General features: G+C 47.8%; 1 protein-coding gene across 2 annotated transcripts; it reads left to right on the top strand.

Annotated features, from left to right (window-relative positions):
* Positions 1–22,666: 22,666 nt before the first annotated feature.
* On the top strand, positions 22,667–43,199 carry LOC135898772 (SAM pointed domain-containing Ets transcription factor-like). 2 transcript variants are annotated; one of them, XM_065427914.1, is made up of 5 exons: positions 22,667–22,766; positions 24,134–24,785; positions 28,000–28,197; positions 31,360–31,569; positions 39,678–43,199. In XM_065427914.1, exons 1-5 carry the CDS (start codon positions 22,722–22,724, stop codon positions 40,055–40,057), a joined length of 1,485 nt encoding a protein of 494 aa, XP_065283986.1. In that variant the 5' UTR covers positions 22,667–22,721; the 3' UTR covers positions 40,058–43,199. The 2 variants fall into 2 exon arrangements, with proteins under 2 accessions (XP_065283986.1, XP_065283987.1); XM_065427915.1 differs by lacking the exon at positions 22,667–22,766 and adding an exon at positions 22,833–23,893.
* Positions 43,200–72,089: the final 28,890 nt, after the last annotated feature.

Here is a 72,089-nt window from a genome sequence, read left to right as displayed (position 1 = left end):
TGCAAGATATTTACTGTCCCCAAATCTCACCCTGTCTTCCCTCTTCGTTGACGTCTTCGTGCGCTTTTACAGTTTTAAGATGCCTCACAGCTACAGTAGACTAGCCCTCCCGAGATGTCACAATGGAAGGGACGTCCGCTGCGAAAGTGTGTGCTCCCAGTGGTCGCAAGAAACTCCAGGGAACCTGACGCGCGAAACTGCGTGCCTTGATTGGAAGTGTTCGACACACTACGCGATTCGTGACATAAGCCAACAATACTGCTGCTACGTACGTAGTACTGTTTTCTTGTCATCTGACATGGGAAATGAAGACGCTGATCGCATGATGAAATCATTGTGAAAAGACAAGCCCCGCAATCTCATTAGAAAACAGCCACTTCCGACAATATTTGGGCGAATGTGCAATGCAGAGAAGCGCTCTTTCGAAATAGGAATGGTCTGACGGCGCTGAAATTTTGAGGATAACAAAGAAACTTGAGAAAGAAATGTCCGAAGACTGCGATACTCCCTAATGCGAAATTTGAGCGCAACTTTATACGCGTTTTCATCTCGTGATATATCCAGGCAGAGAATTTGAGACCGAAATCACCGCTCCGACTGGCAGCGGGCCAGCGCTGTCAGCGCCTTCGCAGAGGGAGGGGCAGTATGGCAACGATATAGCATGATGCATGAGCGGCATCGTAGCCAGCTGCGGAAGATGACGACGAACGCGCGAGCATGTGGCACGAGCGCGTTCGCGCGCTTACGCCGAGGAGCGCCAACGAGCCAGATGTACTAGAATGCGACGACGAACGCGCGTGCAGTGGCACGCGCGCGTTCGCATGGTTAAACCGGCGCCGACGCTCAACCAAAAAAAGCGCGCCTAAGAGCTTCGCTATAAAACCTAAAGACAACCCTGATGGAGTGAGTAAATAAACTTTATTATGAAGACCAAGCTCCCCGAACGTGGGCGGCCATGCTATTCCAGGTAGCCGTGGGCCTTTCTTGCTGATAGCCTAGGTCCGTTCACCCGCCGTAGCTGGTCCTCAGGTCTTGCGCTTGTCAGCTGGGCCTCCCGGTGGTCTTCTGTTGGTGCTTGGGTGGGCGTTGTCCGCAGGTTCTTTTTGTGTTACCAGTCCATGTGGTAAAGGGTGTTTGGCACATAGCAGAATTGCAGTCCCTTGTATATGTTGAGGGGTAGGTACATGTTGAGGGGTAGGGTAGGTAGGTAGTACATGACCGGGGTTGTTGGAGAAATATGGGAGAGGCCTTTGCCCTGCAGTGGGCGTAACCAGGCTGATGATGATAACGATGATGATGATGATGATGATGATGATGATGATGATGATGAGGTACATCACGTGTAGCAGTGTGCCGTGGAGGTAATTGCCCATCTGACGTCGGCATAGTATATATGACGGCTTTTTCTCTTTTAAGCTTGCAGTGTGGTGACGGATACTCCCGCCTCTTCTTGTAATGTTCTATAATGTTGTAGTATGTCCTCTGTATAATTTACTGTAGGTCTGGTGGTACATGAAGTCCTGCTGGGGTAGCCCGGCGTATATGTTCTGCCTGTACCAGCAAGAATTCCTGTCCCGCGGGATCCAGGCAATGTACTATTAAGGAGTATTTTGGTTGTTGATGATGTTCAGTGCGGTCTTGCTCATTCTTTCTGCTCGCGAATGGTGACAGGTTGCCCATGAGTCTGTGACGACGGTGACTTGCACCCCCCCAACGGCAAATCTGTATGACCATTGCTATGGCGACCTGTTCGGCTACCTCAATGCCCCTATAGCAACTACTGATGCAGCTGCTATCTCTTCATTCTGTTTGATGGTTATGCAGGTAACATATATGCCTGCCTTGTATCTTGCGGCAGCCCTGTACCTTATTTCTGCCTTGTTGCTTTCATTGTTCAGCAATTTTTGTAGCGCGGTGGCTTGGCTTGTCTTCTCTTTTTGATGTATTCGAGGATCATGTTTCTTGGTATGGTTGCTACGTGTATCCTTGCTCTCAGGGTTGAGGGTACACGTTGCGCGGTGCTGTGTTCATCTTCGACAAGGCATCCACGTATTCTGAGGAGAGTTCTGCTGGCAGTGGTTAGTTTTAGTCTTTCGATGGAATAAAAAAAGTAGCCGACGCATCCCATGCCCAGTGGGAATCGATGGTATGCGAAGTAGTGTGCGGGGAGCCTACCAAGTTAACGATATAACCATGAGAGCACCAAGACGTGGGCGGCTGTTTCACGACGTACCTGACACGCATGTCATGACATTCATGCCATGGCCTATCAGTTATGTTCGTCATACACTCTTGTCATACTATGCCAATTTTGGCGCATACAAGTTAAAGAAACGACCGGGAGAGTACCAAGACGTAGGCGGCTGTTTCATGGCGTACATGACAAGCATGTCATGACATTCATGTCATGACCTATCGTTTATGTTCGTCATACACTCTTTTCATACAATGCCAATTTTGGTACACACCAAGACGTAGGCGGCTGTTTCAGGGCCTACATGACACGCATGTCATGACTTCTCATTTATGTTCGTCGTGCAGTCATACTATGCCAATTGTGGTACATACCAAGTGAACGAAACTACCTTGAGAGCTTCAAGGTGTAGGTGGCTGCTTCATGACGTACGTGACACGCATGTCATGACATTCATGTCACAAACTATCATTGATGTTCGTCATACACTCTTGTCATACTATGCGAATTTTTGTACATACCAAGGCGTAGGCGGCTGTTTCATGACCCACATGACACACATGTCATGATATTCATGTCACGACCGACCATTTAAATTTGTCATGCATTCTTGCCGTATTATGCCGCTTTTGGTAACTACCAAGTTAACGAAACTACTATGAGAGCACCAAGACGTAGACGGCTGTTGACCTACAAGAAACTCATGTCATGATATTCATGCCATGACGAACCATTAATGTTTGTTATACACTCTTTGTCATACTATGCCAATTTTAGTACATACCAAGTTAACGAAACGGCCCCGAGAGCACGAAGATGTATGCGGCTGTTTCATGACCTACATGACACAGATGTCATAATATTAATGTCATCACCGATCATTTATGTTCGTCATACACTCTTGTCATACTGAGAGCACCAAGACCTAGGTGGCTGGATAGATAGATAGATAGATAGATAGATAGATAGATAGATAGATAGATAGATAGATAGATAGATAGATAGATAGATAGATAGATAGATAGATAGATAGATAGATGGATAGATAGATAGATAGATAGATAGATAGATAGATAGATAGATAGATAGATAGATAGATAGATAGATAGATAGATAGATAGATAGATAGATAGATAGATAGATAGATAGATAGATAGATAGATAGATAGATAGATAGATAGATAGATAGATACGGGACCGTTTCCTGAGCCTACTTCGAGTTCACCAGACCACATCGAATCGCGCCACAGCTAATTAAAGAGCGCAGAAGCACGGATACCACATTCCCGAGGCGCGGCACGTGCAAACAAGTTGGCGACCCCCGCCTCGTGTGCCGCAGGTGGAGCTATTCACTGCTTGACTCTTCCTGAAAGTGAAGCGAGAGTCTGGCACTGTTCCAGGTAACTTGGGTCCAAGAGGCAAGACGGGTGTAATGCACCGTGAAAGCCTGGCTGTGTCGCCCCCATCCGCCTATTGTGACGGCGCATTGCAAGTCAGCAAGGCAAGACCGCAGGGAGAAGTAAGCCCTCGGACAATTGGGGACCAAGCAGGCGATTCTCTCCGCCGGGTGTGACACACTCGCACGGGCGCATACCATTGGCCGAAAATGACGACACCTGAGCGGGCTCGCTGGTTGGCCGAAAATGGCGTCACCTGAGCGGGCTCGCCCATTGGCCGAACGTGACGTGTCTTCGAGACACCGAAGGGTTTAAAAACCAGAGACTGGGAGCATTCCTAGGGCATTCCTTGATTCATCTCTTTCGAGCTTCTTGCCACGGGCCGCAGCGTCCGAGTTGCTGCGGGCCCGTAATGACTTTTAAGACTGTTAATTGACTCTCACTGTAAATAATGTAAATAAACCTCCAAGTTTTTCATCCCGACGTCCTCCTCAACTTTTACAATAGATAGATAGATAGATAGATAGATAGATAGATAGATAGATAGATAGATAGATAGATAGATAGATAGATAGATAGATAGATAGATAGATAGATAGATAGATAGATAGATAGATAGATAGATAGATAGATAGATAGATAGATAGATAGATGCCAAGGAAATCTTCGCATTTAGTAATAGGCGCAACGTCAAGATAAAGGAAGGTGGAAGTATGAAATAGAGAGCACACGGTATTTAGCTCATATTCTAGTTACAATTATTAGAAAGTGGAATTGAACCAGTCACGTATTGTGTAGAACACATAACCGGTGATCCGTCAGAGCAAAAGCCTCGGATGTTGCGGGAATGAGTGAGTGGAATAACTTTATTGAAACTCGTCGCGCACCCGGCTACTCCCACGTCGGGAAAGGCAGGTCTAAACCACCGGCTCGGTCGCGGGCGCGCCGGACAGCCAGGATTTGCTTGTCTAGAGCGAGGCTATGCAGAAGCAAGTCCCACTCCTCTTAGCTGAATTTGGGGTATCTCGACCCGCACTACCAGAGCATATGTGCTAGAGTGGAGGCCTGCTCCCAGGACGGACAGGCATCTTCGCGATATGCGTCGGGGTAAACTTCGTGTAGAACGGCCAGGCACGGATATGTACCAGTCTGTAAGAGTCTAATAGAAGCGTCTTGCGGCCCTATTCAACTTCGGGTGAGGGAATGGAAACATAGCCGAGTATGGCAGAGGATTATGTTGTATGATGCAATGAGGAAATTTGGAGGCGCAGTAGACGGTTGGCTCTTTGGAACAGGAGGAATTGGAGATGGCTGGGCGACGTCGGTACTGTTAGAAAAAAGTTAGGTGTGCAGACACGAACACAAGCAGAGAGAAACAAACAACACAAAGGCTAGCGTTTGTGTGGCCCGTTTCGTTCTTCTTGGGTCCGTGTTTGCACGCTTTTTTTCTAACATGAATCTCCGCCAACTAGCACAACTTTCTGCCGTTATAAAAGAGGTCTTTGTCCTGCAGTGGACATAGAATGAATGATGATGTCGTTGTTGTCGTTGTCGTAGTTATTGTGGGTTGGGGTGGGGGTGGTACCCTGGTTAGCGCTGTATAGCGCTCAGGCAGAGCGGTATGCTTTGACCCGGAGGGACGCAGGGCGCTTAGTAAATAATTTTTCATGATCGTGCTCTGGTCTGGATGAGAGGTCAGCTGCAATTTCCACTACAGTATCAGATTATTGTGAAACGGAGTGAATGTCTGGGCGGAAACATCCATAAGTGTAACAATATCAATTGAGGCAGAAGAGACTGCTAGATCTTCCGCCGTACACCTGTAAGAAAGGTCGTGCACAGTATCATGCCCACAAGCCGAAGAGCGGAAGGATTTCTCCGAAGCGTGCCATATTTCACGATATTGTACCGCGAAAAGACGCATGTGTCGTTTTATTGGCGCAATCCATCCTGTCACTCAATGTAAGCTTCTTGAGAGCGAGGAGCTGAGTACAGCCTGGCTCAACTGAATATTACCGAGTAACCAGGGGATATTTTCTCAGCAGGTGTGGCACCCGATTCTTCTATGACAAAACTTCTTAATTTGCCCGCGAAGAAATTCAACGGGTATATGACATTCTGGGTCCGAGCACGAGCTCGCTAGTTCGATTTCCTTTTTCATTCCAGTTTGCAGCAGAATCCAAAAGCTATTTTGTACTGTGCTCTTGGCACGCGTTAAGGAAGCCGGGAACCCAGAGGGGCTAAAAAAGAAATTTATTTTTCGCTTGAGTTTTCTTCGGTCTTACAGTATTCGGAAACCTTATTGCACGGCGGCGAAGTTGTATTGGTTTTCTCGGAGAACACCAATAGAGGACGTTCTGGCTCAAGTAAATCAGAATTGGAACGTTTTTGACTGGTTTGTATATAAGTGCCCAACTATGAACAATAAAGGAACTAATTATATAGTCTTCCATTCAAGAAAGAGGGGTATTGATTATCTTAATTTAGTTACGTGTCTGCACGACACGCAGTTGCTACTTGTGTCCTGTTATAAGTATGTAGGTGTGTGGTTCGAAACAGATACAATGGAACTGTCAAATTCAAAGTCTGTGTGAAAAGCTAGCTTCTGAATGACACATCTTACTAACGGCCCGTGAATTCTTCAACTTGCACATCTTGCGAATCATTTCCGTTGCATTTGTGTATAGCTACTTGTGCCTACTGTTTGGAGGCCTGGGGATGCACATACAAACCTACCTTGAGCCTATTATCAATTTGCAAAAGTGTGCACTCAGAATAATGATATATTCCCGCCCAACTTGTGCAAATCAAGAACTATATACACTGCTTCGTATTTTGCCTTTAACGTCCCTATACAAGATAAGAATAGCCGATACAATTAACACTGTTATGATGTATAATTACCCATTGTCCCTTTCATTATTTAAATAAACTACTCACGAAACCAGAGCAGCTGTGCATAACCTACTAAACTTGGCGCCATGTCACAATTTGTTTGCATAATTGGCTGGAACCAGTGCACGTTTGCAATGAAATACTCACAAACTTGAAACGATGGAAAAGAAATTATTTTTAACCGCAGTTGTCGCTCGAAATGCTTTGTCCTTGAACATATGTTTGAGTTCTTTGTATAAATGTGTTGTAATTTACCTTTCGGGTATTTTCCTTAGCTTGCTCTGTCAACTTGAACAACGCGTAATTCCTACTTGCGCGTACACTATTCTAAAATTTATACGGAATTAATTTACTGATACAAAGCCTGTCGCGTTTATGTTTATTCTTTAGTGGACCTCGCACTAGCTAATATAACTGTGGGTTGAACCATTGTTGTGTATTATCTTTCGATGCTGTATATAAATGATCGAGTGAATGAATGAATCAATCAATGGATATGATGAAACTGGAGTCTTACACTACGGCGTCTCTTTAGGCCATTATGAAGAGTAGGGCATATTATATAGGTGGGACCCATAACTCTTGGTAAGTGTAGTAAAAGGGGTATCTACCGAATGAATGAATGAATGAATGAATTGAAGAAAAAAAATTCACGCAGAAATTCCTCTGGGAGTTATCTAAGTATGAGTAAAAGTTGTGCAACTTGCTTATCTCCACCCAGCCCGGTGTCATTATTGATGTTACGAAACTTGATCTGGCCAGTAGAAACGACAGCGATGCGGCAATACGAAATGGTGCGGACGGGCGGCGCACGGCGCATTGATGATGCAACTACTGCAGGAAGTGGCGCCAGGTACGCTGATGATGCTCCGATTCATTACAAGCCGTTATCGCTCTTTAGCACCTTATCCATCCGCGTCGAAGCAACGCGTTGGTCGAACCATTATCAACCGTGACCAAACGTTCTCCGGTGGTGGATGCGTATGGCACGGCTGCGCGGAATGTAATCGTGAAAGCGATTTGTAATGTCGGCAGAGAGTGCCGACAGCTCATAGCTTCGCGCACACTGTTCTCGCCGCTTATTTGGCGTTGAAGAGAGACGCACGGGCCAGTATTTTGAAAACGGCCTGCGAAAGGGGTAGAGTTCGGCGTGTGCCGAACTCTACCGTGTGCGTTCGCGTCGGAGCGACAGGCAGCACGAAGGTGAATTCGCTCGCTGCTGCGGGTGCCATCTTGAGAGCGATCGTCCTACGGGACGGGACGGATGGACGGTTTTTCTTCTTGGGTAAGCCTAGAAATGCTTGCACATTTAAAATCGGGTCTTGTACTAAGACGTCACTTTAAGGGAAGAGTTAGGCATATTATAAAGGCGGGATCCATAACTCTCGTAGGTGTAATAAAAGGGTACCCTACCGACTCAATGATTGAACGAATGAAGCTCGAAGATCGACCGAGAGGGTGAAAGCGTGCTGGGCGTTGGCCATCGGCCAACCGCTGGTAGCAGTCACGTGCCCTTGGAAGCCGAGGGAACGCTACGTCGGCCCAGGTTCAAGAACCGCGCAACCACGCGGTGTGCAGCTCCCCTATACATCTCTCGCGCATGTCTTCTCACGTAGCAGTGTGCATGCGAAGAGCATGGAAAACAACCGCAGATACGGACCGCAGAACCCTTTCGTGGATGGCCAAGCGCGGCGTCGTCGGCGATGCCAGCGAACACTCAAAGGACACACGACCGAGACTCTCGCCGCAGCAGAGAACGCACGCGGCTGGCTTTACAGTGCTCGCCATGCGTGCGTCATGCTCCCATTCTCGGTGGAGGAGCGCCGAGATCATACAGAGGCGCGCGCGCGAGTCGAGCGCACGCCATTCACCTTTCGCCACGCCATGCTCTTCTGCGGCCTTCGCTCGTCTTTATCTTTCCCTCGGCGTATCACTCGGTTTCGATGTTCACGCGTCGCTCCACGCGCGCTCGCGCGAGGCTTCTTCTCGCGACACAGGAGCTCTTTTGAATGTCGCGTTACAAAGCGAGCGACCGCCTCTCAGTTTCTGCCTCGCCGGCGAGAGGGCGCTTGCGGGGAAAGCGCACTTTGTGTCGTGCCTCTCAGTCGTTGCGGCGGCGAGAGCTGTCCCGTGGCTCGTCGACGTCTTACTGCCCCTCGGCCTTGCCGTTATTCTTCAGTTCTCTGGCTAGTTTTCTTTTCCGCACGTTTTTTTTTATTGTTGTAATGCGCCTTCTCTTTGCTGTCCCTTCGTGGTCTTTCTTTCGCGTTTGATGGAAGATCGCGAGAGTCGCATCGTGTCATGCAGTGAGGCGTTATGTAGGACGAAACCCGAATGTGTGCATGGCTTGGCGGCCCCGCGCGCAAAGGAGCGCTCGGGCGCTGGCAGGGGGACATTGCTCTCTGTGCGCAGGCCTTTTGCGTGGACTACGCGCATGAGAAAGTGAGCGCGTAGCGTGCAGCCGGCTCACGTCTTGGACGCATCCTGGAGGTGACCGAACAACTCATGTGCCTTCGTGCGCTACTGTGCGTATACGAACAGCACAGAAACATACTCACGAACGCGCACACACTAACATCATGTGCACGCACTCACGCACGAACGCACGCACGCAGACAGACAGACAGACAGACAGACAGACAGACAGACAGAGACTGACTGACTGACTCACTCAATCACTCACTCACTCGCTCACTCACTCACTCACTCACTCACTCACTCACTCACTCACTCACTCACTCACTCACTCACTCACTCACTCACTCACGCACGCACTCACTCACTCACTCACTCACTCACTCACTCACTCACTACTCACTCACTCACTCACTCACTCACTCACTCACTCACTCACTCACTCACTCACTCACTCACTCACTGACTGACTGACTCACTCACTCACTCACTCACTCACTCACTCACTCACTCACTCACTCACTCACTCACTCACTCACTCACTCACTCGCCGACCGACCGACCGACCGACCGACCGACTGACTGACTGACTGACTGACTGATGGGCGGATGAACGGACGGATGAGTGGGTGGACGGACGGACGGATAGACAGACAGACAGACAGACGGACAGACGGAGTATCATTGCAGTATGGAGGCGAAAGGCTCGGAGGGCTAGAGTAAACCTGTCGCAGCTAGTAAAAGAAAGCGATAGTATAGTTGGCGGCGAAATTTCAGGCCTGAGGAGCGAAACAGGTGTAGGGCACGCTACAATAAGGAACTGGTGTTATTTATGTGAACCGCTAACTAGATATTCTGCTCACTATCTTTCTTGCATCTAAAAGCAAGAAAAGAAAAAGAAAGGAATTGTCAGTTTCACCCGAAGGGCGAAGTATCGAAAGCGATAGCAAGGCTGTTGCGCTGAAGCTCCTCAGATGGTCACACTCCTAAGAATAAGCGGAGGCATTATTGGCGTTGGCGTTATACAGCACGCGAGGCAACTTCTGCTGTGCCACAGGGGCAATGCCCTGGCAGGCGTCTCACAGCGCTGGCGTGATGAGGAGCTCTGCAGGTGTCGCGCATCAATGGTGTACGAGATAAAACTGAAGGAAAAGCTTCAGCGCAGCGTTTCTAGCTTGAAATGTTCTGTCCGTTCCGCTCAAACCACTGTACGCACCACGTGGACAGCTGCGCAGCAGGAATGCCAGGGTTTATGCGCACAACGCTCATGCCAGCAGCGAAGTCCGAACTCTTCCCTGGCTCCACTTGGGAGCCTATCTAGCGCAGCGTTAAGGTGAGTCCATCTGGCTTCGCCGTATTTGCAAGCAAACGTACTATCGCAATAGAAACAGACAGACAAACAAACAAGTAGGCAGAACAGGAAGCAAGCAAAAGATGTTGCAAGTTGGCCAGTAGCTTGCGAGTGCGTATAATTCGCATCGATGTGCGTCTCAACTCTCACCATCGCACTAAAGCCCAGAGGCCGCGTACAGGGGGCCGAAATGAAATAAAATTTACTATCTATCTATCTATCTATCTATCTATCTATCTATCTATCTATCTATCTATCTATCTATCTATCTATCTATCTATCTATCTATCTATCTATCTATCTATCTATCTATCTATCTATCTATCTATCTATCTATCTATCTATCTATCTATCTATCTATCTATCTATCTATCTATCTATCTATCTATCTATCTATCTATCTATCTATCTATCTATCTATCTATCTATCTATCTATCTATCTATCTATCCCTCTCTCAAGTGGTTACGTGACACAAGAGTGAGAGACAGACGGAAAAAAAGGAAAGGCAGGGAAGTTAATTGGAACAAAAAATCTGGTCTGCTACCGGGCACTGGGGGGCAGAGGAGGGGGATGTAGAGACTAAAAGAGCGAGACGATGAACTAAACGAGAACAAGGTGAAAGCGGAAGCCAGCGTTCCGACAAGTCGACTTGTCGAAATGTTGGCTCCCGCTTTCACCTTGTTCTCGTTTTGTTCATCGTTTTGAATTTCCATCTCCTGCCTTCCCCAATGTCTTTATAAAAGAGCGAGAGATAGAGAGAGAGAAAAGGAGAGGGACGGAGCACATACACACGATCACTGCCGTTCACAGCACACGATAACAGCTAACACTTGTCAGTGTACAAGTTACTTGTGCAAGTATTTGTCTGTACAAATTGCAACAATGCACATTCATATGCGATGTCTGGGTGAAGTTACTGCGTTATTATACATATCTGCTCTAGAAGAGCAACGTTGACTTTACGAAACACCGCCTTCACGAAGCTTTATGACCGCCAAATTAGTGACCGTGTCATCATGAAGGTTTGATGTACGTATACAATTTGTATCAGGTTGCGCAAGAGACACAGGACGGAGCCGTCGCTATAGACGTTAACAGGCTCTCATGGACATTCAAGATTCATGTATTTCAAGCAAGCCACTATGTTCGTCGCTGGGGGAATAATTGTCTCGCAAGTGGGCACGGCACTGGGCACTCTGAGCGTTATCTGACACCGGCGCGTCTGCGACATTTACTATGTCTCCGAGAGGACTCAACCGGCCTGATTGTGCGATGCAGCTTGTAAACAACGAGCAGCCATAAAAGGCGACATCTCGCTTTTGTGACACCGGAAACGGTTTCTGAGAGAATGCTTGCAAACAGTCCTTCATCGTCGTCACTCTACTACGTCACGCACTCGTCTACTATGAGAGAGTGGACGAAATTGCCAAGTTGGTAGCAATCACTGTTGAAAAGGCTGGGAGATAGTATATTATGACTCACTAACAGAAAGAACATTGAGTTAATCGCTTGTTTAGCCGCCACTTGCACGCGACAGACTGTTGTGCAAGTTTGTGTAGCCTTCTCAGGGCCTCTTGGTATCAAGACGCCTTAAAGTAGACAGTTCACTCAAAATTTCTTTGCAGGTGTGCGTTGGAAAGTGAGTTTATCACTATACTCCGTTGCAGACATCGAGTGCAACCCTTTGGAAGCTACGCAAGAAGTTCGGTGACAAAATTGTATCACTCCGCGCGTTCCGTCCATACCTCGCTGCACGCCAAAGGCGTATGCTCGCGCGGTCATGCACGTGAGGCTGCCGCGACGGGCTGCCAATCAAAAACCCGAAAAGACACGCAATGAAAAACAAATTGTTCTAAAACAACGCATTAGAGAACAGTATACCACAGTTTGTTTGTTTCTAAAGGTTAAAATGTTTTTTATTCAATACTGAGCACCTATAAAGAAAAGTTTCGCACAATTGCGATCAAGAACATCAAACTATTTCTAAGTGCGGACGCAGTCACTGCAAAAAGTCTCTCTAGCCTCCACAGCCTTGCACCTCATGTCTGAAATGGAGCATAGCTGCCAAGAATCTCCAGGTGCAAAAAAAGAAAAACGATTGCGATATTCTCTAATGCGAAATTTGAGCGCAGTTGTATGTGTATCTTCATTTCGCGATATACTGAAGCAAATAATTTGAAACCAATATCACCGCACCGACTGGCAGTGGGCCACTGCCGTCAGCGCCTTCGCAAAGGGAGAGGCAGTATGGGAACGCTGGCACGATGAGCGTCATCGGAGCCAGCTGTGCAAGACGACGACGACGAACGCTCGAGCGGTGGCATGCGCGCGTTCGCACAGTTACGCCGAGGGACGGTGACGCACAACCCAGGAACGGGCGCCGAGCTGCGGTCTAAAAAACGCACGCCAAGGTCGTCTGTTTAAGAAGACACTCAGTCTCATCCGTACGAGTGTTACAAACCGCACTGTGTTCTGAGACACTGTACCCTTTATTCATTAAATCATTGCTTCTTAATCTGAGGTTTGCGACCCCTAGGAATCACAAGATAATTCTAGGGATGCGAGAGGAATTGATGCGGAGATTCATTGCTTCCCTGACGAGCGTCGTCCATCAAACCAGCAATTGAGGTGTCTGTCGAAGCCTCGGTGGCGTCGTATGTCCACTTCGATACAGATCAAAACCACCTCTGCACAGATAAAAGACGTTTCTATATCTATCAAGTGAAAGACGAAAAGCAAGGTTGATGTTCAACCCGACTTTCGACTTTGCCAGACTCGAACAAATCCGAAGTCAGTGCACTCCTTACCAGCTGCAGGGGGACGTTTCGCTATAACTGTAGACTGCATGCATTTCTTTTCTTTCACTATGCTGCATGCGACACATGAAAGAATTACGGCGCAATCGTGTCGACATGAGGTAAATCGTGGTTTAAGTTGCTATGGACTTTAAGGTTTTATGGTGCTTTCCGGACGTCGCCGTGCTTCCCTTGAAAAAAGAAATAACTTATTCGGTCGTGTTACCGCTTGCGGTAACACATTTTCCTGTAATTGAGAAACAGGAGTGACCGCTCCCTGAGCTCCTGTAACGATGTCGTAAGCATATGGCCATGAAACGCGGGCGCTGCAAGAACACGCACGCATCGGAATCGCCAGAAATACTAGCAATATCAAAGCTAAGTACTCGTTACACTGTAGAGGTCATAGTACTGCGACAGTTATCACAACATTGAATAGATTAAGTCATATGTGGAGCCCCGCTTAACCTCTAGTCGAGGAGCGGTGCAATGAGCATCGTAGCAATCCAAGCACGTCGGGCGCGTACCACGATTGGTTCTTTCTGTTAGCACACTTGCGCTTCGCGCGTGCACCTAGCTGGAATGGTGCAGGCGTTTGAACGTGACAGACATTCTGTTAATTTTAATTCCGCGTTCGAGAAAGACGCTCATAAAAACGGCCTTCACCAGCTCCACAAGACGACTCCAAAGAAAGCCGCCCCATAGAAGCACAAGAAGAGCACCCCAAATCACCGCAGATCCATACCATAACCGAAACGTGGGAGGCCAAGCTTTCCTCCGATGACCTGGACGACCAACGCAGTCTCGTCGCCCGGGCCAAAGAGGCAGCCCAAGCCAGAGGGTTCTTGGAATAAGGAATCCTCCCACCTAGGGTGAACCGGGTTCTGACTCGGTTTACCGTTTCGGAAAATAAAAGTTTAGTTCTCTCTCTCTCACCAGGGCTCTCAAGTTGGGGCGAAAATATTATTGATTGTTTCTTTTTTATTTCGCATTTATATACTTAACACGACTCTGACACGTCCAGAAAAAGAGCTTTAAGTAAAAATGGATCTAATGTAAATGACCAGTTTTTTTTTTCCTGTTCCACTGAATATGCCTCGTACTCTGATACGTTTTCTGCGCGGCGCATAACAAATATACATGCTTTTTTTTTAAGCGCATGGCAGGAACTGAAAAGCATGCCGCCAGTTTCTTATTTGTCTATATAATTGACCGATCAATAAAGTATGATGGTTTGTTTGTATGAGGCCTTCAGCTAGTCACCACTCGAGAGGGCACTCAAACTTAACGGAAACAATTGTAGCCAGCCATTGAACAAATGCTTTTACGATAGAGGGCGCGTATTCACGAAAAGAGTTCTTACGCTAAAGCTACTCGTAAGATCAGTTGCCTGCCAACCGGGATGTTCGACATATCATTAAAGTAGGAGACCCGGCCACAGCTCTTAAAGGGGCCCTGAACCACCCCTCGGGCGTGGTGAAATAACATAGTCCGCGGGTAGCATACGCTGCCGTGAACATATAGCTAGTTTTGCTGTCGTACGCGGTGCGTGAAGCTCGCAAGCAGATCGCGAAGTTACCTTTCTCGCAAACGCTCTCTTTTCAGCAGAAGGCCCTGTCCTCACTGTCTTCTGGACGCTTTATTTCGCCATCGGATACTTTATTTCGTCGTTCCTTTAGACGGCTGCTATTGGCCGATAGCTGACATCGAGCTGTGGTGGGCTACATGGCGTAGATACCGCGGCCGCCTCGGGGTGCCGCCAACAGTCCACTGGCTAAGCGCACTGCGGCTCGTTGAGGACAACCGCGTTTGGCTTACGTTTAGCGCGTCGTAGTCACCAAAGGCGGTAGTCGTGACGTCTACGTCAACATACAAAATGAAATTTGAACTGCGGCTTACGGTGACATTTAGAAAGTGGAGCATTGTGAGCACGCCCCACTGCGCCGTAGCCTTCACAGTGCAAGGCACTGAAAAAGGAACGGGAACACAGCGGAGGCCGTGTTTGATTGCCAATAACTCCGCTTCTGCTGAACGCACCGAAGCACTTTCTGCGGCAAAGTGTTTCTGAAATAGCCTATTTTCACTTCCAATGCCTTTCTCCACATCGATGAAGAAGTGGTTCAGGGCCCCTTTAAGAAACGAAAAATTTCGCGTAGGGAATTCTGCTCGAGACTTTATACATGGGCTCTGATTCTTGCTGCTGATACACGCCGTTTTTTCCACGCACCCAACACAGGCCGCGCTGGTTGTGCAAACCCGTCGTACGTACGGTGCATTTCTTCGAGCCTCAGAGTGTTCAGGCCAATATCTTGCGCTGCACGGGTGCGTAAGTCACGCAACTATAATTAAGCGCGCGTAGCTCCGCGCGCCGCGAGCGAAGGTGCGTGCCTGTTCGCGTCGCGCAGCGGAAGCGCTGATCTTATCGCACCCGTAGTTCTCACTGTGGCGTAGAGGTGGCGCCACTGCTCTCGCGCGCAAGAGGGCCGTCTTGCGGTACACCATCTCTAGGGCAAATGTGGCGGCTGGCTCGCCGTCAACCGGTTGGTTACTCGTGGTGGAGGTGGTGAGATGTTCGAAGATGATTACTGCTCGGCGAGAGCGATAGATGCGTGATTTGTTCTGCGCGCTGGACGCAGCGTGCGCTGGACACAGCGTCAATTTATCTAATCTGCTGGGTAAAATGACCACCCGTCGCACCATAAATAAATGTCGCGGAGCTTCAGTTTCATGTCATTCTACAGCAGGAGCCAGCTTTCTTTTTGCCTTCATGTCTTCTCTTCTTTTCGTTTATTTATTTATTTATTTATTTATTTATTTTTCTTTTTTTTACATACAACACGAGCTCGATTGAGTAAACTAGTGGTTGTCCTAAGCGGCGAGGAGCAGGTGGTGTGCGATTACTCGCGTTCCCTAGACTTATCGTGATCTGAAAGAAAAAAAGTGAACGAATTAATACCTGCTTTGACATTGCGCGCTGAAAGAAAGTAAGATATCGGCGTGTGTGGGGACAATGTTCGCGTGCCTCGCACCTTCAGCCGTATGCCAGGCGATTTCACAGCATTTGTATAACGCACACTGCAACAGCTTGCATAGAGGCTTTGCAACAGGATTCTACTGTTGGATTCGGCATATATTACGCATCTCATGTCACGCACTCAACGAAGCGACATTACTTGGGGACGCCTGGCACACCTCAACGCACTATATCACCGCTTTAATGACATAGAGTTCAGGAGACGCGTATTGCCGACTTCCGGAATTTTTTATTAAAAAATCCAGACACAGATCTGTTCCTAAATTTTTAAAAGAATATTAGCGTGTTCTTGAATAATATTTCTAATCTAAGACTGAGTATTATATTGCTAAGTATTATTTTTAATAAGTATTATGTTAATAAGCATTATTTAAGTGAAACTTCTGAAAAATGCCAGTCTTACCTCGAGTGGGGTCTTAGTAAACCGAACAATGTGCAAATACTAAACGCGGCTAGCGGCGTTACGATAACGTTTCCGCACCAGTGCATTGCGATGCCACGGATTAAGCTGTCGTCTGCTCGGAGGTTGTTAGACAGAAGGATTAGATTTCGATTCGAAAGTAATTAAGAGGAAGCTTTAATTCGGAGTCACCTCCGATTTTCCTCTTGAAATATAGTAAAACGCAGAAACACCCCCATTCAACAACTGGTGAACCGATTTGAATGAAATTTGTTGCATTCGATAGAGAAAGTTGTGTTTTACCGATCGTATCAAGCAGAAGAAGCCCCCAATTTTTTTCCAAGACTGTTTGTAAATAGGTAAACTCGCACAAAAAAAAAGAAATAAAGAAAAATACACAGGAACAAAGGTCGCAAGTACATAACGCTGCGCGAAAAAGAGAAATCGCAGTTCTGCAAACAGTATGCGTTAGAGCATCTATTGCGGGCAAATGTGACGTATAACTTTACAGTTTACGTGATATTGTTACAATACTTAAAAAAGGTATTGCGAAAGTCCTACATACAAATTATTCCTCTAGTTCAGGACAGCTCATTATGCATCGATTTTGCCCGCTTAAGATGTCTTAATAGGTGCAATTTGCATTATTTTGACAAGGTCTTTTTTTATTGCCAAGTTAAAGTTGCAAGCTGGATTCTCCAATATCTTAAGCTTTCGCGAAATATTCAATATATATATATATACATGATGTGCTAAACAACTGATGCCTATTTAAGCTACGTACTCCTGCAATCGGTATATTTTAAGCTTTACTTGAAGCGCAAGCATTCTTATAAAATCAATGCGGTGGACGTCGAGAAAAACGATTTCTCAGTCCACATACATTTAGGTAAGAGTACCTGAGTTAACGCTTCCTCTTAGGTACTCAGCCAGGGAACTTTCAGGGACTTTCCGCGCATAAAGCGGCAAAGGTGAGCGAAGACACAGTGAAATCATAGTCGTCTCACGGATGTCATTGATGACGTCGGAGCTGCTCTTTGTGCCCGATATTCGGAAAGAAAAAATTTTGCCTTCGTTATATCCGAGAAAAATTGCCCTCAATTGTTACGCTAAATGAATGCGAATAGAAGTTGGAGAGAACCCTCTAGAGGTTCACAGTTTCTCTTTAGTTCCTCGCAAATAGAGCAAATTAAGTCCTGCTGATTGCACACGAGAGGTTTTGCACATGATTAATAAGCTTAAAAAAGTCCGTGAGGAAGTCTTGAAAGGGACGCTTAATAGAAACACTAAACCAGTATAGATTGATGAAGTGTTTGAGAACAATATTGCCAAATGGAACAATATTGCCAAAGGTAGAGAGATAAATGAAAATGTATTTACTATTTACAAAGTATCAACTAATATCAATTAATATGGCGGATTTGGTGTTGCTGTTTCCTTCAACACGTCGCACGCACCCACGAACGTGGCGGACAGTGGAGCCTAACCCTACTTGAGATTCTTCGTCCCGCTGATGCGTTCATCGTCGCTCTGCTTGCAGCGTAATGGTGTTACCTCCGGCGGCGAAAGCGCGGACTTGGAGCTTGCTAGAGGGGGGCCGAATGTTATGGCTTGAGGCGAGCGACGTGTACGACACAGGAAGAAGGGGACGGTGTGGAAGGATCGAGTGGGGCCGCAACATCGGTCACGCCCTAAGTGCCGGTGTATCTGGAGAGCAGCTCTTCCGATAAGACCACGCCGCCCTGAAGGAGTCCATGGATGAGCACTGGTATCCTGGATCACTGGTACCACTGGAGCATGGATGAGTCCATGGTATCCCGCACTGGAGTCGACGTCGTGGTGGTACACATGCAGTGCGACAATATTTTTGTCAATTTAGAAAACAAGAGGTTCAATGCTAGAAGAGAAAAGAAAGGCCCTAGCATCGTCTTTCTTTAATTTCACGCCAAAATTCCAGCATGCTCCGTCAGTGGGATGTCAGGGAACTTCGCCTACTTGCACGCAAAAAGTCACAAGTCTCTGGAGTTCAAGTTCCTTCTATTGCCGATTACATAAACTGAACCCCACGCTATGGCTACAACTGCTATCTAGCCTTTCCAGCATCGAAACAACCTTGCTGTGCCGCTTGTGGCTGGGAGTGGCGTTCACGAACGCATACTCCTATCGTTTGGGAAAGGCCGAGAGCCCGGTGTGCAACTTCCTGTGGGTGCGAGGAAATCATTGAGCACTTATTGTGTACCTGCCCTCGCTACGATGTACAACGCCTCTCTCTGCGGGCCACTTTACACCGACTGCATTCAAGAGCGTTCAACGAGTCAAAGATACTCGGACCGTGGCCACACCCGTCACTGGCACGAAAAGCGATTCGTGCACTAGTACAATACTTTAAGTGCACCGGCTTAAGAGACCGTATATAGTGTTCCCTTGTACAGTGTCCCTCCCATACGCACTCAGTGCTTCCTCTCTCCTTTTTTTCCTTTTTTATTCCCCTTTCCCCCACCCCCAGTGTAGGGTAGCCCACCGGGTGCTCGTCTGGTTGACCTCCCTGCCTTTCCTGTCCTTGCTCTCTCTCTCTCTCTGTCTCTCTCAGATTCAAACACAGTTTTTTTCCCATATTTGGGCCGTTGTGGCGCCGTAAAGGTTCTACAAACTTGATAAGTTCGATCTTTTGATTATCTAAATTACAATGTTGTTCGTATTTACCGATGAAAATGATCAACGATACCCGAGCCGACATCCGTCAAAATCCATGACGTCACGGCAAACTGGCACGGGAACCTTAACGTGGCATCGCCACCAGTTTTTTTTTTTTGTATACTTTCTGGTTTATCAAGACTCCTCTCGTTGTAGAGAGATACGAAGGAAACGAGAGACGCAAGGGGATTGAATCAGAAGAGGAAACTATGGTTTGCTACCCTACAACGAGGGCATGGAAGTAGGAGGTAGAAAGATAAAAATAAGGTAGACGATTGCTTTTTTGATATTGTAGAAGCATAATTCATTCACTTCAACTTATTTCTCTCTTTGGTGCCTCTTCAGTGAAAACTGGTGATCTCAAACTACACAGTCACAGGCTTGCTACGGACCCACCGCGGTGCGGTGGCTTGTCGGCTATAGTGTTGCGCTGCTAAGCGCGACGTCATGGGATTAACTTCCGGCCTCGGCGGCTTCATTTCGATGCGAAATGCAAAAAAAAGAAAAAAAAGCGCGCGTCTCCCGTGCATTGGGGGCACGTTGAAGATCCTCGGGTGGCCAAAATTAATCCGGAGACCCCTACTACGGCCTACGTGATAATGAAATCGTGGTTCTGGCACGCAAAACCCCATAATTCATTCTTTCCTTTGGCTTGCTACAGAGGCCGGAAAAACAAATGTTGCTTCATTGGTTACTTGGTCCAACAGCACAGCGAATCTGGAAAACAGTATAAAACAAGCTTCAGTACAACTCCTGTACTTTTGACGAAGAAACATCCCCTCCCAATCTCAATGAGATGGCTCACAGAAGCGCGCGAGATCTAACCCTCCGCGATGCCACCTATTCCTGTCGTGACCATCCCAGCGAGAATCGGGACCCTCCCTCCACATACAATGAGGTTACAAAGCACTTCTATCTAGACCGCAGAATATGCAACACACCTCGCAATAAGCATACGAGGCCTCAAGCCCTCACGTTCAGAATACTTCAAACCAACACGTATTCTACGCAGAACAGACTACATCACTACATGCCTGACCTATACACAACCTCATATTGCTAAAATTGCCTTAGCACACTAGACGTAGATCACTTGCTCTGGCCCTGTGATCGGACCCACGCAAGCAAGCTTCAAGACTCCGCCAGGCTACAAGAAGAATTACGCAGTACGGACCTGTCGGAGCAGCTCTGGACCGTCCAGCGAGCCCACGATGCGGCCAGGAAGTTAAAACTCCCGGTCCCAACGTGGGAGTAGCCCGCTCTATGGGACCTTGCGCCCCGTAGCTCGCAGGACCTTTCAGTAAAATTATTCCATCCATCCATAAGCTACGATGTAAACTAATCAAGACGTTTACTTTACTGAGAATGTACTATATAGGAAAAAGTGTGATCATTGTCAAGTACAAAGCTGCGGAAATTAACGCATATGACAGCACAAATTTGTCTGATCCATTGTTTAGGCAGATTCATAAATGACGCAACATTAGCACTTCAAATAAGATGAAATTCTCAAACGAAACAAAGACACCGATGAAGGCAGAATGAACTAGGCAAAACAGCGTCGCATCGATTCAAAGTCATCATGAGTTAGTGCCTTCACAAAGATTTTTGAATGGGCAGTTAAACATATTCAGCATGCCAGTTAAGCTTGAACGAAGCGAAAAAATTAAGATGTAATCGATTAAGAATAATCAAGCTCCGAGGACCACCATTCAAGCACGAGGTGCTCTTATCACTGGTATTCAAAAAGCCGCTTATCATAAAGAAGTCTTTGTTGCCATTTTTGTGTAAACACATTTCGGCGTTCTGTGCACTGTGGCAGATTGTCAAGAATATAAGAAGGACATTTTCCCTTCAAACCTGGGTCACTGTTGTCGTAAGGTGTACAGGGTGAGTCAGAAATACCGCTACATGTTTAAATTAAATTCAGTGATGGATGGTATGTAAAACTTAAAACATTATATCATTTTAGATAACAGTCACATCTAGTGATCTGAGAGTGAACACGGAGGAGTGAAAGTTAGGGTAATAATGATCGAATGAGAATGTTAGGACTGAGAATATTGAGCGACAATACGAAATGTGAACGAGTGTGAAATCCTTAACGAAAGTGTGGGGCCTGTTTTACGAAGTGCTGAACGCAAACATTGCTTATTCCAGTATGTCATGGTGCACCTGTTCGTTATGCTGCTGCGGCGAAGGAAATGTTAAATCTCGAATTGCCAAGCAGATGGCTGGGAAGCAGATAGCCGACAGAACTGACAGCTTCCGTTAAATCTTTCTTTATAAAGGTTTGAAGCACCCGTTTATACTTGATGACATCCTGTAGGTAAATACGAAGTGCCGTGCGACTAGCCGCGTGGTACTTTTTTGTATTATGCGGGCTTTCTTTCAGGCTTCGAAAAAGCACCAATTGAAGTTATAGTGCTGGATTGACACGGACAAGACGACAAGACGTGCGCTATCCTATCGTTTTTCTTGTTCGTGTCAATCCAGCGCTATGACTTAAATTAATGCGACGAACTAACTAGCCCAAAAATCTGATCCTCTTGGAGAAAGCTGTTACGTCTATGGCATTTATTTCGCAACTAAAAGCTGTATCGGGAATTTTTCAGGATGGTCTACGAATATCTCATTGACACTTTTTGTCTGAATACAATATTTGAGAAGTTGATTAATGAATAATAACTAATTATACGATTAGGCGATACACAAACAAAAATAATCACTTGTTTCAAGCGACGGCCAACAATATTACCTTGGTTCCATCAAGCTACGTGGCACTTGCATATGTTTAAATTTTGGCACAATTACGTGAGACACATGGCACATGCGAACGGACAGTTTAGTGTATATACTTCGCTATTTGTTTTCCGCGCTGTTGTTGTTGTGCGTAGTGGAACTTCTATTACTTACATGGGTCTAAATGGTATATAGCTCTTCTTGAGGTCTGTGTAACGTAGCAGTCGCCACAATGAATGTTACTCTTAGTTCATCTTTTATTCTCTTTTCTTCCAGTTGTTAATTCTGAAACCTAAAAGAAAGAGGATCCGACAGACACACTATCACAAATGAAACAAAGAACAGAAGAACAAGAGCAACAGAAGTAAGCGAGAAGTATTGTGACGACTGCCAGGACATTGAGCTCAAAGAACGCCCGCGTCGTCTTGTGAATTAAAGCCCATCGCGTGACCACTCGCATAAAACTTTCCCGCGCCACGCCAGGACTTTTACTCGCGCCCCGAGCCGCCACTGTTGTCCGCAATTGGTCGCACGCTCCTCCCAGCGGGACCGGCCGCTGCGTTGCGCGTCGCCACGCGTTTCGTGTGCGGCCACAAGGAGCGCTCCGTCGCGTTGCCGACGCCCTCTTGCAGCGGCGTTCGCGAGCGAGCGAGCCGCGGCGACCGACCGCCGGTGGCGACGACGTCGATAGGCGTGACGTCACGCCGTGTTGGAGTCACGTGCGCGCGCCGCCCCGTATAAAACCTGCGCGGCCCGCCGGTCGCGTCATAGTTCTTGTGCGTGATGTGTGCGTGAGGTAGCAATGTTAAAGTCGCTTGTTTCGCCGCACTACCCAGCCGTAGAACCCGTGAGTATCGCCGTGCACGCGCGCGCGGGGGCTTGTTGCCGCGATGCCGGTTGGGTTGAGGGTGGCATCTCGGCCGTGCTAGGGCCGGGGCTTTTCTTTTTTCTTAAACTTACTGGCCAGGGGTCCGGAGTGAAATAGGCAATTTAAATGTGTGGTTACATACATATGAATCAATTTCACGTGCAAGATGAATGAATAAGTAACGACGGCGCCAGCAATTAGGTGCTCCTACGCGCTGTTACCACTTAGTACAAGAAAAAAATATTGAAATATTGTTTTGATTTGTAGACTCTTGATTTGACACTGTCATTGAAATTATAGGCTCATATAAGATGCGAGCAACATAAGACTTTTCTCGCTTGGCCACTTGGTGTGTTGTGAACTCTAGCATTGCCACCTGTTACACCTGCATTTGCGGGTGTATCTTGGCGTGTGTGTGTGTGTGTTTGCACGATTGCATGTACGGCCGCTGACAAGCTGCACTTTCGGATACAACTCCACTCGCCCAAGTGAACGCTAACTCCTGCGCACCACAGGCCAGAACAGGCGCCACCGTGAAGAGACAGCATCAGTGGACCCCCTGGAAAGGCTTTTCGTACGACGTCCCGATCGCGTTTATTTGCACCTGTTTGTTTGCTATCGCCTCTTCCCCCGTCGCCCTCCACGTGCGGAATAAGCGGAGCCCATTTTTACGCCCTCCTTTGGTTTTAGTCTTTTTCCTTCTCCTCGTCCCATTCCCCCGTGTGCCCAGAGTGGCAGCAACAGCTTAGCAAGCATCACACGACCGAGGGTCGAGCCAACCGGTTTGGGCGAGGAGAGAGATGCCCACGGTGGCGGCGTTGTACAGCTCGCAAAGAGCCTGCCAGCGAGGAGCGGTGGCCTTCTCCTAATGGCGAATTCGTCTCGCGCGCACACCCATCCTCCCCACCGTCGCTAGCCGGCCAGGCCGTCCACGAACCAGCCTTCCTTCCCACCACCACGCCGGCGGCAAAGAGGGCCCCCCGTCAGCTAACACAGAGTAGCCTCCAGGCTAACCGCCCGATGCTGCGCTGAACGCTTCGTCCCACCAGGCCTCCTCGATACACCCGTGACTGCATGCTGCGCCGACGTCCTCTATGACGAGCCCGGTAAAACACTTCCCAGAGTGTTTGAACTGTTGATTGTCCCAAAAGAACAGCTGCCGCCGAACTTTTGCTATGGGCTTCAATATGTAAGACGGTGGTCAACTTTATGGGAATCTTTACCAGAGTGATGTCGTGGGCGCGATTGTTGAAAGAGTCTTACGCTCGATATTTCGTAACACTGTTGCGCGACCTTTCTTGCTAACCTTCGTGCCCTTCTTGTGCTCCTTTTTTTCTTTCGTGCAGCGTCATCAACTGGTCCCGAGTCCGAGCCATTCCGCGGGCGTCGCCAGTCCCGTCTCCATGGCCGACACGTGGGGCATGAACGAGCTGGGCGTCTGGTTCGACGAGGCCGAGAACGGCATGACCGGCGCGCTGCCGGTCCCTTGCCGCATCAAGCAAGAGCCACAGTCGGCTCCTTCGTCGCCCCAGTCGTGCATGATGAACAACGGCGGGGGCGGCAACGCCATGCTGGACTATCCCGCGCTTCTCGAGGAACTCGTGAATGTGACAAAGAACTGCGTCGCGTCTCACCCGCGCTCAGCGCCCACGGCGATAGCCTCTGCACAGCCACCGGCTGCTGCAGGGAACGCCGCTGCCGTCGCGCTGGTGGCTCAGCCGGGCAGCCCCAGCATGTACGACGAACCGTGCGCCGGATTAGTGCGCTGCCACGGCACCACTGCCATGACGTACGCGCCCGCCAAGGCGTGCCGTCCTCCGCCACCTTCGTACGACCAGCGGCTCGCCATCAAGACCGAGGACTGTGCCGAAAGTGACGCGGCTGCGGATTGTTGCACATCACTATCCGCAGACAAGCTCGACCAGCTTCGACTGCTCGCCATGCAGCAGGCGGCCAAGGACATCGACGTTGCCTGCCAGATCCTCAACATCTCGCCGAGTGAGTACTGCTCCTTCGTTGTTGAGCGCCGTCCTTTTGCGGAGCTTCTGGTGAGCTGGCGAGATGGCAGCATAGCGCACGCACATCGCGAAGTATCTGCGCACTTTGCGAGAGTTTCAGTGAGCACGAAGTGAGGAAAGGTGCATGAAGCCGGAAGACGTCTGTAGGCTACTAATGAATGCTACTCAGCATGAGGCGTAAAGCCACACAATTCGGTTCTGTGGTACTGTACGGCGTCGATGACGGCGCGAAACGTCAACGCTAGAGCTATAAAATGTTCCTTGTAGTGAAAACCTATTTTGGGACAAGTTTCCTTTCTCTCGCGCTCTCATTTCTTTATGCTTGACCTGCCTCAGCATCAAGCATCGTTGAGTACCAATTCTGGCGCTGCTGAATACATGGTCTATAGTTTCACAATGCCAAAGTTCTGACGAGAGAGGCTGCTGTTGTTAGGTGTTTACACGCTGAGTATAAAAAGTGCACATTTATTTCCGGAAGAATTATAACGATATCACAATCGTCAAGAGTCGCCGTAACAATGAGAACAGCCACAAGCGCTTTTTCGCGATGAGAGCTGGAATGCACGGATACAGCTTCTAAGGCATTTCGTTTTCGTTGCGAGTTAAATTGATGTGTTCAATAAAGCTTTTTTTTGTGTGTGTGTGACTGTTACAACATGGAAAGCAAATTACTTAACAAAAAAGGCACTGTCTTGAGTCATGTCAAGCTGGTTTTGTCGCTTTCACTTGCTATGAAACTGTTACGATCATCATCCCGATTCAAAAGGCCCATTGGTCTGGCGATGACATCAGCTGCTTTGCACACTTACCCAATGTGTCACATATAACGCTAACGCTTCTTTACCAATCAGACGCACCTGTGGAACTTTGTATGCTTAAGTAATTAAGATGACGAACTGCATTGTCTTGCACCACCATAACTATAGTTCCGACAAAGCAGAGCCTGTATTTACAAAGAGTTATTCTTGAATTGTTCGTAGCAGAAAATTCCAGCCAATCGTAAAGGCGGCCAGCCAATGGCGAAAAGCACTTACGAACGAGAAGCAATGTCAATTCGTCCTCACCGCTCTCTGTGTAAACGCCTATATACTGAGTCCACATAGTCCATTCCTTGTTCTCCACATTCTTTGCCAGCTAGTCTGACATTTTTTTTCTCGCGATATTCGAAACAGAAGAGATGTTAGCCAGTGCAGCAACCAACCCTGTTGCGTTTAGTTACATTGCCAGCACAAGCGAGTTCCACCAGGCTGATCCTGAACGCCAAAAATCTAGGCTTAATTCAAATTTCTGAGCTGCGTATCAGACATGAGGCCTACGGAAATGTATTGTTCACGCTGTGCTTAATGTCCTTCCGCTGTTTATATGAAGCGTTTCCTTAATGTCACCGAATACATGTATGCCCGTTGCCGACACACTGTTGCCCGCTTGTTACCCGTTTATATCTGAAGAACGGCACAAATTACTTTTCTTTTTGGTGGCTAGCTACTTTAATGCAAGTGTAGAAGAGCTCACTGCGTTGAGGAAAAGTCGAAAGTATAGGAAATAAAGGAATCAGATCAACAAAACTTAACGGGACACATAACGACACGTTGGAATATCGGCAACTTTCCTTTGCAAATGATACTTTCCTCAGCATGGCTCTTCTGTGCCGTTCCATATCACTTCACGCCACCCCTTTGGGCGTTTTCCGAACGCGCCGTCTTGCAATGTCAACGCGTTCCCCTATTTGCATCGATTATCACTGACCCGTGTCGCAATTGCGGGGCTTGTTCTTTCACGGCTGTGCGCCGTCTATACACTCTCGTTTGCAGCACATATATGCTTCGAAGTCGCGCTTCTTCAACTCGTTTCGCTTGGCGTTACTGTATACTTGGGGGCTAAAGGGACACGAAGAACCTTTATTGCCCCAATCTAAGTGAACTTGTGGAACATGTGCCTTTGCATGTCGGAGCTCTGTGTACAGAATCACGAAGCCTTTGTTATTGTTCTCCTAAGAAGTGTCTCTAATTGCATCCGTTCGCGATCCCTATTGGCGGGCGCCTGTTCTTACGATCGGCACCTCGTAACTAACTAACTAACTAACTAACTAACTAACTAACTAACTAACTAACTAACTAACTAACTAACTAACTAACTAACTAACTAACTAACTAACTAAATAAATAAATAAATAAATAAATAAATAAATGGGGGAATCGTGTCGTCTTTTATGGCTAGACCACCGTGCTTGGGAACTGCGCATGTGTAATTTATCTTGAGCGATGCATTCTTTAGTGGGTGTTGGAGATGTTTTCCTGGTCATACATGTGGCATGGCTATTCCATGTGAGACAGGTGATTCATGAAATGACCTACTCATACGCAGGTACTACACGCTACACGCGCAAGTAATAAGCGCATGGGTGACAAGCACCTAGAGCATCTAGAGTATTGGGCCGGTTTAACGTAACGTTTCCTATCGCTCAATCCTATTCGTTTCCTATCATCCACCGCTCACGGCTGGTCGATCTCGGTGATAAAGTGGACTGAGCTACTCGCAGGCCACTGGCGAAGTACAAAACGAAAATAATTGAAATACACTTTTTGCATTATCCCTGCCTATTTTCAAAGCCTTGTTAATAATAATAATAATAATAATAATAATAATAATAATAATAATAATAATAATAATAATAATAAAGTGAGTTGTATTGTCCGGAACAGGCGGCTAGAGCATTTACGTCGGGCAGCACTCTGAACCGTAACTTCAGCGTCGTCTTGCGCGAAGCGATCACCATGCTGCTGCTGTTGGTGGTGGGCTTCATCTTCAGTTCATACTGTTCGTCTTATTCATCACGACAACAATGATAATAATAATCTTAGAAGGAGCGAGAGCAAAAGTAACAAAAGAAAATAGACTTTCTGTAAACTTACTACAATACCCTAGTTACAGGGCGTGTTGATCAGCCGACTATGCTGGCATTGCATCATCCATTACTAGCTTGCTTTATCAAAGGAACGTTAAAAAGGAAGAAGCGCATCATGAGAAATATATGTAGCATAAGCGTTTATTGTTTTCAAATAAGACTTTGCTTTAGCTACCTCTTTCCGCCCGATTCTTGGCCAATCCCCCTTAGTGTATGCGAGCCATGGCAGAGGATCATCATCATAATCGTCAAAACTACATGCTTTTTTTTCCTTCTCTACTTCGCGCAGATCCCTATCAGTGGAGTGTGGCAAACGTCCACTCGTGGCTGGTGTGGACTCAGCAGCAGTACGGTTGCCCGTCGTTCAGGACCGACTACTTCAACATGAACGGCCCCACACTGTGCTCCCTGAGCGAGGAAGACTTCAGAATCCGTGCTCCAGGATCGGGAGACATCTTCAGCGCGCAGCTGGAAATATGGAAGTCCGGTGAGTGCACCTCTGTGTAGCTGGCTTCAGTGATGGGGTCGGGGTAGAGGGAGTGAAATAGAGAGAGGGAAGGTTGGGAGGTCAGCGATACGAAGGTCCTGTTTTCTACCCTGCGCGGAAGGAAATCGGGCAAAGATACAGAAACCAAAGTTTCGAAAAATCTCACGACGAAGTTTCGACCGCGCTGCGGAGTAAAACACAAATCTTCGTTGCAATGGACTGTCATAAAGCGAAGTGGCATATCGTGACTCTGAATACAGTTAAAACTCAACCTATCAAAATTAGATTTTACGAAGTTCCCAATCTAACGAAGAAATTTCCATTCCCCGGTGGATACCCATAGGAGTCAATGTTGTCATCAACCCGAATTAACGAAATTAACTGGCTCACCAAACTCGATCTAACGAAGTTCTTCCTAAAATAAATGAGTGAAAAAACGGTGACTTCTTTCTAATTTTCACACAGACGAGTTCTAATTTTCACACAGACGGGAAGTGTGTAAGCCCACTACTGGTGAAGCGCACGCAGATGAACGTCACGTTCTTTCACTGCGACATATTAAATTCGCAGTTATCTCCTGAACAGCGAGGTGTGTGTGTGTGTGTGTGTGTTTGTGTGTGTGTGTGTGTGTGTGTGTGTGTCTCGCACAAGCAATTTGGGCCGGCCTCGCGGACTTTTAACACGTGCAGGCGTGGGTTAGCGGCAAATACAATGCCGCGGTAGCTTTTGAGTGTCCCTACGTTACATTTTTAGATTTCGAAGGACCGGACAATCCCTTTCACCATTTTACCAACGTCCCGATTTAACGAAACAATTCGACCGAGCTCATCACTTCGTTGAATCGCGTCTCAACTGTACCGTTACGGTCGTTTTATTGCAGCTTTGCCGCTAATCGAGGTAGCTGGAAAGGTGTACATTCAAATCTCACCGCCACTCGTTATTCTGCACCAAACTGTGGTTGTCACGAGAAAAAAGTAATCGGCACTAGTCAGTAATTACATGTCGCGCAGTACCATTAGTCGGGAAAAATACTTTGAGGGCTCCTTTTGGTGTCCTATAAGAAACTGTGGCCGTGTTTGGAACGGACCCAAGTACACTTGGACATTGCTCATAATAACATGAAATATCCTAAGCATGTAGCTTCCGATTTGCGCGATGACGTGGGTTGTGGCGGGCCTCATTAGATAAGCTGCGACAGCTACGATAGCAACATCATACTCTCGAGGGCTACGATCTCGTTGCGACGAGCAAGAGTGCGCACATACGACCGACGGTGTTCCAAAGTGTACAAAAATAGTGCGGCGGATAGAGAGCGCCGTCTGCAGACATGTCTATCGGGCAAGTGCCTCTGCAGTGGAACATTACGAGCGCTGTTGTAGGGAGCCTGATAGCGGAGCGGGGGCATTGAAAGCTGTTTTTTTTTTTTTTGCTGATGTTCTTCCGATAGGGGGTCTGATAGTGCCGGTACTAATGCACGTATGATAACCCTACACATGTCAGGCGCTTAGTGTGGTTCGGGCAGCGAGTACTAAACGCCCTTTCACGACTCAGTAGCCATTTGCATTTTTGGGCTGTGGAAGCTGGGTGCAGAAGGTGCACCTGCTCCCTCAAGATCATATCAGCTACAAGAAATGGGCGAGCTGGCATCTTAAAGCAAAAAGGCAGAATGAAGGCGGCCAAGACGAAAAATAAAGAATTGTAGTATGCTAGTAGCTATATAACGATAAAGGGGGAAGGGACCGAGCTGCCAAGTACAGCCATCTTCTGCGCCCATTCATGTTCAGTTCCCTTGTCGAGCGGTTCTTTGAAGGCCTAGGTACAACTCAGTGATAAAACGCTCGTGCGCATAGCCGATATCTCTGGGCACGGTGCCTGCACGTACTGAGCTGTAAAGGCCTGTTTACGAGGCTGTAACATTTTGTCGGCAGGAAGCCGTCACTGTCACCACCATATCGGTAGGTGAACTGCAAACATGCTCTGAATATGACTCCCGAAAGCAAGCAGCAGTGCATGCCTTCTAAAGCGGCTGACGTCACGCTGGAGCTGTTTATTTCGTTGTCTATCGTAAACAAGGGAGCGGCAAGCTGGCAAGAAAGACATTCGGGGTGACGTCGCCTCTAAAACTGTTATGGAAAAACGCTGAAGTACGGAAACAAGCAGACAAGGATGACGGGGGGGGGGGGGGATAAAAGCCGACAGGTCGGCAGAGCGAGACCGCGAGCGAGAGAGAGAGAGAGAGAGAGAGAGAAGAGAGAGAGAGAATAGTCATAAGGGAAAGGCAAGGAGGTTAACCAGGCTGAGCCCGGTAGGCCACAAAGGGAATAGCACAGCAGTACATTAAGTAACATTAAGTAACACAGCATTATACAGTCAGCTATCGGTCAAGCCGTTTTAAAGCAATTTTAACAGAGGGTGCAAAGAAGGTAACTACATTAAATTATCAAAGTATCTTCCTTAAATAAAACTTTCAGTGCACAATGGTTTCAGTTGCGCACGGCATCTAGGGGCGAATTCACAAAGCTTTTCGTTCGAATTCCCATTGGCTGCCTCCGTCAATATGTCCAGCCCCAGGATTTTGCATATAATTTGCTCGTACTGATGTATATAGAATAGGAGTCTTTTTGGGAATGCGAGCTCTGATTCAGGCCATGTGAAAAGCTCGGGAGAATATGGACCAGTCTGAAAACTCTTGACTCTTGACATAGCCAATGTCTTAGAATGAATAAATGAATTAATTAACTAATTAATTAATGATTGAATGAATGTTTATTTTGACAGAAAAAATACAAAGAATCTCTGTCAAAGAGGTTGACAAAAAGGCACGAATGCCTGACTAAGCGTCAGTCCCCTTCCCTGACCCGACCCGTCTTGCTATTGAAGCCTGATGATTCAACAGAGCTGGTTTTGAATATCCCATTATTGAGTGTCAGGAGGTTCGCATGGCCCATACACAAAAACCTACTCTGCAAGCGCGCCTGTGTGGCGAGCTGCCGAGTTCAATCCCTTCGTCTTAAACACAGCCTAGATGATTTGAGCCGGGTTATCTTTTTAGTGTGCGTTGGCGCCAAACTCCTAGCATGGCCAGAGCTTCAGCCATCGATCACTGAATCTGCGACAGGAGAGTGACGCTGCTCTTTTCCTTTGTTTCGTTGTCCCCTGCAGCCGCGCACCTGCGGACGTCAGAGCAAAATCACCAGCAGCCAGGCCAGCGGTCGGGGGCGACGCAGTTTTGCCCCGAAGACAGCGTGCTCGACCTCGCGAGCCTTCTGGGCCAGACCATCTCGGGCAGCGGGGCGCCGGACGCCTCGCCGCCACGCACCTCGCCCCTCAGCCACCACAGCGACAGCCACAGCGAAGCCACCCACAGCGACGGTGAGTAGTGGCTGCGGACGTCCTGTGTAGACCTACTTTCCACCCCGCAAAATTCATACTTTCACGCGAATTCCTCCAGAGTGACCCATAGAAAAGAGAGCTTTTGAGTAGACCAATCTCTCGTGAAGCGGAATAACATCGGCCTATAATAAGTATGACGAAATATTTAGGAAAAAAGAAAGGTGAAATAATAATTATGAAAAAGGTGAAACACTGTTGAGATGAAATACTGTTGATGGAAAAGATGAAAGATGAAATACTAAGGAGAAAAATAACACAGAGGTGAAAAATTAAAGGTAAAATACTAACGAGAATTTCCGATGTGCCGAACAGGATCCCTCAGATACGCGCTAGAAACAGTCTTGTTACCGGCTCGCGCAAGCGTCGGTAATTCCTCCGTCGAGAAAGCGCCTTCGAAGGAACTCGGAGTGCTCCTGTTCACTAACTGCTCAGAGCTGTTATACTCGGGAGAAAATAGCTAAGACGAAAAGAATGTGCCTCTTTATCGCTGCAGGATACTCGGCGATCTCTCCACGGTATACTGCGGAGAATCCTTTGCACTGAGCAGAGTACTCTGTTCGCTCTAAACAATAACTGCGCGTTGTTGCGACCAAGATTTATGCGCTAACGCTGCGCGTCGCTTGGAAACTACAATGTTCAATATGGAGACACTGAAAACTTATTCAAGGGCAGTCATTTCGTTCAGCGGCTGCGTCATAACTCGATGCCGTTCACAAAACTCCGATTCAGCCTTCTTTATCCGTATTCGGTTGCGCCAAAGCGCGCGCTTCAATGTAGGCAGGCTTAATAAGGTCCGCGTCATGTGTTTCTATATACTGCGTGATCACGTGAACGTGTTGTCGGGTATACTTGGAGTGCACATACGATGCCAACTGTGCGGCGTATGCGCTTGCCACTGCACGACACGTTTAGAAATGCTCCGAGCAAAAATTTCCTTGGGACTTTCCCTTAAACGGCCGGAGCTTTTATCTCCCACAACAACGCGATTTATTCTTGCAAAAAAAAAAAACGCATGCAAGGAACAGAGAAAGAGAGAGAGAGAGAGAGAGAGAGAGGGAAAGTGCAGTCTGTCGCTAACGGTTAGGGAGTGTCTCTTGCTATCGAAGTTGTACGACATTGCGCTCCTCCAAGCAATCCGCTCTTGGACGGGTGGAAACGGTCTTATCAGGTCGTACGACCGAGCAGTCTAGGTGCCAGAGCAGCGGAAATGGTGCTGACTCGTGACGTTAGTAGGCGAGAATTTCGTTTCTGTGTCGCAACGCATTCATATATATATATATATATATATATATATATATATATATATATATATATATATATATATATATATATATATATATATATATTCTTGGAATAAATTGTGTGAAAAGACGCTTAATATCTACGGAGCTCGCTTGTCTTAAAGTTCACCGCTTGCAGGTTGCGCATGTTACAAGATTACTAAGCGGGAAGGAGCTCCTTTGTTTCTACCTCACAGCTGTTCATGCGAAGATGCGCAGCATCTCAAAGTCCTTTTATCCTTGCTTGTTGATAAATTCGAGTACTGAGATACTCAGTGTACGCCTCCTTGCTGCGGTTGAACAATCGGGCACTCTCCGAACTGTCATCATTTCTGAACGACCAGACAAACTAAGCACCGTTTTCGAACTTTTAAAGGGAATGCTACGTGGATGGGCTGATCTAGGAATTATCTCGTCACTGTATGCAATCCTTCTTCATCAGCTCAATTATTTACACATTTATGATTCTTCCCCCTCTCTTCATAACGCTGTGTAGCTAGCCGTTCAGGGCTACTTTTCTCGTAGTAAATCACTCGAATATTCGTTGTTGTTATAAAGCGGCGAATGCTATAATCGCAGCAGTTCTTATTGTCTACAGCCACTTCATACGGTTAGCAAGCACTTTCTCATTCTTTTATGACGACACAAGCCATGACTTTCCACCCGCAAGAGCGGCATCTGCTGGGTGCGTGCTTCGGGGGGCGTCCTTCCGTTGTCGCCGACGTCCATCGCGCCATGAAAGCTCCGGCAGTGTGCGCAGCTCAGCGGACGCCAGCGACCAGATGACGCCTTTTCCGCCGGTCTTGCAGCAACAGCGGCGACGAAACGGCGCGGGGCGAAACAAAAGAGAAACAGCCCGCGAACGCGCGCGCGAGGCCTTCGTGCGCAGCGGCGGCGCGACGTTTCCGCTGATAGCAGTGCTGATGGCGCGGTCGCTCGATGTGTCGCGCCTCCGCGTAGACGCGGTGAGCCGCCAACTGCCGTTGCTGCTGCTGCTGCTGGGCTTTGGTTTCGCGGAGTCGCCTTCTTTTGCGAGCGTTTCGCCCGCTTTCTCGGGGGCTTCCAAATTACACATTCAGCACCCCTCCGAGAAAAAAAAAAAAAAAACACGGGCTACCAGTCATGCCGGTTCGCTTGCGTTTGGTTCGCTTCTTGTTTTCTTTTTTTTCGCTGCTCCTCACGCAACAAAGGGCCCCGCTGTAAGAAGCGCGCCACTAAACTTGGCTTACGCGAGGAGGACTGGTGTACGTGGGCGATGGACGTCTTGAAAAGAAACCAGCAGCGGGAGGAAGGGGGGAGGAGGGGTTAGGTTCGAAACTGTGGGTATGGGATAACGCTAGTGTCCGTAGCTGTTCGATCAGAGCAGGGAGGGAGAGAGAGAGAGAGAGAACGAAGCAGGTGGAATTGGGAGGTGGCAGTAGAAAATAGGGGGGGGGGGGGGGGAGTATTGCTTTGCGCTGAGGAGATACGAGACGGGGAGGGCGAAAGCTATTGGCCGCCACCAGAGAGGGGTGGTATTCTACGCGTGCTCGCGCTCTCACGCGCAAAAACAAACACACGCAGACCAGAGAGGCACGAAAATTTCCCAATTTGGAGCCGCCGATCTTTCCGAGCTTCGGGGGTAGCAGCCGAAGGAAAGAGCCGGCCCCATCCGACGGTCCGCAGCCTCCTCTCTGCCCCAAACGACGGAGGGACCGGCACCGCCTGAAAAAGGCAGCATCGGTGGCTTCTCCAGAAGCCTAACCTGACTCGGGTCAGAGCTGCCGCCGACGGTGCTACTACCTTCTTCTTCCCGAACGGCAACCTGTTCTTCCACTTCCCGCCCATCTAGGAGAGGCGAAGGCGAGAGGGAGCTCAAAACTGGCTCGAACGATGATGCTGCCGTTGCTTGCCGCCGTAAGAGCCGAGCAGCCAAGTTCGCTGGACGCTCGAGGGGGCCCGACGCTGGAATGCGGCCGTTCTACCGGCGGCGATTGGGCCTGGAATCTTTATAGCCGCCGCCGCCGCTGTTGCTGCTGATGCTAGCTCGCCTCCCCCCCTCTACCCCTCGACTGCGATGGGCGTCGGCTCCTCTCGCTTGGCTGCCTGCTTCCACTTTTCGAGCCGACCCTCCCCGCCGCCTCGTCCTGTGCCATCTCCTCCGCTGCTGAGCCCCCCTCTTGTTTCGACCTCTTCGCGTCTCGGGAACGCGCGCGCGGATGGAAGAGAACAGGGCGTGGTGGATTACTCCGCGAAGCTACTCGAGCCGCCTGTTCACCCTCGCCGAAGCCGCCTACCCTCTTTCGGGTGTTGCCGCCGTAAGGGGAGGGATGCTGCTGCGGGAGGGGAAGAAGTTTCATTTCGGGGCGCGCTCGGGCGCGCGCACTCAGTCCTCGCCTTGCCCCGCCGCGCGGCTTCGTTTTCTGCTTTTCTTCTCTCGTTATTGTTCCTTTTTTTTGTACTCTTCCCTGTGTTCTCGTTGATTCAGTCGCAGGGGCAACGGTCTGGAGGCCCGGGCGGCCGGTCCCATCTTCCTTCCTTCTTTTTCTTCTTCCCCAGTGGTCGTCGTTGTTGTTGCTGCTGCTTGTGTTTTTCTGCCCTCCCGTTCCGTTTATCGCCACTGCCCCCTCCCCCAAACATCGTTCTCTCTCTCTGCTGTCTTCCACTGCCGGCCCGGCTCGGGACAGGCCGAGCCGAATTGATCGTTGGCTTTCAGGTTTGGTCTGGCGGCGCACCTGCCTGTCCGATGGTGGTGCCTCTCTTCTCGAACGCTTCGAAACAAGCGGGAGCGGACTTTCATTATCTCTTCTATACTGCTGCTGCTGCTTCTGCCGCCGCTTCGCTGGCTTGGCAAAGGAATGAATATACATACGCGCACAGCGGCTCTCCTGTGTTTGGCACGGCTTCAGGGGGCATGGTTAGTGCACCCGCTCATTTCTCTCCTGCTACATCTCTTCCCTCTTTTTTTTTCTTTCTTCTTTCACCTTTCATTTTTGGTGGCTTGACCGTCGGTATTCTGGACAGCCCAGGTAGACGTCCCCACTCTCTGTCGGGCTTCAAGGCTGTTCTCGTTGGGCCTCGCTGTGGACGCTCTGCTTACGTGGCGCGTCCACAACGATCTGGTTGGCTTGGAGACCGTTTGTAGCGCGGGCTGCAGGACCTATATTTTGAGTCGGTCTCAATGTCATTACCTAAGATACGGCACAACGTCTTGCTACGTCATTCTAGCGCTCTACTCAGGTAGCATCCGTCTTGCGCGGTGTGGGTTTGCGTGTGTGTGTGTGGTGGTCGTGGTGAGGGGGGGGGGGGGGGTCGACAGTAGATTTATGCGACTATTATTAAAGGCTAGGCACTGTAGCGACTTCCAAGGTAACGACAATGTTCAAGCTACAAGTAGCATGAGAAAAAATGGCTGTGGCTTAGGTAAGGTTAAGCCCAGGATGCGAAGCATACTAGCCTTTATTTTAGTTGTTGAACCACTGTTTAGCCTGGTGAACTGCTGTTGCTTGGCTATATTTGGTTCGGCTAGACGAAGAAACAACTCATGCATTACTTCTTCGCCTTCAAGAGTGGAACGCGACAGCGTTCCCGTCGACCCGCCAAGGGGTGTAAGACAATGGGCTACAGGGCAGCGACTACGCGCCCCGCATTGGACGCGGTGAGCGTCGAGCAAAGCAGCGTTCGGCGCGGCAACGAAATGTGCGCCTGAGCAAGAGACGCACGCCTTAGAAACAGCGCGTTTCTAAGGCAACACCGCATTCACTAGAGGCGCTTTTGTACCGCTTTGAAGCGTTGTACTCGTGGCTCAGTGGTAGCGTCTCCGTCCCACACTCCGGAGACCCTGGTTCGATTCCCACCCAGCCCGTCTTGCAAGAGTTGAGCCAAAGCCACTTCTCCTCTGTCGTGACGTCACGGTGTCACGTGATTTCATGGTCACCGCCGCGCCTGAGGAGCTGGGTTGAGCCCTCGTAATATGCTTCGCATAAAAAAGAACCACAAGGACAAGACAAAGAAACTCCGTAGGAGCTCCTTCGCAACGCACAGAATGAAAACGGCGCAAAGCGTAGATAGCATCACGGGTAACATATGCGCAGAAGTGGCATGCTTTGTTGTTCCAAGGATTGCTATAGAGGTATGCTCAAGACACAGTTGTCGGACTGCGTGTAGTATATAGCTCACAGTCGTACTCTCCTACCTACTTTTCCGAGTACACTGAGCTCGCTGTGTTCTTAAGCAAGCTGCAAATGTGGTATTACTTACCGCACATCGCCAAGTAATAATCGCGGCAACGTTCTGCGGCTCCTACTTGCAAAGCAAAAAGCAAAAAAAAAAGACATTTCCGTTGTTTCGGCGTTATTCGGCTGGTGGCGATTCTCTGCGTGAGAAAGAGACAAAGTGACAGCGATACAAATATAATGCAATGGGGACAACAGGCACTGAAAGAAAAAGGGGGCGCGAAAGTGGCTAGCATCGCCGGAAAAGGAAAGATAATTGTCACTCTGACTAAACTCAGTGGGGACCACCGCCGCGTGTGTGCCTTACGCTCACGGTTCGCCGCACCGTAGGAGCAGTGGACCTTGAGCGGCAGCACACCTGCCACCGCCGCGCCACGATGCTCGCGAACCGTTGCTTCGCGTGCACCGGTAGTGCGTTCCTACACACGTGACCAGGCGGGAAGAAGACCGTTGACACTGTGCGGAGCTTCGCGTCGAAGTCCCCACAGAGGCTCTTCACTCTGCTGCCTACAGAGTGCTGGGCGCGCATGCGAAGCAACGGAAGCGGGATCCGACGGTGGTGATTTGGTTCGGTACTCGCGTCTATGCGACTTGCGTGTCCGTGGGGATGAATTCCCGTGAGACAGAAAGAGCCCGTGTTACTCGAACCCTTAGTCTCTACACTCAAATCTTGTTTCCTTCGCTCTGGCCGCTCGCTTGAGCGCTCTGAAAAAAAAAAAAAAGAAAGTGTGATGTGCGCTCTACGCGAGTTGCGGCACGTAAATCTTGAGAGAAAGGAGAATGGTGTTAAGGCGCCATTTTTTCCGGTGTATCGGGTCAGGTGGCGCTTCCGCCGAGAAACAAACGCGAACAATAACGCGCTTTGGTCGCGCAGAAATTGGTGCCTAGTTCAAACTTCGTCATTTCCCCGTTGTTGAACCCTTAATTAAAGAGTGCGATTTAGTGGGCATGAATAATGTCGGCACTCAAACTTGATAGTATATAATAGTACATATTGACTTGATGATCACGTTGTATTACGTTTTGGTTTGCTTTTGTTTAACGTACTGGCACCGTTATTTCGGTAGAGCGCCATCACTAAAGATTTACATTACAGCAGTAAATGCGGAGAGCAGTATAATTTACTGCTTTAAATTTATTCCTCCTGTAACAGCATACAGCGGCATACGTCTTAACATATAATAACATTACTGCCACGTGTCCTTATGTTTTCCATGGGCGTAGGATAGTCTTATATAAAAAAAAGTGTAGTTCTGTCTCCCAATGGACGTTCCCTTTTGAATCTGAAGTACAGAAAGAAAAAGAATCTTGGCATCTTACGAGAAGCAACCTTCTATCCAATCACCGGCGTATTGGCTCGTTGTACATAAGACTGACTCACAGGTGGCTACGATTCAAGTAACGAACTGGCTCGAGGCGTTGTTTACTTCCGTCATACCCTTGGGCAATTTAGCTTGCTGCGCAGCTCGTGTGAGCTCGTTCGTCTCCGTGCCTCAAAGGGCTTAACGCAGCGGGCACTCGTCGTCGGTTTTATTCCCGTGACCCGACTTGTGACAGCAATACACCTCTGATCCCTGGGAAACGTTTCTGCCTATCTTGGCGACGACGTTGTCTGCGTTCTCCCCTTCGTCTCTTCTATTCTTGTTTTTTTTTTCCACGCATTTGTCTTATCTTTCGTTATCTCTATAGCAGTTGTTTTCATTTGTCCTTCTACGTTGCACTCGGCGGCTGAAAGCTAGGCGCAATATCACTGTTATCGTGTGCCAGTCAACGCTCGAGAATGTCAGAAACGAGCTCTGTTATGCTCTGGCTGAATATTACCTTTATTTCACTTTTTATACGCCCGCACTAATATATGATTCCGTACTGAATTCACTGAAATGTCATAAAGAGCAATAAAATGTCGACGATATAGTCAGCAGAGAAACACAGTTACTGTAGTTTTACGGATGAAGCTTTATTAGTCACTTCGGACTCGTGCTAGTTGGACAAGCAGGAGCGCAAGCCTTTCTGATGGGCATTGCTATTTGCCAATATACTAGTGGCGGTTCGAATGCGTGCTGGCATCAACTCGGCTAACAGAAAATACATGCTTGCCACCGGCAACCAAATTCACCGCTGCGGCAGTGCCGCTGCTATTGTAGCCAGTGTTTGTCTGCTTTCCAACTCCCCCTCGCCTTCTCCTCCGACATCGCGCGCTGTGCGGACCGCATCAGTACTCAATCGTATGAACCTACGTATTTATTTATTTATTTATTTATTTATTTATTTATTTATTTATTTATTCACAACTTCTTGCAGCGCCAATAAGGGATTATTGCAGGGGGTGGGTGTGGGGCATGGTAGATGTTAAAGATGACCACACAGGCACACACAAGCACAAAGAAACAACGTTTTAGGTAACCGTTTCCCTTCCGCATGTACAACGGTCGAGATGGGTGGCTTACAAGAACAGGAATGCCGGTACCGCATGACGTGCGGAAAGCATGGGCAAGCGGTTGCATAGTGCAACGATTCGCACGCGCGCACACCCTTTGTGTTGACTCAGGTGGATGGCGCCTAACCAGCGATGTTCGCCTCTTTGTCGTTGCAGACGAGGCCAGCGACACGAGCAGCGACATTGCCGAGCGCTGCCTCGGCGCCGGCGTCGCTCTGACGACGGGCGCCGTGGCGGCCGCCGGCCGCGCCCCTTCTTCGTCGCACATCCACCTGTGGCAGTTCCTCAAGGAGCTCCTGTCGCAGCCGCAGCTGTACGGCAGCTGCATCCGCTGGCTGGACCGCAACCGGGGCGTCTTCAAGATCGAGGACTCGGTGCGCGTGGCCCGGCTCTGGGGCAAGCGCAAGAACCGGCCCGCCATGAACTACGACAAGCTGAGTCGCTCCATCCGCCAGTACTACAAGAAGGGCATCATGAAGAAGACGGAGCGCTCGCAGCGGCTCGTGTACCAGTTCTGCGCGCCCTACAGCTGTTGATGATCCCGGTTCCCTGTAAGGGCGGCCCGGCCCGGCGAGGCTTTCTCAGCTGGTTCTGGGCCTCGATCGGTGCTTCGTGGCCGCCTGGGTTCCCCCCCTCGTGAAAAAAAACAACAACAACAAAAAAGCGCAAGCATTGTGCGTTGTTGTACGTGTTCGTCCCATATTCCCCTCCCAATACTGTACCGCTCTCTCGCATTCTTTCTCTTTGCTGCTGTCGCGCCCCTCCTCTTGTTTGGATTCCAGTTATGCCTTTCATATAATGCTCGCTGCCGCGTGCATTACTCATCAGCGGCGTGCATTCGATGTGCAAGCCGTGGAGAGCACTCGTCGCAGTCTACATAGCGGCCGTATGAATGCGCATTTTAGTGATTCGATGATTTAATGCTAGAGAAAAAAGAAAGTAAACGATCGGAAGAAGACGAAGAGCCTAAAACGTGGAGACTAAAGAAACGTGTACTGCAAGCATCCTAGAACGAACGAACTGGGCCTTTAAAACTGCGAAGTCTCCCAGACCAACGGCTTAATTGTGAGGACGTCAAGCCGACTTCTTTTACCAAGAATGCCGTCTTAATCACTCCTGTTCGAATCGCCCAAATTGGGTTTAAGCTATGGCACCAAAATGAAGCCCAACATGTAAGCGCAGGCTGTAACTAAACGAAAGGATGCAAAAAAGAAAACTAGAAAAAGAAATACTGCTGTGACGAGTGCTCCGCGGTGGTTTCTTTCATTTCTACATACAAGCAGGAGCACAAACCTGTACTTTAGCAGTTTTATCTTTTCTCACATTCTTGTAAAATGTGACTCCTTCGCAAAATCTCCCTGTCCCCTTTTCTTCCCGCAGTTTTTCAGCTTTGCTGCTGCTGCTGCTGCTGCTCTCCTTCCCTACTGACCCCCGCCGCTTTCCCGGCTGGTCCGGAATTGGGCGGGGACGCTTTCCCTCTCTCAGAGCGTGCATGCTGAGGTCTTCCTGCGCCGGCGATTTGCCCGCGACGCTTTTATTTCTCCTGTCAGCCGCTTCTGTTTTACTGAAATGGTGTATCCTCTGTTTGCAGTCGTTTATTATTACTTTTGTTTTCGTTCCTGCTATTATTTATTTGTTCGCGCCACGAACTGTTCTTGTTGGTGCGGACACACACTTATACGTGGATCTCGTGTTCTTGTGACACACACGCAGTGGTGATGCTAGAGGATGGTGATCTGAAACAAACGGAAATCTGAACCGGACTTTTAAGTGTGCTCCTCTGTTCGTTTTCTTTTTTTTTTTTTTTAGTTCAGTGAGTCACACCAACGGTTTCTTTCCTTTGTCTGACACGTTAAAATGTCCCATCTTGCTCACGAAAGTAGAGATCGTGGGAAAGAAATGAACAAGCCAAGGTTGTTCTCGTTCGTTATCAGTTACCTTTCTTTTTTTAAGTCTTGTGTTGACATATTTGTTCTTCTCCCGAACATCTATTTATTTATTTCCCCACCATCAGTCGGTTCGACCTCGCATCGGTGTAAAAAAAATCCGCCGCGCCACTCATCGCCTCCACCAACCCGCTTTTCCCGTGCCACAGCTTTTCTTTTATTATTTTTTTATGTTGCAACAAAATATAATACGAAAATGAGGAAATATTACCGCGGTGTCGCGTTCTTGCCACCGACACCCGTCTCGCCTGCCTCACATCCGACGCAAGGAGACCTCACCATGAACGGCGTCCCTTTTTTTGTCTGTTTGTTTTGTTTATATGTGTGTTAGCTTCCCATTGCACCATACTTCATGTTAAACGAGTCTTTCACCGACGCGGCGAGCGGACCGGAGTAACGTTGGGGTGACACGGAGGGTTCGTCGCGGACCCGTGGCAGGAGTTACCTGCGGTAAATCACGCGGTCACCTTCGACCTCCAACCCCAAGTTCCCTCGGTCCTCCGACAGGGAGACGCTCGATCCCAGCGGCCTGCGATCGCGCCCTATGTGGGGATGCGAATCGCCCTGAGATGGCGCTAGGAGACTCGGGCACCCCTCCCTCCTCCTCGGCGTTGAGGCGAGAGTGAATCCCCGCATATCCGTGATATGTCGGGTAGTATGTTCTAAGAACAACCCCCACTCCCTTGCCCCCCCCCCCCATTCTATTTTTTAATATATGTTATAAAGGTATCGTAGTGTTGTTGCAGAGAAGCAATGTGTGGTGAAAGAGGTTGGGTTTCGCTAAGGTGTTTGCTGCGTCCTGTGTCTCTCTTTTTAAAATATTGTGCGCTGTTTTGTTTGTTGTAGACTTCGTCGCCCTATGCTACAAAGTATAATGTGCCGCATGGGTATTTTGCGAGAAGTACGCTGGCGTTCTGGGCGCGGACGTCAATTTCTGCTAAATAGGAAAAGGAAATAACCCCTCAGAGTGCAAAATGAGAAAAAATTTTGGTGAACAAATTCTAAATAGTACCAAACTCCAGTAATGTACTCGTATACAGTCGTCACCCTTAAAAAATAATAATTTCTTCACTGCACCAAGTGCTGGGACTTTGATAGGCAGTAATAATGAACTACTGTTTCCATATTCAAATTGGCTTCTATATTTTCGAGCCTTATCTTTGTGATGAGGTCAATATACATGTTTAATACGCCGGAATGCCAGTCGACATCCGCAAATTGCCTTGACTTCGTGTCTTAAAAACTCACGGCGTCCCCCTCCCCCCACCTTTTTTTTCTCTCTTTTTGTTACTTCTAATTTTTGGCCCGACGCCGCTTATGTACAAAGTTTGTCACTACGTACTTCCGTCTTGACTCGTGCCTTTTCGCTTCTTGTGCCTTTGCGCGTGTACCATCATTTTTGTGTACGATCGCATTCGCGTCTCTGGTTGCCTTGACAGATTTGTCAATGTTAACTTGAAGACAGCTTCAGAAGGATTGCTTCGCTTGTTGTTCGTGCCCGCTCGTATAGCGATATACGAAGCGAGCAATGCCACATTAACTTGTTATCACGGTATCGTCTTCCGCGGCGGAAATTTGTCCATATCGGCACAAGTGTACAGTGCGTCTACGAATTCTTTCTTTTTTGTCTCCTTGTTCACTTGGAACATTTTCAACATTGCTGTGAAAGCGTTGTTGCTTGTACTGGAGGTTGTGTTTCGAGTCCAAATAAAACTCCTTGTTTTTGAATACACTACGTTTCCGTGTCCAGCCCTCGGAACTCGACCTCGCATGCCCAATGAGAGCGCGAGGCGGTGTTGTAGGCTGCGAATTCATATTAGTGACACCTTGGCGAGGGCTAGTTGGTCTAACTATATAGCGAAGTTGGAACAGTGCGACAAAACAAGGACACACAGATAAACGCACACCACAGAACCCACGGCGCCTGTTCTGTGGTTTTTGTTTCTTTGTGTGTCCTTGTTTTGTCGCGCTGTTGCAGCTAAGTCCTGTGAAATAGGGAACGCTCGCAAAGTTTATCAATGCTGCTAGCATGAAGGTTGCCCGTGCTTACCGCATTCGTGACAGTTGTCGAGGATGGAGGATGTGAGAGAGCCACGGTAATTGTGGTACGCTTGAAGAAATCTGTCATTTGTCTGGCAACATTATCGTGAACTCGGTGCAAGTTTCCTGCTTCAGCGACACTTGAGACCACAGCATCGAACAGACCAAATCATGAGTCAAGAGCGAAGACGAAATGTACGAAATAGCTGGAACGCACTTGCATGTGTACTGTAATCACTCGTTTCTTTTCACCAAACCGTAACTTGTACCCCCCTCGTAGATACGTGCCATTAACACTCGGCAAAGAACACAACGTCACCCAAGTTGATAGATCGCATGATTGATTATCCGGGTTAAGGAAAGAAATTCAAGGCAGAAGAGAGCTATGCTATGAATGACATTTTACGTGGACATGCTGTTACGAACTTGTACCGCTGCACCACGATTACGGCTTTGTGGTCCCGTAGCGCTCGTCACCCGTTTCGTGACAGAGCGTTGGTAGCGATGACTCCGAGCCTGGCGTCGATGACAATAACAAAAGGGACTTTATACATTATATACAGGTTATCATACAGGACATGAACGGGTCGGCACTGGGGCCGAGTGCTCACAACAAACGCGACTGTTCTCGCACGACGACGTCCGGCGAAAACGCGTTACACATCTCACCCCAGTCGGGAGCGACACTCTCTCCCGGTGGGGTCGGCAGATCCTGTTTTCGAGCGGCGTGTCGCTGCTTTTATAATCCCCGAGGCCCATTGTCACTCAAACGGCCCAATACAAAGTCAGCACACGACGGTCGTCCGAGGGGTCCAACCAGCGACCGCGCTGGCCACCCGGTTCAAAGTTCGCGCGCGCGGTGACCTCCAGGCAAGGGAGGTGCGGCGCCGGGCCGTCTGGCACACGCGGACACGTCTAAACACGCTGCTCGCCGAGGCTTCTCCCGCACGACGGCGCAGCATCTTGTCTTGTGAAGGGAGAATTATGGCGCTCGCAGGATAGATTCCGCATCTTGCAGATTCGGAATCCGGGCTTGTGGTAATGGCACAACAATGCCTGTATACTCACGTCCATGTGTGTTGCAGATGATGTGAATATATTCTCAGCTGGTGTGTCTTCTGTGAAATGTTTAACCTTCTCGCCACGTTAGCGCTACTGACCGGCTTCACTTGTGATATTCACATGTTTGAATCAGATATCAGATGGAACCTTAACGATGTTGATTAAGCTGTATATCATTGAAAAATAATTATGGCAGAGCCTGAAAGGACGCCTGCTGGTGTTGAGTACGCAGTCTTTACAGTGTTCTTTTGAAATCTCCGATAATGCGAAGTGTTGGCGCTCCGAAAAAACAACAACAAATAACAGCCTTTTATACCACTGAAACCAAGGATTAATCCGCGAACCCCATTGGCTCCGTTCTGCCAGCCCACACAAAGGAGCCAACTAGAAATGTCGACTTCAACGGCGTTTAGTTTCAATGATAATTGAACGTGTGAGTGTACTATTAGGCTGTTCCCACCAATGACGCTAATAAATTAGGGAACTTCAGTGAACATTTTTATACAACTAACAAAAGTTATATAGAGGGTTTAATCGACCGACACCGCCTATCGTATTTCCACTTCACTTGCGCGACTTCCGGTAATTTTAACGTAATAAAAAAATAAGTATATATGCGTTCCCCATTTTAAGAGCATTGTAAATCCTTTGTTTCTTTCCAGAATTATTGTTACGCAATTGACCACTTGCAGAAGTCGGAGCGCCACCTAGCGCGAAAAACGGGAAGCTTGCGCCTCGCCGCTTGGTTGGAAAACATCCCGGCTCCAGCCTTGCTTTGGTACGGCGGCATCGAGTGGCGACTTTGTGTTTGCAGCGCTTCTTTCACGTTTTGTGAAAGCGCCGACATTCTTTGGTAGTTGCCATATATGACCTGCCTTAAATATGCTTGAAGAGGACTTCATTTTCTTGCCGTTTTTGCAAATGTGACGGACAGCTGACTTCTCAGAGCGCTGGATAATGAGCGACAATGCGTGGGGTTATCTTCATGCCAACACTTCGTCCGTTTGTCAGGCACACCGCCGATGGGCTTTAAAAAAATAGGGTTAAGTTAAGCACATAAAACTTAACGTAAACACCGTGGACCTTCCACTTGGCCTCATAGGAGCTACGTACACGCCATCCATGAAGTCAGGCATCTACGTGGTTACAGCATGGTTCACAAAAACCATTGGCGACATTGCCGGAGAGCACTGTGAATGTGTGGCCGGATGAGTGCTTTATGCCTGTCGCATTCCCCGAACTCTTAGTTGTTGCATGGAACAACAGATGTACACGTTCTAGCTTGCAAATTTGATATTCATCTCGTGCTGTTTCGCCAAACTGCTGTGTTGCATGCTTGTGGTTTACGAAGCCGTTTCCCAAATTTCGCATGCGCTATATGTACGCGGTAGGTTATTCAGTGTTTTTGCGAGCGCTAAGGCCTCAACGCTCACGCCAACCTATTTTATTATATGTTATATTAGCTTAAATATGGGCAGCGTGTGCGTCCGCAGGCCAGTACGCTCGCGCTCACTCGCGAATACTCATCAAGGCAGATAGTTTGACGAATTGGTTCGAAGTCATGTTGGAAGAGAGTGTAACACAGCTGACATGTACGGAAAAAAAGAAGATGAGCGCAGACTCACAAATGACATGACGTACATAGACTGGCCGCATCTGTTTGCGCCGTTCTTCACAAATCGCTTAATCGTACTCGCATGTACTCAGGGTCACTCAGTGACGAGCGCGAAGGAAAACTGCATTATTTATATTTTACAGCCTCAGCGAGCCCTGCCAGCACGTCGCTGGCCTTCTGTTCAGCGTTGCAGAACTGGCAGGAGATGACAAGGGAATAGAAGTCGCCTGCATAAGCCACAGATCCTAGAATGCACTGTTAGCTGCCGCGGCGTGCCGTCCGGGTTCGACCGCTTCACCGCTGCCGTCCACAAACTTCTCCACTTTAACCTTCGCGGGCGGAAATCTGAAGAAATTACTATTTCCATTTTCATAATAATAGCTCGTGCACCCGAAAGCGACTCAGTTGGCCGGCATGTCACGCACGAGCTAGGGTGGCTAGACACCCTACCCGAGCAGCGCAGTTTGCTTTCCAACCACGGAGACGGCGCTCACGAAGCGCCGCCTCGCGGCCGGTTTTGGCGCATGCGCAGTCGTACTTCTGCAAGTGGTCAATTCTTTTGAAAACCCACTTACTCCATCACTCCTGCATACTTTACCTCAGTTCACAGCTCCCACCATCATCTCGACAAAGGGAGGTGGCCGACCCACCAAAATCTCCTATTGTCCTCATTCCCCTCCCCATCGCCCCTTCTGCCACGATGAAGTAACCAGAAGTGTTTTCCCGCACCCTTAAACGAAAGTGGAGAATCACAGACTGCCATAGAATCATAGAATCTTGGCACCGTCCCTACATCGGTAGATATAATGTAATTTGCCAATGCTAGCGCGAGCTTACATAATATTGTAGAAAAAAAAAGTGCAAGCAACTGGTACTCATGGTGGTCCGAGGGACAAGCTCCCTGCAGGTAAATTCGACTTACATCTGATGATTGGGAGTCACGTGCATGACATACGCATTTGGCTACAGGTGGTTCTTCGATATTGCCAGATGTGGCCACGAAACTTTGAAGAAAAACAAAAAACGAACCTTTTAGGGCGAAAAACTGCGCCTGCGTTTGAGATATGGGGAAGACTGAAGTGAATGTAGAATTATTCCAAATTTCATATGCCCACTTAATTTCTCTGATGTCTCAGGAGTTCGGTCTGATTGAGCTGTTTGCAGTTTGTGAACAGTGTGCAAATTAATACACTAAAGAAATATAGAGGGTGAATATAACGGTTTTAAAACGGATCTTCGAATAGAACGTAATCTAAGAAGCCCAGTAGTGAGAGTGATAGGCACACCATCTCTTTTTTCTTCATCCACTGTGTACATCGCTCAGATAGCAAGCAGCATAAGTGCCATCACTGATGTACTCGCCATGTTCATCTCCTCCAGAGGCAGCAGTGATGAAACCTATATGAAAGACAGGCGTCCATCAGAGCACAAAAACAAATTATTTAAAGTGATCGTCAGATAAATGTGCCCAAGGCCCAATACAAAAACTAAAGTGAAGTTGTGCCATTCAACCGCACATATGTCTCGCTTATGCCGGTACCGAAGACGGGGTTTTTAACGAATCTCCGCAGTGGTTAGAATTCGAGACGTCGATGCACAGTCAATCGTATACAGCATCGAAGCCTCGAATACTGAGAGCAAGTAGTTTGCTTTTTCTTGTGATGAGGGGATTTCCGTATCAAAGAAAGACAGACATCCCTGCATTCACGCTAAGTGCACATCACAAGATCAGAACTTAGAGGCGGAATACCTCTTTTCTAAAACACTTCCGCACTTGAAGGAACGTAAGCGTATCCAAACTTCGATGTATGGAGTGCATATACACTTGGCCGCAATCATTTTATCACCACAGCATCGAGTCTTACGGGAATGTTATGGCGCCCTTCACGCCGCATATGTGTTATTCGCTACTCACGCTTGTATAAGCTGTTTTATTTTTGACTACACGCTCTGAAACGGCTACCTAGCATTACACCCGGCGACTAACATATACGGAATCCCAACGACTCTGCTTAAAGAAAGACGTATCGCAAATGGCATCGGCCATCCTAACGTCTAAAAGGACAAGTTCTCAGAGGTCTTTTTGGCACTTGCGACAGTCTCTGCGGTGTTTGCGACATCCGCATCTCCCGCGACTGTTCGTATCAGGCTTTTCCATGCGTTTTTTTATTCTTCTTTTATTACTGTTGTTATTACTTGACAATATCTAGCCGCGTTGTGAAACGAAATCAATGGCCGGGCGACGACGTTGAAGAACGGTTGATAATGTCGGACAGACGAATGGTGGCGTGGGGGAAGACGCGAACGGCGCGTTACGACTGTGCTGAGTACGCATAGCTGGACGCTTCCGGAGACAGGCCGCCCCGTTGCCGAAGTGTATCGGAGCAGACAGTTGCCGCGAGCTGGGCCTGCTCGATGAGGCCGACGACCCCCGGGCGGTCCTACGCCGCCGCCGCTTCTGTGCGCGCGCGCATGCTAATGAACCCTGTGGGACCTGTCCGGGCCCGGCTCCTCTGCTTCCCCCGCTGCTGCTGCTGCCGTTGCTGCTACGCGCTGGACGACGTCTCCGACGTGTCCGAGGCTGTTGCTGCCGAGTGTTGCTGCCAGCGCTGCAACCTCGCCTTCATCCTCCTCCTCTTTCTTATACCTACTCCCCCTGCAAAGAGGGCCTCGTTACGGGGTACCTGGCCGCTGCCCGGCCCCTATGTGTATGCACTGCGGCGGGTCAGCCCGTCTGTGCACGTCGTCGCCTGGTGCATCGATGTGATGCACTTGAGGCAGCCGAAACTTATGGAGACGAATGCGGGGGAGGGAATAGCAAGGATGTGTCGTAACACAAAACGTATTTGCATTTTCTTTACATTTTCTTTTGTTCTGTTCTTAGAAAGCGACACCGGCGGCTATAAGGTCGAAAAATGTTTAAGAAAGATTCTACGAGCATTTATTTTCGGGATGGGAAGAGGCGAACGGGTGGAGGGGGCGGGAGGTGAAGTTGGAAGACTGTTATCGGGTGCGGGCGTTGTCGTTATGGTGTCCTCATGACCAGCAACCTTTCTGTAGTGAGTCCTCATTCCATTTCATTTATTGATGCTGTAAGCCCCATGTAGGGCTATTACAGGGGTGGATACAATGACATTTATATACACTCAATACTCGTACAGGAGCGACACAACCATTCCATATCAAGTGAAGTAAGAAAACGGTATAACTTACACATAACAATACGAAAATAGAGTAGTGGCCCTGCAATTTAACCCTGCAAAGATAACGACCAAGGTGGAGGGTCAGAGAATATTAAATCATTGATTCCGTTCTAGAATATGTCCAGAGAAGATGCGTTTGCTACAGCATCAGGTAACCTGCTCTATTCTGTGGTAAGTCTGGGGAAAGAACTGTAGTTAAAACAAACATTATGTGCTAGCGGGGTAGGAATAAGCATGTTATGGCGGTGAAGAGAACTCTCATTAGTATTAATTTGAAAATAACTTGTGTGCTCAATTATAACCAGCTGATGTATAATTTCTTGAGAAAGAGTGCAGCAATGATTCAATTGCACCGTACTATTAGGCTCTCCTATTGGTCTCTGCACTAGCGTCGCTGGAAATACTGGCTGTCCGAAGTTACCATTCGCATCGAAACTACTGAGAATAAACAATTCCACAAAAAAATATTCAGTTGCTTGAAAATGTCTTTGTAAGAAGTCCTTGAGGTTTTCATTTCTTCTTTTCGTGACTGGTCCGCAAACTATAGTTTTTGTGTTCTGTAAACATACCCAAGACACCCTGTCAAATACACACGCAGAAGGACTTACACGCACTCCGTCTGTGGGACGTAGACATTCCACATACATCGCAGAATATAATGATTCGTGTTCAGTACTTTCTTTTTAATGGCCTTTACTCTCACACTACACGCAGGTAGCTTGCAGTGCCCACGTTCCGGTCGTGAAGGGCAAGGACGCCTGAAAAACTACCGCTGTCACCGCGATAACGCCTGCTGTAAAGAGCGTGCTCGTTCAGATTTGGAAACGCCTCCACGGGCTAGCGAAGCAACGTGTTTTCTCAGCCTCCAACGACGAACATTGGAGACGTTTTCCTTGGGAAAAATACCCACTGCTCCTCAAGCCCATTCCCCCGCGCAACATGAAAACAAGCTATATAGGGTGCGAGGCAAACAAGCGTAGGTGATTCCCGCGCACTACGTAAGCGCTCTAATCGCAACGTGCACTGCTCCGCGATATTCAATATTACCCGCTGTGCCTTCCCCCACGCACAGTTAACAACGTTAATACGGTGTCGAAATATGTTTCTGGCGTCAAACGCTAGGTTTCATGAACGTATAACAGACAGTCATGGCTGCAATTTCAAGGACGCGTCTTGAACAGACGCGGTCCTTACACTGTCGCAACGTGGGCTCGTGCCGAGGTCATGCGCAGACAGTACGTAACTATCGTTCCGTGCGCGTAACGCATACAAAGTGCCGCGCTTGAAATTCTGAAACTCACGGCCAGCGGACGCAGAGCGAAGAAAAAAAGAAAGTGCGGTGCGGTCGAAACACGCGCATTGATAAAGACCTATGGAGGCAATAGTACGGTGTTGGGCGTGCTGAATTTTGATGTTGCATTTATTAACTGCAACGGTATAAGCGGTTTGGCTACTGGAGAGCCCACCATCCAAAAACAGTATGTAAATAGATAACTAAGAAGAAATCACTAAATGGAAGAGCAATGTCGCTGCGTGACACTATATAAATAATAAATATATAAATCTTCAGAAGCTCGTAGAATCAATTTAGAGTGGTAAACTCACTACGTACAGAGTACAAATATACAAAGAACCTTATATAATCTTGGCTATCTGTACAAATAATGCTTACAATGAGGAGCCAGCGCATGAATTACGACAATCATGAATAGTCTGAATTGGTCTTCTGCGAAACCAGGCAAAACGATAGTGATGATTTAGTCTATACCTCTACGATCGGGTGCTGATGAGTAATTAGCCTTACTAAAAAGATATTTAGTTGGGTAAACTTCAATTGCTGGGTGAGTTTGTGTATATTCAATGGTGCAAAAATCAGTTACCCGTGTTTCTGGATTAACTTTATTTTTCATGTACAAAGTGAACCCGGCCGCACCTCCAGAAAGTTTAGAGTGGAAGACCATAATGCCGCAATTAAATTATATCTTTTTCTCCATGGTAAACGCGCGAAGCAGATCCATGATGAATTGTTGCACATGTGGCGCGACAGTGGCTCTTCATATAAGCTACCGTGAAAAGTTGGGTTGCCTACCTTAAAACTGGCCATTCCGGTGTTCAGAGTGAGAAACCCAGATAAGGGCCTGTGTCTGGCTCTGTGCATGCCAGTGTGAAAGCTATCCCCTACACGGTCATGGACGACCACAGAATATCAGCCAAAAGTATTGCTTCATATGTGGGAATATCACGTGAGAGAATTGGTGTCATTATTCACAACAGCTGGAAATAAGAAAACTTGTAGCAAAGGAAATCTCAAGAATTGTGGCAACTGAATAAAAGAGGAAACATGAGGCAACATCGATGGCTGTTTTGGAAGATTTTGCGAAAAACGAAACAAAAAAAGAGCAAGATTTCTAGTATACACAAGTAACTTGTTACGAGTCTGAAGCATGGATCTATTGCTATGATCCTGAAGAAAAGGAACAGTCTAAGGAATGGAAGCACAGTGGTTCCCTCAGGCCAAATGTGTTTCGTTTGCAGAGGTTGGTGTAGAAGCAAATTACAAGTTCTTTTTTTTTTAATAATAAGATATTCTTGCGGGTGCACTATCTCTAACATGGTTTCACCATTATAGCAGAATAATATTTTTTGAGAATAGTGTAAGTTGAAGCAACACATTAGGAAAAAATGTCGAGGAAAGCTCTCCAATGTCGTCTTGCTGTTGTATGACAACGCCTTGTCCCACATTAAAGGTAAAACAATGATAGAACGGACCTCTTTTCAAGTGATGCTCCATCCACCCGACATGGCTCCTTCTAACTATTATTACAAAACTAAAAAAAAAAACATCTAGAGGAAGACCGGTTTGGGAGTGTTCTGGAGGCAAATAATGCGGCAAATGAGTGGCTACACCATCAAAAGGAAGAATGTCACTTGCAGATAGTTAAAAAGCTACAGTCCATATGTCGCAAATAGATTGACTTTCTGCAGGTACATGTAGAATAGTGCGGCATTTACAACTTCCTAGCTCATTTTTTTCCGGATAAGTCCCAATGCTTAACATGACTTGTAATAAAAGGAGGTGCTGAAAAGCAGTGATCCGTCTCAACTGTCTAGCCTCGCCGACATCCATCAAGTTCCCGCGCAAATCACTAGCCCTCGTTAAAGAACTCGGTAACAAAGGATCCACAGTAAAATTTAAGTGGGTCCCGTCTGAGATTGGTATTGGTGGCAACGAAAAAGCCGATGGTCTTGCATACACAGCGCTCCATCATCCTCCCAAAGCCAAGGCCCCAAAGAGTAATCTAGTTAAAAAATCTGACATTCGAAATCATTTTGGTCAACTTTGGATTCCACCACATATTCCCTGCGTAACCAAGAGATTTCGTTGAGAGGACACTTCACTTCTATATCGAATGAGGGCATGGTTATATCGTACACCAGCATGGTTATTTAAGACGGGGCGTATCAGTTCTCCGAATTGTGAGGCATGCTACGAGACAGGAGACGTTGAACACTTTCTGTGGTCGTTCTCGAAATTCTGAGATAACAAGGACGCTCCCCTGGGGAATCTGCCAAACAAGAACCTTCCGCTACATGCATGAAACACCTTGTATTCCACGAAGGATCAATTATGGCCGGTAAAGAAACTTCACGTTCCCTTATTGCATTCCTAAGAGGTGCTGGTCGGGCGGAGCAATTGCCGGTCTTTATCGCCAGGCTAAACCCGTCTGTTGCTCCAACCCACCACCACCACCACCACCACCACCACCACCACCACCACCACCACCACCACCACCACCACCACCACCACCACCACCACCACCATCACCACCACCACCGCCACCACCACCACCACCATATTGATACGATTAAGCAAACATAAAGCAAGGAACACAAAATCGGACACTGTCCGAAATGTTTGACATCGTTGTCAGAAACTATACAAAAAATAGACTGATCGTACTCGCTTTGATGCCATCGTTATTCGATTCGTATTCAAATCCAGTCATATATTAGTTCAATCCCTCACCTTTCATGTGCTGCGAACTTGTGCTATTTATGTGTGAACATAGCGAAAAAGAAATCTACGAGTCGAGCTTGTATCACTATACAAATAGAACTTTCTCTTAAAAGACGTTGTTTCAGCCGTGGACGACGTAAAGTGCAGGCCTTGGTGGCTGGCATATACGCCTACGTATATCGCGGCCCTGCCAAAGCGATCGTGATTGATGGAGTGGGATGTCTTTTTTAACAGTCATACAACTTCAAATTATTATGTTTGTGCGTAGGGCTTGCAGCTTACACAGCGAATCTGCTGATTGACGCCACCCCTTTACTGGAAACCTACCTCCCCCATGGCAATTCTGATCTCCGCGTTCAACATTGTGTTGCGAATCGTGCTGGTCTACGCAGTGCACGGACGGATAGACAGGTGGACGAATGGATGTACGTATGTATGGATGATATTAAGAACTCCCCTTTGAAACGAGGTACACTCTTAGGCAAACGTACACCTTTTGGGGTGTGTATCTGCCACACACAATAATCATTGCCAGAGACGCTCCTTTGACAGTATACATCGATAGAGATGTCCTGAGAGCACACATCCTACACCTGACTCGGATTCCCTCCCGCCATCTTGCTTGCTTGCCAGCAAAAAGGCTACATTCAACTTTTGCCAAAAGCATTGTAAGACATCAGTCCTACTTGCCATCACAACTTACGCCTGCTACACGACTATCAGACCCGTTGTGGTGTCTGCACCAGCCGCAAGTGCAGTTGACAATTCCAGGCATCAGAAACAAAGCCGGAGCGCCTTTTCAATCTTTGAAACAAGCAACTTTGGGACGCATTCACAACGTGCACAAATTCGAGCAACATGTCTACACAGATGGTTCGGTGACAACAGCTCTGCTGCTGCAGTCTTCATCCCCGCAAAATCTGAAGAAATCAAATTAAAAACTTCATGTGTGACCACATTGACGGGTGCAGAACTCGCGGCACTCCATGCTGCACTTGATTTCATTAAGCAGGAACCACCGCAACAATGGACTGTCTTTAGTGACTCGAAGGCAGCCCTTTAGTGCATTCAAAGCCTAATGCGCCACGGACCCAATGAACAACTAGCCTCAAAAATTCGACACATGTATTCGACACATTCGACACAATTCGACACAGCCATGACAGGGGACACAACATAATCCTTCAACGGCTTCCAGGACATTGTAACACCAGTGGGAACGACCACGCCGACGAAGTCGCCCGATCTGCGCGTGAAAGTGGTCAACGAGCCTTCATTCCGCTTTCGCGAACACACGCTGCGGCTGGGCTGCGATTGATGTCTCGTGATTGTACTTCGTCTCTGTGGGACTCGAACGTTTCCACCATGTGTCGTTTGCATTCGTTGTTTCCGGACATACGGATGCACCTCCCGCCTGGGTTACCACGACGTGAACAGACCATGCTGTACCGTCTGTGGCTAGACGTTGCCTCTATGAACTCATATGCTTTCCTTATTGGAATGGCCAACAGCCCCAAGTGGGACACATGCAACAGCGAAGAAACGCTCACACACATTATCTGTGTATGCCCGCGATATAGGGCCCAGAGACAAGTGATGTGTAGAGTACTGCACCAGTTGGACAATCGTCCACTATCAGAACTGAAAGGTCAGTGCTCTGAAGGAACATCCGCGTTGAAGGCCTTACTCGCGTTATTAAGGTTCCTGCGGTCTACAGGGTTTCGCGATAGACTTCAAGAACGCCGCCCCCTACAGCTCTATATTGTACGCCCTTTGTTAGTGCTCGTCTCAGTTTCTCTCAATCTCCCCCTTCCACTCTCTTTCCCTTTTTATCCCCCTTAACCCTTCCCCTTGAGCAGGGTAGCCAACCGGAACTACCTCTGGTTAACCTCCCTGCCTTTCTGTGTATTCTCTCTCTCTCTCTGTCTGTCTCTCTCTCTCTCTCATCGTCATCTGCCTTGCTTGCGTTTCCTTTCTTGTAGGGAATGCTTTGTCATGCTGATAACACGCATGCCATTCGTTACTGGGAAGTACCGAGCTTGCCGCGTTAAAGAAAGGAAATGCGGACAAGACGGATGACGATTATTGTTTTGTGGCAAAAGGGTGTAGTGACTGACGCCACCAATCTCGTTATTCTTGCATTCTTTTTCTTGCATTCTTGCATTCTCAAGAGTCATGGTTCACGTTCACCTGACCGGACCTGATATACATTTATACCCTAAAAGCTTATGTGTTGTAACTTGAACCAGTAGCACCAGTGCAACCCCCCCCCCCCCTCCTTTCTTTCCTGCCGGACAGTGTTCGAACACTGATCAGCTTTGAGTGTGCACGCCTGCGTAATCTGCGTTAATGCCACGTCTTTCGCGAAGAAAGAACACGTAGAAGCACAAAGTTACATACAAAGGAAGCCTACGCAGGCTACTCAGAAAGAAAGCTTCGCACTGTTTCAGCGAAAATTTGTTCTGGTATGGAGATCAAACCCAGAAACATCGCTTTTCCGGAGCGGCGGCCCTACCACCAGAGCCAGCTGATAAGCTATAGGCAGTGCGTCGTGTTTAAGTTTGACTACAGGAATTCTCAACTTTCATTTTGGAGTAGGCAGATAGGCAGACCGACAAACTGTAGGGGAAGTTATGGTGGGAGCAGCCTGCTTGGCGATGCCGACTAGTTTTGCCCAGAAGGAGTCCAACGAAGCTCTATCCAAAGCTTTCATCAAAAGGTCTCTCCTATCTTTAGTGCGGGCGTCACACCACTTAACGAAATCAACTTGCTTCAGCGACCGATTGTAAGCGTTATAGGCCACCGCACACGTTCGCACTGCTACTGCTTCCCTTCCTCTCCTTTCTTTGTTTTCATCCCTTTTTACCACCTTCTCCCTACAGGCAGGGCAGCAAACCAGATGCGCGTCTGGTTAACTTCCCTATCTCTCCTCCTCCTCCTCCTCCTCCTCTTTACCGATGTTGAGTGACACAAAGGCTAGACCAAACTCTGAGTGAGGACTCATTCCACGCCTTTCCGCGTGCCATAAACGTCGGTTGCTTAGCCGGTAAGTCAGCGTTCGCGCAGCAGCGTTTCGCTCCGTGAATGATCAGAGCACGCGCGATGTCGCCAGATTACGGCAGCAAGATTTCGAGATGCCGGCCCCACGCCGTTTCCGGTGATCGCGTCTCCGACATTACGCACCCATTGTGAGCCGAGCGGGGGGCTTTAACGTGTGTACGGTAAAAAAGGAGAGCCGCTCGCGCGGGACTGACCCCTCGGCAGGTGAAGCCCGCGGCGGGGCGCCCAGGAGGGGGTATCGCCGCCGAGGTATCGCGGAGGTCGCCGGGGCCACTGGCGGCGGGCACGAACAAGCAGCAGGACGCTCAAGCCCGGCAGCGCCGTCGTGACTCCTGGGGAAGCGATCTTTCTCCCGCCCTCGGTCGCTGCTGATGTGCGTGTGTGTACGCGCGCGTCCCACTGAGAGCGCGCTCTAGGTGAATCTGCCCATGGTCCCAGAACGTCCGAGTCTATAACAGGCGTCTCTGTAGCAGGGTCGCGGCGTTGCGCGTCTGAAATCAACGACCAAAGAGCCCTTTCCTCGGGGCTGGTTAGTGTGTGACCGAATTGAGAAAAGCAGGAGGGTTAGGGTGCTCGTGGGCCCGCACTTGTATACTTTCTTTTGAGGCGTAGGAGATCGTGTCTGTTACGCATACCTTCTGGGCCTACGGCCTTTGGGTCTGGCATGCAGCACAAAACGCGACAGCGCGATTTCCGAGTGGCTTGAGGAATTTTTCTTAAACTTCAATGATGACTGGTATTTGAGACTTATGGGGTAGACATACTTTCAGGACGTTCAAGGCTGCAACTCGCTTCTTAAACTGAAGCATTCTCTAACAACCATTTAGTGATTCGGCGTGTCGTCGGCCATCTAGCCGAGTAGAGGCTGTCGCTACTCTATCCACCATACTGTCGCTCTCGGTGACCTACGTCGCCCGCGAATAAATGATGACGAGAAATGCGAAAGCACTGTTTTTGATGCCGAGGAAAGGCGTAGGTTTCGCTAGCTTTATGATGACGAAATGTTGCCAGAACTGACATAGAACTCGTACCAACTGGCCCTTCTAAAGGGAACTCTCTTCAAACGAGGGAAATAAAAGGGGGTGGGGGTTGGGATGGTTGATAAGACACAGTGAAACCTACAGACTCGAAATAAAATTCGGGTAAGGAGGAGCACACTCTAATTGGTACGACCCAGAATTGTTCGTAGAAATTGGCTCGCGGTCGCAGATATTCTTAGGTCATATGGGGTGTCAGTTTTTCCCTGCTAAGAAGGCGCGCGCATGTATTGTGACGCCAATTACTTTTGTCACTGACCGTTAGTAAAGCTGAAATTAACCTTAAGGAGTTTCAATGCACCTTAATAGGTTGAAATAGGCGCCTACAGTAAATGAGAAGCGAACGCATGAATCGAGCGACAAATTTCCGTTGCTGAACTATAGCTGTGCAAGAACTATCTTTGTTTCATATGCGTAGAGGAAGAAAGTGATGACTGTTGACATTTCCTTAATGAAGAAACACAACTATGAATTTAGCCGTTTATGTTCTCAGCTATAAATAACAATGGTAGAAAAGGTGGAGGGCCGCTGACAAATCGCTCACCATCTGAGCGAGTCAGCCACACGTTCTTGTCGTCACTAGTGCCCAAATCCCTAATAGTACCAAACATTTTAGCTTTGAACTATGTGTTTTAGAGAGGAAATATCTCCCCCATCTAGAGCAACTCATGAAAATTTCATAGGCTTTGTAGGAAAAAATTACCCGGAGTCTGGCGGAGAATCGTCATTTCTCAGGTACCGTAAAGCCAAGCGTACCTTCGAAGCGTACCTCCCAAGAATACCTTCCAAGGGCATCCCAGCTGCTCTTGGCCGGTACATTCGGCGGTACTTGGAATAATGCTGCTGGTAGCTGTATTTGGTTCGCTTTCGCACCTGATATGTCAAATACGGCCAGTCACTTTTACAAAGAGAAGCAGCTCTGAGAAGCCTCCACGCTGATACGTGCTAGTCTCTCGAGCATATCGCTGCCTCAGCTTGCAATCGCCTTTGCAGTGGGACGAAAAACGACATTTTTTGCGCTCCTATGGACAAATGCCAAGGCAAGCCTACGAAGAGAAATCAAAGCTAGAAACGGAGAGGTGTAGAGAGAGAGAGAGAGAGAGAGAGGGGGGAGGCCATGGTAGTCATGCAAGCACGTAGAAACGACAAAGGCCACTGACAGCGCCTCTGGGGAGACGCGTAGCACGCGATGCTCGGCGAAAAGACACCGCCGCATGCGACCGGCCTTAAGGCGAAAATTGGCCCGACAAGGTGCGCGCCGTCCGGAAAGGAGGCGCGCGCTTCGGACGCGCTCGGACGAAGACGCAATTCCCGGGACGCGCCCGAGGTCAGTCCAGCAGGCTGCTTCTCGACGAACCTTCTCTTCCGCGCGTTTCGAAGCTTTTTTCTCTCTCCCCGCTCGCCCTCGCCTCATTCGCCCACTCGCTGTACATCAGCATCGTTCGAGAGGCGAGCAAGCGAGGTCGAACACCCCGCCGCTTGGCATGGCCCCCGTTCTGGAGCGAGCGGCCGTGCGCGCGCGAGCGGAAAGTGAAAGAGCAGCCGCGGACGATTGGCCGCGGCCGGTCAAGCCGATACATCGGAAGCCCCGCTTCAACAGCAGCAGCAACGGCAGCAGCAGCAACAAGAACGAGAGAGGCCGTTCGGTCGACGGCGGCGGCACGGCGTTCCTTTTGCGGAGGGGAAGGAAGCGAGGGCCTGGCCACGAATAAGGGGAGCCCGTGATTGCGTGAGCAGCGAGCCGCCGCCGACCCCCGGGCGCTTGCTGCATGCTTGCCTCGAACGAAGAAGCCAATCCACTGCCCGACCCGGGCGCGGTGGCAAACTAAGCGTCGCCGCTTTCGAGCATCAAGTCGACGGCGTGGCCTGCCCTGTTGAAGAATTCCAAGCACCACCGGGTTTCTCCGAAGCTCGGCTCTGGCTTGAGTTGAAAGGAATGTCATGTGCGCTAGAAGAAAAGTTAGCGGCAGAGTGCTTCGAAGAGTGACGAGTCGCTCATTGCGTGCTCGGTCTCTGCCATTGTCATCGGGATGATGTGAACAGCCACGCTCTTTCTTCGCCCTGCACCGGAGTAAATCGCTGTGGCTTGAAGAGCGTTCGATGACGAATGCTTGATTGATCGGAGAAAAGGGGCAAGTGGGGTGGGGTGCGTGTCTTCAGGGGGTGTACGGCCGTTGGGTAGTAATGAAGTCCCCTTCTCTCTCAATCTTTCTCCCTTATAAAGGAATTCATCTTTCGTCACGACTGAAAGAGAATGACAACGACTATACCCGGCTGTAGCTTCAACAGAATAACAATGCCGGACCCTGTATGGAGTTCATTATTCTTTACGTTTGCTCTCTGCCCCGGTGCAAAGCGGGTGAGAGTAAGCACGAACTGGCAGGCTGGTCATAATGGTGCCCTTCACTCTTCCTTTGAATCTGAGCGCAGCTTTCCTGCTTCGCATTGTTCCTCTGCACTAGTTATTTCCTTTGCCTCCGGTACATGACAAGCAGCCATGCCCCTGAATTAAACAATCAAATGTTTCACCCAAGAAACACCAACAGTCAATAACCATTTTTCACCAACCTAGTTCTATCTGGTGTGCTCACATTTGATTTAAGCGACCACTAACCTATAGTTAGCTTTTTTTCCCCGAGTAATAAGAAAACGAAAAAAAAAACAACTGTCAGCTCAACAATTCGTATGCCGAAGTTTCAACCAAGATAATCTGGCTACGTTTATAACTATGATAGAAACCATTGAATGGTGCAATGTTTACAATGAGAAAAATCCAAGTATAGCGTAAAATATCTTCCTTGATTTACTAAAAAGCAAATATGATAGTGCATTTTCTTTGTTAGTAAAAAAATAACGTACAAGAGGTCTCGAAAGCCATGGGTAACAAGGGAGTTGTATAAACGAACTGTAGCACGTGACAAACTTCTTGAGAAATTCATCCGATTAAAAGACCCAGTCATACTTAAGTAATATAAAAAGTTAAGAAATAAGTTAGGTTCTGATATAAAAAAGCACTGAAAGAATAGTAAAAGAATAAATTTGCCGCAGTTTCACACTGTCCTAAGAAAATCTGTAATTGTCGTAGTGACCTCATGGGAAGGACTACTTCTGATGCTGCCAGCGCATTAACCCTCAATAATGCCAACTACAGTCGCGTTGCTTTACCAGACAAATTTAATGCGCATTTTTTATCCTCTGGTGAATCGGTTCAAAAATAAGATAAAAAGCATGAAATTATCAATACGTTGCCTCTCCAGTTGCAAATTCCATACTCTTAAAGCCGTGCAGTGAACATGAAGTGTTCCCGTTCCTTTGAAACCTAGATAAATCCACTGCGGCTGGAGCAGATGAAATTAAGGCCGAACTCATTATTGCTGCTGCCGATCTACTCAGCTCGCCACTACAGTATATATGTAATGCTTCTTTAGACCAAGGTGTTTTTCCAGACGGTATGAAAATTGCAAGAGTGGTTGTTTTGCACAAAGGTGGCCCCTATGACAACATAAATAACTGTCGGCCTATATCTGTCCTTCTTTTGTTTTCTAAACTACTGGAGCATTTGATAAAAGATAGACTATGTAAATTTTTTGACAACAGACAAATTCGCGTGAAAGAACAGTTCGGGTTTCGTGAGAGGAAGTCAACTGAAATGGCACTGTTTACTCTAAAGGGAAAAATACTTTTAATATTGATAGGAAGCTATTCACAGTGGGTATCTTTTTTAGATTTCAAAAAGGCATTTTATTCTATTAAACACGATATTTTATTTTACAAGCTACCGTTTTATGGCATTCGAGGAGTTGCCTTAAATCTTATCAGCAGTTATCTTTCCGGTCGCGTGCAGTATACCTGTTTCAATGGCCATCAGTCACAATTGAAACAATTAACTTATGGTGTATCACAAGGGTGTATTCTAGGTCCAATATTCTTTACTATGTATATAAATAATATAATAGCCATCCCAAGAATTCCTGCAATAATTCTTTGGATACCAGTGTATATTTTTCTGGTATGCATCTCGATAATGTACATGTCGAGGCTAATGCATGGTTACAAGAATTATCATTATGGTTGAATATAGATAAGCTCGAAATAAATGTTAATAAAGTAAAGGTTGTATTGAAAGCACGCAACAAACCTGATAATTCTGAATTTCAACTTACATTTTAAAACAATGGAATTCATCGTGTTTCTTTCCGGAAGTCTTTAGGTGTCTCTATTGAACAGCACTTGAGTTGGTCCCAGCATACTAATAAAATTTATGCCAACGTATCAAGGTTAATCTGTGTAACGTACAAAATTAGAAACCTTGTTCCCAAATGGCTGAAATGGCAGCTATATTACACTACAATTGATTCACACCTTCACTATTGTTTACTGACTTGGGGGTCTGCAACCAAAACTAATCTTATGGGGTTGATAGCATTACAGGAAAAAGCGATACCATAAGTCGAAAATCTCTCGTACAACGACCACTGAGGTTCGCACTTTTTAGAACACTCGGTTCTAAAATTGAATCAGTTATATGAGTTGAAATTGCTCTCTTATGTCTTAAAGTAAATCAAGCTCAATCCTTCTAAATATCTTGAATTGCACTCTAGAAGTAATGTGCCTTACAAATTAAGGCACAACCATTACAGAATTTTACTTGTAGAGACCAACTACGGATTCCCCCCCCCCCCCCCCCCCCCAAATTCTTTCATTCTTAATTCCCAGTCTTCTCAACAGACATACACAGGCCATAGAAATTACACAGAAATGCGCGTCCCTGAACTCTTTAAAAAGGAATGTTAAAGCTTACCTTCTTTCCCGTCCTAACGATTAATAGGCTATATATGCAGAATGTCTTATTACCCTGAGGTTTCCTTATGTGTACGAATTTTCCCTTGCGATTGCAAAAGTTTGCACCTTGTTCCGTTGTTTACTTTGCATAAAACTGTGTTCTGCATGTAACGATAGTGTATTATGCTCTTGTTTCCGTTGCTGCATGCTCTGAGTGTGTGCATTTGGGTGCTGGCGTCCCGTCAGGCAGAGCACATCTGCCTTTTGCCTTTGCATTCGAGACCTAGCTTGTTGTCTGAAATAAAGAACTGAATGTTGATGAAATATGAAGCACATATTACTACCCGTTACAGGAGAACAGCTTCGTATGCTCTTTAGCAGCAGTTAATTGACTTCTTCCTCTTTCTTGTTTGGAATAACCTTCAAACGTGCAACGTCCTCACCACCTGTGTAGAAAGGTCGCATTAAAATGTCGACGCCACACATGTCTTTTCTTAAACTCAGACATGGCATTAGGTCGCTTTCTACAGCTCTCATACATTCTTCGGCAACATGGCAAGGCGGCTACGAAGACCACATTCGGCGCACATTTGGTAAGTCGCCAGCCCTTTTGCTTTGTACACGTCATAGTTGTCATATGTGACACGGGCCCCGCGCTACGTGCACCCATGAGCAAAAGTATACGGACCAGGGATTGCGCCATAAAGACACTTTCTTCTTCTGCCTGTGAATGCAACCTGAAATTGAGGACTGCAGTCCAAACTTGGCATTGCAAACTAACCAGTGTACTCGTCGATATCACTTTGTGGATGTTAATTACGATGAGATTTAGTTTTTTTCGACGACCCTATGGTCCGTATACTATTGCTCACGGGTGTACGCATGCCTATTTTCAGCAGACGCTTGGAAGCGCGAAGGTCGGACGTTATGTTCAAGTGAGGCGCAACATTGTTCTATAAATTGCTCGTCGTTACTATTTACAATGACTGAGAAGTAGAGTTCCTTGGACTTAAACCATCGAGGAAACTACCTGAAAGGAAGAAGAAAGAAAGGAGAGAAAGGAAGACGTACTACCATCAATAAAATAAATTTATTACGGGAGAAGAGTTGAGACATCGGCCTGAACCACTGTGTTGTAGCCTGCGACAAAGCACGTAATACGCAGTGCAACGGAAATGACAACCAAAGGCGCAGCAGAGAAGAAAAGAGGCAAGGTGCACAGAGAGGGACCGCCTCTAAGTCCATCAAGCAGTGCAACATGCTTCACCCATAAGCAGGCGGGCAGGTGTCCAATCGAAAATATAGCAGAAGACGAATGGCTTGACCTCGAGAGACGACTTTCAGCACAAGTATACTGGCGGCTAAGAACAAAGAGTACTTGTAGCGTTTGCGAACACAATAGCTTAGGCAATAATCTCGCCACTTATTTTAGAATTCAAGCCCGGTTGTCAAAAGAAGAGCGTTGCGTGCGCGTACAGCGCGCAGATGTGAGATTCGGGGACCTCACCCCGTCCCACTCCAACGAACTGTCTCAGATGGACACCCATGCCATGGGGCTGGCGCTCTTCCATGGGAAAACAAAATACCTGACACATAGAAAGACAGACGAGAGAAATGGGGGGGGGGGGGTGCGTGAGGAATAAAATAAAGCCAGGAAATGGAAGAGAAAACTCAACCAGCACGAGAAGGACCAGCGGATCGAGAGCCTGTGGCATGCAGATACCGGCTGACTCGCGCATCGCCAACGATGTATTTCACGGCTCGGAGAAAATCCCCCACATCGGCCACGGCCACAGGCAACGACGCACGCACACGGGCGTAAAAGGAGAGACGTCTGCGAAGACAGTCACGACGCCTACTAGTCTACCTTCCTTCGCTTTTTCTACGTTTTGTTTTTCTTTACTTACTTTCAGGTAACCTGTGGGAAGTAACGGGCGTGACAGTAAGAAAGCAAACAACAAGAGTGAAGCAGCTCACGGCGTCGTCGCGCATCGAGCACACGAGGAAGAATCTGGGTGAAACGTGTTTTCGGAAGCGCTCTACACGACGCCTAGCAGCGGCCAACACGCCTCTCGCTGCTCGTGCCGCAACGATGGCGGCGGTCGCTGACGTCGCCGCTGACGTCAGAAAGGGGCGCCGGCCCGACTGAGCGCTCGGAGCGCGCGCGCGCGTGGCTACGGGGTGACGACCTACATGGGACACGCAGGCTTAGCCGAATGCCTCCTTTTTCTTTTTCCATGTCCGATGGGCAGCGGCACAGCGGCCAGCAACCGACCGAGAAGCCCTTTATCGGATGCTCCGGAATTTGGAACGGAACGCCAAAGAATCGAGGGGCTTCCCGAACTGCGTGCGAGTGTTGCCCGCTGTATTGACACCAGGCGACAAATTTCTCGCTCTCCGTACGGGACTCACTGTTACTAGGACGCGAGAACCAGATTTGCTCCGAGCACGATATATTTGCTGCTCGCGGCATCTGGAGTGATGTTGTGCCCAAAGGATCCCGAATGCAATGGCAATGTGCAAGGGAATTTGCTTTTTACACATCGCTACAGTCTCACGATGGAAATCGCGCTTGTTGCACACTAGAAAATATTGATACAAATACATTTGCTTCGTCCTGCCAGTCTCTTACGCATACGTAATGAACTATTAGCTCATGGGTGCCCGCGCTTCTCGGAAGAATTAATAGGATACCGACGAAGCGCGGTCCGCTTACCGGAAGTCCGTGATGACGGTAAGTATGCACAGATGCTTAGGAGCGATAGAAGGGAGCAGTGGATCCACTAAATGGCTCAAGAAGACGGCAAGGAGTGAGCTGGTAGCGGGACCGAATACACCATTATCTTAAATGAAAGGTGCTGCTGCTACCGCAAGTGCTGTTATTTAGCCTGAAAAGCTTTACCAGCAGTTGTTACGCTTGACCACCTCCTGCGTTGTTAGCCCGTCGTTTCATAAGCCGTTGGTCAAGTCGGTGTCCTGAAGGAAGGCAGTCAACAGGTGTAGAATTCCTTTCGTGATTATTGCGGGACCTTCAGGAAACACTGCAATTTTAAAGCTGGCGACGGGGACAATCCCTCTGCAGAGGCGCTCTTCAGAGGCAGAAATGCTCGACTCAACAAATGTAAATTATGTCGAAAACAAGGTCGATGGTTCGTAACGGGGGGGGGGGGGGGGGTGAGGGGATGAGGCCCTGACGAATTTGTGACCAGATAAACGGGTGAAATAGAAATACGAAGACAGGAATAACGGTTGTCATTGCTTCGAAAACGAAATCAATAAGTGCAGAACCTCGGGGGGGGGGGGGGCATATATATATATATATATATATATATATATATATATATATATATATATATATATATATATATATATATATATATATATATATATATATATATATATATATATATATATATATATATATATATTGTTACGAAAGACGGTTATTTAGAGGGTGAAACGAGGTCCAGGAGGAAGCCACAGGCGAGGCCCAGCCAGCGTGTAGAGCCCCTCGAGATAACGCGCGCGCACTCTACTTCTTTTTTCCCTGCCTCAGTAGCGCAGTGCTGCGACATTTTCTCCGGGGGCACACGAAGCTCGCTGAGCGAGTTAGAGGGACCTGTGATGGTACTGCTTGAGTCTGGCCACGTGAACAACTTGCGTCGCACGAGAACGCCGTTTGCTTGCCGTCGCTTTGGCGACGACATAGTTCACATAACTCAAGCGACTGAGTATAACGAATGGTCCTGTGTGGCGAGAAACTTGCGGTACAATCTCTTTTTGCGAACAGGTGTCCACAACTAAACACAGCGACCGGGAGTAAAGCTGATGGGGATATGTAGCGCATCGTAGCGAATCATGCTGTTGCCTTGAGAGGAGAACGTCCTAGATGCGCCAGTCGACGTGCTTCTTCAGCCCGACACAGAGTTTGGGCGATTGAAGGATCTTGTTGACACGATAAAGGTAGAATAGTGTCCAGAAAGCTCTGGGGAGCGCGTGCGTATAGCGGAAAGAAACTTCGTGCTTCGCACAATTGTACGCGTACGTTACAGAAGATAAGACGGCGTCTCAGACTTTTCGGTTGCGGTGGCAAGTTGCTGGCTCTCGGTAACTCTGACGTGCCCAGGTGACCGGTGGCACACGAGAGCGATCGTCAAATGCACACTGATGGCACACATGAGCGTCGTCAACAATTTTAAGGCGTTCAAGCTCTTCTTTAACCACTTGCCGAATCACCGAGGGGATGTCGTCATGGGCTGAGACGGACACACTTGCAATAGTAGTGACATGGTCCAAGCATCCGAACTTTGGTCCAATCCTTCTCATTTTCAGCGCTTCAAATGCCCGGCAGTGTTTCTTCAAATCAGACGGAGTACTAAGATCTTCCTTCGTTATAAGAGAATTGTAAACGTCTTCAGCGATTCCTTTAAGCAGATGTCCTACTTTGTCTTCGTCTGTTATGGTGATGCTGACGATTCCGCATAACTTCAAAACAGCCTCTATGTACAGTCGACCAAAAAGTTTGCGGACCAAGAGATCTGACGAAAATCTGAATATCTCCGCAGCCTGAAAACGCAGCCTGGTATTCTCATTTACAGCCTTTACTGGTACATGTGGACAACATTGTGATGTATGGTTTTACTGGGCACTTTTAAAGGCTACTCGTATATTTATCATTTTCTGGGACCCTGTGGTCCGTAAACTTTTTTGATCGACTGTACGTTGTACAAGTTTCGCCAGGTAACTGGGCTCGTCGAGAAAGCGCCTGCTCAGCCTTCTTTTTCTTAGAGATCGGGTCCCCGAAGCACTTGGTGAATTCTTCTACAAAATTATCCCAGCTTGTAAGAATGTTGTCGTGGTTTTCAATCCAGAGGAGCGCAGTTCTAGGGAGAGAAAAAAACCCACGTTATCGAGCTGCTTCGTAGTGCTCCACTGGCTGCGGCGACTCACTCTGTTGTAGTGTTTCAGCAAGTCGTCGACGTTTTCATTCGCCTTCCCCGAAAAGGTGGGTGGCTCTCGCAAAGTTGTCCAGTAGTTGGCCTGCATTGCGTGATTGCTGTCTGGTTGGCCGCAGGTGTGGTCGTCATTGCCTTCTCTGTAATCGGCCATGTTCGCTGCTTGTGGTCGTCAACCGGCCAAGCATCTACTCCATCGGACTGTTGGTAGAGCTGGGTCGTCCAGGATCGTCCAGGATTTACCCCGCACCTCCACCAAATATGTTACGAAAGATGTTTATTTACAGGGTGAAACTAGGTCCAGGAGGAAGCCACAGGCATGGTCCGGCTGGCGCAGAGCACAGCGAGATAACGCACGTGCACACACACACTCTCTCTCTCTCTCTCTCTCTCTATATATATATATATATATATATATATATATATATATATATATATATATATATATATAGATATAGCATATATATATGCATATATATATATGTATATATATATGCTCGGTTGCAGCATGCGCAAACGACAGTTCTGGACCGATATATATATATATATATATATATATATATATATATATATATATATATATATATATATATATATATATATATATATATATATATATATATATATATATATAGATTTAGAAATGAAGGTGCACACTTACGAAAATTGCATCTTTAATGTTTGTAACGTTTCGGCCGTGCCACGGCCTTCTGACGAAGGCCGTGCCACGAAGGCCGATATATATATATATATATATATATATATATATATATATATCGGCCCGAAACTGTCGTAACCGAGCGTCGTCGTTAGCGCTTAACTAAAACATTTCCCAGGTGTCCTTACCTATCACCTAAGAGACGCCTAAGGTCTCGATTTAGTGATTAGTCACTCATCAATTCGAGCAGCTGCCACTGTTGCTACCAACTATTATAGTGCTTACTGTAAGGTGCAAAACAGAACTACCCATGTCATTAACTTAGAGAATCTCAAGAATAGCAACAGTGCGGGTGTCATAAGATAAATGAATTGACGAAAGTGACAAAGCAAGTGCCCCGGCGGGAGCATTACTGATTTATTTCGTTTTTACGTTTCCTTTAAAGCGATTGTTGGTGAAAGTACGCCGCACAAGGGATCACGCGGAATAGGTTATCTTAATTTAGAATGCCTTTGCAGTCATTACGCATGTCTGCTTTCAGCATGTCCGAATTTTATCAAGCACACAAGGTGGAGTGGAGGTGGAGTGGGGGCGGGGGGCGAATAGAGGCTTTCGTCTAGCAGCTTTTCATACGTATATTGTACGAAGAGTGACGGTACTGGGAATGTGCTTATCGCCACGCAGCGGCGCTGCATTTCCATGCAGTCGTTTCTCTTTGTAATTCACGTCTAAAGGCTTGAAGCGATAAATCCCGAAGAGCAATCGTATGCCTATCGACGGAAGTTAGGGCCATTTGCTCCTTTTTTTACATAAGAGGTTCAAGAAGACATATCGTTTCGTCACACTTTCAACGCAGCGGTTAAGCTACCGTGCTGAAGAGCCCTTTAAAAGAAAAAAAAACTATATGTACCATAGCGTATGCCAGCATAAAGACCTTGCCTGTCTATGTGATGTGGGCAGATGAGGTGAAGTGCTCGCAAATATGTGGAATACATGAGCCATCCTAACGAAGTCAGAGGCTCTTCACTGCAAAACAAGTCACAAGGCTACATTGCTTTTGCTGTACGCGCCAAACGCGGTTACAGCCCGTTCAATGTACTCGTTACGCCTCTAAGTCATAATGACCGAGAAAGAAAGTGGTTTCATCGTGGTTCTCCAAGCGTGCGCGACATGCATATCTGGAACACTGTCGGAATGCGTTAAACGAAGAGCGCTTCACGGGCACTCCGAGTGACTCAAGACGTCTGAATCCAGTAGAATAATTTTCACAGTTAAACGCAAATCACGCACTTTCCTAGACATCATTTTACAGACCGAGGAAGCGAAAAAAAAATACTAAAATCAGATAAGAAATACGAATTTCTTCAAGTTCACTAAGTAACTTAGCTTGTGTTTCTCGTCTCAAGGTCACCGCTAACAGATTGGCAAGCCACGCACGCAAGCCAAGGCTGTATCAAGCAACGCTTCTTCGAAGAAAGGCTCTTTTTAATGCTGATTCCAGGAAAACAAAAGCTGGCGCAATGCTTGCTTTCTTTGTGTTGTACTCGTGCGCTTTATGCACGAAAGCAAAACGAAGAATGGCGAATATTCGTCAACACGAGCCCATTAGAAGCAGTTTTAATTCGAATGGCCTTATTTGGCTCTTTCACTCGTTTTCGTGGCTGCCGGTCTGTGGTCGGTGGTAGCCGGTCGGACGTTTACCACTGATACAAAGCGTGCTTGCTCTCGCGTAACCAATTCGAGAGGCGCGTTTGTCGCCGAGCACCCAGGGCAAATATATGAGAGAAAATTACTTTTTAGTGCGAACGAAATACTCCCAAATGTACCAATTTCTCAGATTTCACGTTTGCAACTTTAAAATACACTTTTCTTTGAATAACGTCGAAAGCTATACCGGAGGTTGCGAAGATAGGCCATAGGCGGCAACGCGAAGCTAGCTATAATTTGGCTCCGTTGAAGACATTCATTCGTAGTTTCATCGGGAGTTGTGTGAGCAAAATGAATAGCAGGGCCTGCCGGCCTGTGTTGTTGCGCGAAATGTTTGTGGTGTTTCAAAGTTTAGATACTGTGGCGGAGGCACCCGGGAAGGACACAGCCTATGGGATGGATGGCCCTACTCTTCTTTTGCCGCATCCCAACTCCTGCCCCTCAGGCCTGTGGTGGCGACAAGAATCGGCTCCGGCGGCGCTACAGTACATTTAAGGCTCCTGCTCCCTGCGATAACACGCAATGAAACAACAAACGCGACATAAATGTCCGCACTGCAACAAATACGCGCCTTCAAGCGCATCAGTCCTTCTATAGAGAGTTTTAGAAGTGGGGACCCAGGACTCTGGGCCCCCCAAGTCGCTTTGGGTAGGCTGCTCTTGGGTTTAGAGGTGCTGCAGATTGAGAATTGAGAAGTGTTGGGGTGAGTGCTCGGGACGCCGAAGTGTTGAAAATAAAAAGGGGCTCGAAAGGAATAAGAAATCTCTTTTTCATACAACTGATAACGAACAGAACGCATTTTTTTAGCATAAAGGCGAAAGCAATAAGATGTAACAAACGTAATCACTGTGTTAGTTGTATGGCTCCCTTGGCTATCTCGCGATTTCTCGTCGGCTGCGAAGGCGACCCAAGACGGCTTGGGGCTAGCCATCGATTTCTGGGCCTTGGGTAAACGCGAATGCAAGAACCCAAGACTGGCTTGAGTTCTGCGCATGCGCACTTGCGGCCCGCAATATTCTTCGGTTCCCAAGTCACTTAATGCCCAATTCTAAACATCTCTAATTAAGAGGAAATCTTTCTAAAAGCGTTAGGCAATTCTCGGACATTGACAAACATAGTCAAAGGTTTCGGCACAATATTTCAATTGGAAGGCAGAGTCTGACGCACGGAAGATTCAGCAGTCCTAAAGCCCCCGAACATATTTCTCGAGCGACCTACGACTCAAACCGCGTAAATACTCTGCCATCTATCGACGTGACTGCTTTGCACTGTCGGGCGAGACTTTTTACATATTTTTAGTAAGCACTGTTCCAGGGTTAAGGGCTGCGACTATATATACAGTGCTACAATCGCTTAAGAGGGAGAAGTAGGCATCTTTAAATCGTCATTATCCTTGTTATCATTGCGACTTAGACTCGTTAAAACCTCGAAAAATGCGTTTCATAAGGGCGAAAGCAACGAAGACAAATATGAAACATAAGGGCGAAATGCACACGGCTCCTCAGAGCAGTGTTTATTTCCGCGGAAATTTTCTTGCGTGGATAGTATACCATGGTAGGAAAAAAAATGCATTAATACGCCCTCTTTTGTATTAGCCAACCACTCCGAAGCTTATAGGTTCGCGGCAGAAATGCTTCGCAACACTCCTCTCTTCACAGCGGGGAGCTTTATTCGATTTTCTTTTTTTTTCTTTTTTTCAGTAATCAAGAAAAAGAAAAAAAAAGAACTGAACGAACTGATGAGACTGCTGCAGCGCTCGCGGCCATCTTTTTTTTTTTTTCCCCTCACATGGCCGACACTTCGCAACTCACGCCTCCCCGCAACCGTAAGGAAGGCCAAGGACAGCCTTTAGCCGCACGCCGATGATTCACCGAATTTGACGTCGCGCGATCCATAAGGCCTACGCAAGACTTCCGACGCGTGCAACGTACGTGGCCACTTCGCGCGACGGCCTTTCGCTTTATTTTTTGTATGTATATGTATATATTTCCTTTCTACAGGCATCACGAAGGTGGCGAGTGGTTCGACATTGCCCGAGGCGCGAGAAATGCTTTCTCTCTTGCTCGCGCTCTTTTCTGTACCACGCTCTGCGCGCCTCATTTGACGCATCGGGTGGCCGATGCTTTCGTCGTTCGAACGCACCCCACGTGCTCGTTCACTGTCGTTCTTCCTCGATGGTGCAACTTCCATGGAAGCATCGTTATTTATACAACGGGTAGTGGTATCTGCGTGGGGCACGCTTGAATAGGGCTTCAACTGCCTCGATATTGGTCGAACTTCCTCCTATGTCGTTGTTACCTGTTCCGAAGGCAGATATTGTGCGCGACAGTAAGCACTAGTTTAGAGCCTTGTGTCGTATTGACATTTTTTTTTTAAATTTTCGGTGGTACCATTTTCAACCGGTTCCATCGACTGTCTTCCCGCGATACGTTTAAGTTATCACCCATTCGTGAGATGAAGATACTTCGGTACATACATATGACGT

Source organism: Dermacentor albipictus, chromosome 3, assembly GCF_038994185.2.
Source record: "Dermacentor albipictus isolate Rhodes 1998 colony chromosome 3, USDA_Dalb.pri_finalv2, whole genome shotgun sequence".
Classification (NCBI taxonomy): Eukaryota; Metazoa; Arthropoda; class Arachnida; order Ixodida; family Ixodidae; genus Dermacentor; species Dermacentor albipictus.
The sequence above is the reverse complement of the archived record's forward strand: the minus strand, read 5'-3'. Positions and strand labels throughout refer to the sequence as shown.

Coding starts and splice junctions, on each gene's coding strand:
- LOC135898772 (XM_065427914.1), top strand. CDS start 22,722: ATGTTAAAGTCGCTTGTTTCGCCGCACTACCCAGCCGTAGAACCC. Junction 22,767..24,133: donor ACTACCCAGCCGTAGAACCC/GTGAGTATCGCC, acceptor TCTTTCGTGCAG/CGTCATCAACTGGTCCCGAG. Junction 24,786..27,999: donor GATCCTCAACATCTCGCCGA/GTGAGTACTGCT, acceptor TACTTCGCGCAG/ATCCCTATCAGTGGAGTGTG.